This window comes from Sphaeramia orbicularis, chromosome 1 (genome assembly GCF_902148855.1).
Source record: "Sphaeramia orbicularis chromosome 1, fSphaOr1.1, whole genome shotgun sequence".
Taxonomy (NCBI): domain Eukaryota; kingdom Metazoa; phylum Chordata; class Actinopteri; order Kurtiformes; family Apogonidae; genus Sphaeramia; species Sphaeramia orbicularis.
Genome location: NC_043957.1, coordinates 9,793,223 through 9,865,311, shown reverse-complemented (window position 1 = coordinate 9,865,311; position 72,089 = coordinate 9,793,223). Strand labels below are relative to the sequence as shown.

At 38.3% G+C, this 72,089-nt stretch overlaps 1 protein-coding gene across 3 annotated transcripts; it reads right to left on the bottom strand.

The window, feature by feature from the left end:
• Positions 1-34,287: 34,287 nt before the first annotated feature.
• Positions 34,288-70,247, bottom strand: pcdh10a (protocadherin 10a). Of its 3 annotated transcripts, none has more exons than XM_030140001.1 (5): positions 67,132-70,247; positions 65,808-65,866; positions 65,047-65,153; positions 38,276-38,659; positions 34,288-36,147 (listed from the first exon to the last, which is right to left on the bottom strand). In XM_030140001.1, the coding sequence occupies exons 1-5, from the start codon at positions 69,676-69,678 to the stop codon at positions 36,128-36,130; spliced, it is 3,117 nt and encodes a 1,038-aa protein (XP_029995861.1). In that variant the 5' UTR covers positions 69,679-70,247; the 3' UTR covers positions 34,288-36,127. The 3 variants fall into 3 exon arrangements, with proteins under 3 accessions (XP_029995861.1, XP_029995905.1, XP_029995778.1); XM_030140045.1 differs by having other exon boundaries at positions 38,499-38,659; XM_030139918.1 differs by lacking the exon at positions 34,288-36,147 and having other exon boundaries at positions 37,368-38,659.
• Between the last annotated feature and the right edge of the window lie 1,842 nt (positions 70,248-72,089).

Genomic DNA, 72,089 nt, shown 5'->3' with positions numbered 1-72,089 from the left:
GCCTGTCAAGCACCTGTCTCTGCAGTGCTGTATGGGCTTTGATTGACAGCTAGCATTAGCTCGACTGCTGAGTTGGACATTCAGAGTTTATTGGATAAAATGTATTTTTCTCCCTGACAGGCTGCTCTGCCATATTTGTGTTTCAGGACTTATACTAACAAGACCATGACTTCCTGGTACTTACAGTAATTGGGCTAATTTAGCTGCATTAGCTAATGTTAACATTAATTCATGTTGAATTATATGGTCTGTCAGCTAGCCTGCTAATTAGCTCAGATAGCTGTCAATAGCATGTTTATACGTGTCATGATTTTGTCATTAGTGTTATAAAACAGGACTATGTGTGTTAACATACATTACACTGCTTAAATTACTTAATAGCCTTTATTATAACACTATTAGAGGATGTGGTCAGTGGTTTTGGCAGGTTCCAGCATCATCTCCTTTCCAACTCCATTCACTTGTTTCTATAAAGCCAACATGGCAGAAAGTCACACATCTTGAGGTTCACTGTAAGCCTAAAGAGCCAGGGTGGTCAAAACTGAAGCCTTTTATAATCTGTTTTTCTTTTTTATCATTGTCATTTTGTTATTTCTCTTTTACATTTGTTATTGTTTGTACTTTCTAATGCAAATCACATCTACTTTGTGGGGGAGATGATGATGGTGATTCACATCTGTTATTTGTCTTTTGTGTAAGAAATTGAGAAAATATGCCTCTTTGAGTAACCCATAAAGACAAAAACAGCCACTGGTAATCAAAACCATTTACTCATCTAAAATATTTAATAAATTATGATCCATTAATCCTATCAATACATGTAAATAATTAGTGTAAAATGCAGTTTGTCATCTCGTCATGGTCATCAGACATGACACATTTGGACGTTCAGAGGCTCTGTAGCGAACATAGAGAACACTGTCATTATCTATGACATTGATTCACCAGTAAAACCCATGGAGTTTGATAAATGACAGTGGATGGAAACACTTGTTTTATGTTCAGTTAATGATATGTTTGGTGATACAGTCACTTTTTCTTTCATTTTTTCTATTTCTGACCTAATAACCCTCAACTTTAATCTGAGCTTTTATGAACATCTACATGGTCAGTAAATTAGATATAGGAAAATAACTGATTTTCACTTTAAAAGATGCAAAATGCAAAAGATAGATAGATAGATAGATAGATAGATAGATAGATAGATAGATAGATAGATAGATAGATAGATAGATAGATAGATAGATAGATAGATAGATAGATAGATAGATAGATAGATAGATAGATAGATAGATAGATAGATACGTTATTAATCCAGAAGGAAATTCAAGTATTCAGCAGCTTGGCATACACCACATGAAGACAAAAAAACAGATAGACCAAAACAGTTGGATTAGTAACCAGGTTGACATTAAGGTTTGTATATATACTCTAAAGAATCTTGCTAAAGAACTTCCTCTAAAAGAGGACAATACTGTAAATAAAAGACTTCTGTTTGCATTTACATATATCATAATATATGGTGATGAAACACTTAAGAAAGGTTAAATAGAGAGAAATATTCATTTTTGTAATTGCCACAAAAGTAACACTGGGTCAAATGAGTCACATATGCACATTCACATAAGGCAGTTTTTTTCAACCTTGGGGTCGGGACCCCACATGGAGTCGCCTGGATTTCAAATGGTGTCACCTGAAATGTCTACTAATTGATAAAAATTAAAAAAAAAAAAAAAAAAAAAAAAAAACTTCCTAATAAAAAAATTCATGGTGAGTTGAGAGACAATCCCAATCCATAAAAGACATGACAAAATGTGAAGCTGAAACTGAAGCACTGTGGTACTGTTTGTCTTTCAAATGTTCATTGTGGTCAGTTTCAGATGCTGCAGCTCTTTCATAATTCATACTTTGAGTTATTGTTTGTTCAGTATTAATTGTCAGCCTTGTAAATACAAGCTGGATTCACTGTACATATCCTGACCAAGGAAAATAAAATTCTCCCTTTGTGCAGTAATCTACACCTGGCTTTACTGCCTCCATCCATAATAATATATATTATATAGCCTAAATGTCATCTAAAATTAACAATTATTTGCAACATAGTATAGCAAAGTATTACACAATCAAAAACAAATTAATTTTAACAAAAAAAAAGAAAAAAAGTCTCAGTTGTCAATGTTTGGGGTTGCCAGAAATTTGTGATGTTAAAATGGGGTCACGAGCCAAAAAAGGTTGGGAGCCACTGCTGTAAGGTCACAAATACAAACAAGTAAAACCCATGAAACAATTTTATATCTTAAGAAGAATCTGGCATTTCCATTTCCTCCCAAAGAGGCATTGCACTTAGCCGGCACAAGTTTTGACACCTGCCAATCTGCAGTTACAACCAGAAGAGCTGTGGAAGTAACTTCAACAGCAGATATTCACTACGGTATGAGATAAATGAGGTAAATGAGGAAACATCCGGCAGTGACTGAGCAAGAGATGCAACCTCCCACTGGTACCTGATCCTGTTAATTCCTTCAGTACAACAATAAAATGGATGAATTTCAGAGTAGGGACGAGCCATGAAACCTGGGGTGTTTGAATAAGGTAGTGCTACCAATTATGGGCCCGACGAAAGCATAATCATTGTAGACCCTATAGAAACTGACTATCTTCTCAATCTGTTCAACTGGGGGGGGGGGTTATGGTAATGTCCGGTTAGAAATACGGGTAAGAATTTATGACATTCTTGTGGTTCAAACACATTCTGTACATGGAATCACAAAAATGTCATTATTAAAATTAAGTTACAATCCTTCTGACTTTTTGGGTTTTAAGCAGGTGTCAGCAAAGTTACCATTACCGTACCGTGCATTGCGGTCTATTAAAAACGTAACTAGAAATATAACTAGAAATATATACTATAAAATTAAAATGATAAAATAATTTATAATTAAAATTATATTTTAATTATATTATAGTTATATTAAATTTATTTTAACTTATTTTATTTTAATTTATTGTATTATATTTATATTTAATTATATTTATAGTTAAAATGATAAAATTCTATTACATAAAATATGATCGAAAATGAAACTTAACATGCTTTCAACGTTCACCTCCCGACTTCTACATCTCTCTTATACAACAGATCTTACACAAAATTTTCTCTACTTCTGTATCCACGGGGCCCCCTCCACTATTCTATATGCCCCCAACAAATACTGGGCCCCATGAATTTGTCATGTTTTACACCCCCCTTATTGGTGCCCCAGGTCTTATCATTGTAAGACAGACCATCAGGAATGTGCAACTTAACACGTATCTTTGTCCTGGTGCGTACAACAACAGTCTCCACTCACCCCATCTATGATACAACTAAAACAATTTGCTCTTAATCAAAATGACCCAGTAATACAAAAAAACAGGCTCACACACCAGGCCCATAAAATAAAATAATCTTTCAAACACTATAAAGAATTAATTGAAAGTAATTCATTGAGTAATAATCCACAAAAAGCTGTGATAACCCTGATACCCCTGCATGCAGTAAATGAGATCATGGCTAATGAGCTCAGTGATTTTTTATAGTAGGTTTCATTTTAATGTCCATGATAGTGCCGATGCACTGGATGCTATATTAATTGATGACTCCATATCTATGCCACAAATACGACCGGTTGATAAGATTTTCAAAGGTCTTGACTCCAGACAAGGCAAATTGGGTGTATGGTCTGTCTGTCTTTATTCTGAAAACCTTTTGCAGAGGAATTACTGCCTGCAATGGGTGGACATTTTTCAAAGGTCCATTGATTCACACACTATTCCACACAGACTGTAATCACCAAATTCAATACCATCACCGTCTGTCAACCCGTACAGTATCAAGTGACTCCGTTTATTTCTTACCAGCAGGTTAAGATGAATTGGATGCTTCCCTAGTTCACATCGATTAATACTGGTGGCCCACACGCATTTGCAAGTTCACTGCTGTTCTCAATTAGCTGTTTTCCACCGACATGGAACCAGTGCTATGCTCGTGTGCACACACGAAATGTATTCAATCAGCAGTGTTGGGAGTAAGGTGTTACAAAAGTAATTCATTACAGTAACAGACTGCTTTTTGCTGTAACGCAGTAGTGTAAGGCATTACTAATCAATTTTTAGTAAGATTTTACTTTGTACATGCTCAATAGCGTTTGCATTACAGTACTTTTTTCGGCTATAATTTAATTGCTCAAATGAAAAAAAAAAAAAATCATCAAGACCACAAGACCTTAAGGAATCAAAAATGCATCTGTGAAGATCTATTTCCTGTTGGTGTTCAGCCAATGGGTGAAGACGGCAGATGTCAGTACATGGTCCACATGGACGTATGCTCATTACTAACCCTAACCCTGCTTTAAGAAGCTAGTTAGCATGATTCCTGTGATCAGCAATGACAAGGTAAGCTAATGTTTTTACGACTAGTTAGAATTCTTTATCAATTGCAGATTTATCTATCGAAGTCCTCAGTGCTGCGCCGCCTGTTTGAACACGTAAAATGTTGAAAAAAATGAAAGAAGTGTTCTTGCTGGGATTCAAACATCATAGACTGTAGTGTTACTCACTGAGCTATCCGTCTACATGTACTTAGGGGCACAAATTTATGTGCCCCAAGGCTCTCCTATCACTTGTATGGGGGGGGTTTGTACTGTGCACATGCCATTTATGACGAGAGTCTGTATGTTACTAAAAACTAATACAGGAGTCATGTAACATATTACAATTCTGAGACAGTAATATTGTAAGGTAAGGAATTGCTATTAAATAGCAGTAACAAGTAATCTGTAACGGATTATAGTTTGGAAGGAACTTGCACAACACTGGTAACAAATGGTTTGTTGTTTGCATATTTATCTATTTATTTATTTATCTTATTCGAACATCGTAGACTGTAGCATTACTTATTGAGCTATCCATCTACATGTACTTAAGGGCACAAATGTATGCGTCCCAAGGCTCTCCTATCTCTTGTACTAGATGGGTTATTATTTGACTTCGGGGGGGGGGGTGCTATGGTTCTACTGCACAAGCCCCTTTTATGACGAGAGTCTGTATGTACCTCAAAAGTAATACAGGAGTCTAGGGCGCCGTTCAGGAAGGGTAAACATGGCAAATTCATGGGGCCCAGCATTTGTGGGGGGGGGGGCATAGAGAAGTGGAGGTGGTCCAGTGGATACAGGTTAGAAGTTCTGAAAATTTTGTGTAAGATCCGCTGTATAATACGGGCACATGTTAGGGGCTGTGCACTATTTTTTCTGGTTTTTGTCATATTTCTCCGATTTTAATGTTTAAACTTAATTGGTTTGGCACCACTGGTACTATCTAGTCGAGCACCCGTGGAGCAGCTCTCTCTCTCTCTCTCCTCCTCCTCCAGCGATGCCAGCGTCCAGAGCATGCACGTCGAGGTGTGCATCCACTCCACTCCACTCCACGCAGGTTGGTTCATGCCAGCGTAGCTTTTTGTTAGCCTTTTGTTAGCTTGTCTTTTTGTTTGGTCAGGTGGATCCAGACGTCTTGTTTTCACTTTTTCTTTCATTAGGACTTATTTTGTGGTTTGTTTTTTTGATAGGGTAGCTCCTATGTCCCCATATAGGGTTGGCCTGTCCAGCGCACCGTCCTAATGTTTATTTTGCCGGTCCACTCTGGTCTTTTCTTTTGTTATTTTGGGCACAGGGTTCTAAAGGGGTTTTGATTCTGCTTAATTTAAAGCAGCTTGTTTTCAACAGGGAAAAAAAGGGAATCGATGAAGAATGAAACAAAATAAATCAAATACAATAAATATGCTCTTTTGAATTATACTCTTTTGACTCCGGTGTCCTTTGTAAATATGTTTCACCTTCAGGTTGTAACACACAGAAGTCAGGAGTCGGACTTTGAAAGCATGTTAAGTTTCAGTTTCGTTTCACACCAGTGTTAGTTACATTAGTTATGGACCACACCCCTATTCCCCTCAGTCTAACCAGGAAAATGACTCTGAACCCATCCTCTGCACTCTAAAGTTCAGACCCACCTGTTGAAAGAACTGCTTTCCTTCCGTTGGCTTCACAACTCAGCTCTGCTGAAGTCTACCATGAATGAAAAGATTTTATGGAAGTTTTCAGTGTGTTTCCCTGCTATGTGGCTGCATATGTGCACTCAATATAAATATGACCCAGTTAATATACTGTACTGTTTGAGATTCTATGAGATTCCATATGATGTGTGTCGGTTTCCATCAAATACGATGGATTAGTTTTAAATACCAGCAGTCCTTTATGAAATGTCAAGCATAAGAATGTAGTGGTTCATTTATTGCTTGGAAAAAAATCCACTGTCCATAAAAATGTACAATATCCTGAAATGCTGAAAAGTAATTTTAGTCGAGCTTAAACAAAGACTTTGTGTTTTGCAATCATAAAAGGCTGACACGGCCTCACTACTGCACAGCTGCATAGGCACAAGCACAAATATATTTCTTGAATCATAAGAAACTCAGTTAAATTGCATCTTGCACAGACTTGATTTGAAGACAGTGAATCTATCTATATTTAAAGACCAGGTACATTCTCTTTCCTATAGTTAATACATAATGTCGGTATGTGGAAATACAAAACATAAACATCTGATACTATTTTCTTATGTACAAGCCAAATTTAAAAAGAAAAAAAAAAAAGAGGAAAACGTTGCAATTTTCAGCACAGCTCTGAACATTCTGACCTGCTCCAGTTGGCGTTGCGCAATACCACACTTTTAGGATTCGATATGATACCAATGACTTTTTTTGACAGTATATTCAATACCCGATACTGAGAGTAATAATTTCAGAGATTTTTTTTTTTTTTTTTATTAAAATGTTACAATTGAAAGATATCACACATGACAAACGACAAATACTGTCCATTTAACAGCTTTAATGTGCATAACCTTTGGTGGCCATTTTTTAAGCAATAAATTAAATTTAGAAAAATGTAAATAATAAAGAAGTAACATATATATATATATATATATATATATATATATATATATATATATATATGTGTGTGTGTGTTAATTAAAATATGAAAATAAAACAAATAATATATATGAATTAAATTAAAATGTCAAAATAAAACATAAATAATGAATAATTAACATATATTAATTAAAATATAAAAAATAATAAATCTGAATTAAATTAAAATGTCAAAATAAAACATAAATAATGAATAATTCACAAATATGAATTAAACAAAAATTATGAAATAATACGCATGAAAAAAAAAAAAAAAAAAAAAAAATATATATATATATATATATATATATATATATATATATATATATATGTGTGTATTTGTATGTATTCATTGAATACAAAGAAACGGTCACAACTCCAAAAACCTTTTTTTTTTTCAACAAGACTTACACATTTCACATTTTTATAACAAATAAAAGTTAGAAAAGAATAAAACTGACTGAAATTCTGATGGAACTGGGCTAATTTGCAGGTGCTTGTGTTGCTTCAGTATTGTACATTTTTACTACACAGACGAAACTTTACTGTATTTTTATCCAGGAGTGAAAAGTCCACCTGCACCACACTCCTCTTTCTCTCAGCCATGCTCTCCTTTTAGACATGCGCGGCTGCAGACTGAACTGTTGCTAACAGGCTAAAAACAGCTAAATGGAATCACTGCACTTCTGGTCACATGATATGAATGGACTAGTTCCTTTTTATGCTGCCCGGGGGGGTGGAGGGTGGGGGGGTATCGGTACAAAACTTTGAAGTAACTTACTGTATAAGATTCAGACATGACACAGGTACTTTTATATCGCATTTATCAATTAATATCAATACTTTATTAGCATAATCCATTAATCAAATGAGCAGATACCACAGAATCGATACTCCCACCATAGCTACAGTACAGTGTAAAGCATAGACAATAAACAATCTGACCTACAAACCACTGCTGTGGAAAATTAAATATTTGAAAATTGCTGCTTGAAATATTTTCTCTTCAATACAGTTCAACACTTGACTTAAAACTCTAAGAAACTTTACTCCTCCTCACTACAGTTAGGCACATTTTCCACTACTTTCAATGAAGATAATCAAACCCTTTATAATTTTAAAATAATCCATGATGTCACCTCCTACTTTTAAGTCCAGTTTTATTTACTCCTCTTATTCAATCTACTGGTGTATTGTGTCTCTGAAGTTAAAAAAAAAAAAAACACCTCTGGTTGTCATTTTACAATTTTACATATGGGCAAAGTCAGGGAAGGGTTAACATCTGGTCAAAAAAATTAAATTACAATAATCCACACAAAACTTAATTTTGGGGTAGGTAATTTCTTATATTTTCAGGAGAATGTATTTTAAAATGAGAAAAAAATAGCAAAATAAATAAATTTTAGGATTTTTATGAGTGAGAATGTTTGTAAAGTGAGTTTTCTGCCTTCATTCTGGGTTCATTTTATAAACTCTCATAAATAAACTAAATTTATTCCAAATACATTGATATTTTACTATTATATTATTTATGTCATATTCTAAACACAGTGTTTAAAATTAATAAATGCATATATCTATGCAAAATACATTTCAATATAATGTTAATATGCTGTAAATATTTTAAAAAAAGAAAATGTGTATGATATTGATAATTAAAATAAAACATGTTTAATTTGATATTTACTTTTGTCCATCCGTGACGCTACCATTTTTCAAAACTCTTGCTATTTAGGTATGATAAACTATTTTTTCCTCTAACCAATTATTAGGTTGTAAAATAGATGGTTTAAGGTATACACTGAATAAATTTTAGGGTGAAAATGTCACAGGAACTTCACTTTTGAGAACTTTGTAATTCTTGCAAAAAAGATGTTAATTTTTTTGTCCATCTGTGACGCAATAATTTTTGATATTTTTCATTTAAAAAATATTTGTAACAAAATTTTCCCCTTTGAGTATGTTTAAGATGTCATTTAGAGCTTTCCAATCATGTGTAATATAGGTCTTAAACTTGTCTGATTCAAAAGTTATGAATCAAAAAGTAGTGGGCGGTCCATCTGTGACACCTTTGACCTCACCCATATGATGATAAAGAGCAGAAGAAGAAACAAAACAAAGTTTGATGCTATGTAGTGTGTTAGCATTAATGTTAGTTCATACTACATTTGGATCTTCATGGGGTTTATGGGATGTTTCATATCATTGTGTTGTTTTGTCAGCACTTTAGCCATACTGTCCTATTCACTACACAAGTCACTACACAACTGAACATGAAGGGAAGTGATGCTGTTATAAATGGACCAGAAGACAGTATTAAACAGTATTCAAGACACTTAAAATCATTATCTCCTGCAGGTAAAACACTGACTATGGAGACCAATTATTGTATTCGAGTTAAATAAATTAATTTAGCCTCTTCTGAACTCGAACTGGTGACTCATTAAAAAACAAGTTATTGTAAAAGAGCCTAAAAGAGCATGACTGCTGCTGACTGTTTGGACCAGGGAATGAATTTTGTGGCTCGATGGATGAAATGTCACTGGGATCAACACGGGGATCAGTGTCTTACTCAAGAACACTTTGACATGAGGAGAGGGTTCAAGGATCAAACTGCTGACCTTCTACTCTACCTCCTGAGCCACAACCACCTGGCCCCAGATTCTAGTAGTAAGCACCTGAGCTGAGACTCAGTCGGATACCAAAGCACCGTGCCTTCATTTTCATGTCATGTCGTGCTAGGTCAGGATTTCAGTCTGCTTTGGATGTTCACAGACTATCAGCAGAATCACTCTCCCACTACAGCGTCTCCTCTGCTGTAGCACAGTAACACAGTCCAGAGTTATACATCATGATTTGCATTCTGGATAATTATCAATACTCTTGCCAGTCATAGACAACTACTCCTTTTTGTGCTGAGCAATGTGTGATAGAAACATAACACAGTGTTAACACAGCGTTAGCCAAAGCTGTTCACTCTTCTACTCTGCTTATTTTCCTCCATCATTGTTATTTCTCCTCTCGGGCACATTTGCTACAGCAGGCTCAAAATTAATAAGGCTGCAATCTGTCATAAATGTGAGTATTTAGATTTTCAGCCTCATTTGTGTTAAAAACTAGCTTTGATATCTATACATTTCTGTCCATTAAATGAAATAGCGGCCAGTGTGTTGGCCTTCAGTGGTGTTCTACTTGACTTAATCCACATTTTAACTCTTTCATGTATGAATTATGAGAACCTTAATCAAGTTTTTTCTGCCTGAGTGTTTCTATTCCTATTTAGGCATGAAAAAAAACAATGCGATTTTTTTTTTTTTTTTTTTTATGAATCTATTTCTCACAGAGTTACAAAAATGTCCACTCAGCTGGACAGCATGCATTTGATTTTTGAAGCAAAGAAACATATATTTAAAGCCCATCATCATAAAGTGATATACTGTGTGAAAATTATGAAATATATATTTTTTTAATGCAGCTAATCTCATGTTTTCACACATTTTATTATATTTTAATACTAGTTATGGAGATAATATGCAAAAAAAAAACAACTTTTGGTTTGAGAAAATTATTATTAAATTATTATTAACCCTTTCATGTATACTGGTCACTACAGTGGACAGCTATTCTACAGCTGTTCTCTTATACATTCATGGATTTTTTTGTTTGTTTGTTTTTGCACATATCTTTATTAAAGTTTTAAGACACTACATATCTTTTCTGAAATGAATTGGTAACATTGTGTAGATATCCCCTGAGCATACTCTCACCCCCAGAACTACAAGCCCACCCCCCACCCCCAGTTTTCATACAATTTATCTGTAAACACGTTTCTTCGTTTCAAAAATTAAATGCAAGGTGTTCAGCTGTGTGGATATTTTTGCAACTTCATGTAAAATAGGTTCATAAGATCATTTTAATTATTATTATTATTAGTAGTAATAGTAGTATGTCTTTTTTTAACTTTATTTTTTGTTTTTTATATTATTTATTTATTTATTCATAAGAAAATTTTAAATTGTATTGTTTTTTTCATGCCTAAAGAGGAATAAAAACACTCAGGAAAAAAATCTTGATCAAGGTTCTCATAATTCGTGCATGAAGGGGTTAAATTGATTTACACTCAAGCATGTTAGTGCAGATCAGGTTTATCAAGAACAGCAAAGTTACAGTAATGGTCTGAATGTCAGTGTAGATGATCCATGAGCGTCCACTGTGTTGGTTGATATCCTCTTGAGAGCCAGGAAAGTGAACATTTTTAGCTTTTTTTTTTTTCCATTAAACAGTCATCTTGATTGGAAACTGCATAAATGCAACAGTTTTTTCAGATACATTTTTAAAATTATTTTCATTTATTTATTTTTTTAATGGAATGTCCTTCGCAATGAACAGCATTTTTTTTTTTTTAGTAAAACTGTCAAACTTTTGTCCCCTACAGAGGACAAAAACACATTGCTGGATCTCAGGTGGACATGGAACTAAAACAACTAAACCCATGAACATGCAAGAGAACAGCTGGAGAATAGGTGTCCACTGTAGTGACCACTATGCATGAAAGGGTTAATATCAGTGCTATACCATCAATACTATACAAAAACACGGTTTAGGACTGAGGTGTATGGGATAATTATACCACAGTATACACGATCCTTAGGCCTCAAAGTGGATTTCTTTTACCTGGCAACACATGATGGTGGAATATGATTGGACAAAGCGCTAACATACATTTACACTACTGGCAGTGGTGTAGTCCAGGGTATACGGTGGTATACGGAGTTTACCTACTTATTTTTCTGTTACCATTGGGTGTACCCTCTTCTAAATCCCCCTAATGTGCTCCATTCAGTCGTATCTGAGCCAAATTGCCCATGTTTTCCCCTAGGATAGTGAAGCCATGACCCACCCTACTCTGCCTCTAATTGGCTAGTACTCGCTACCTTCACTGATTAGACTGGTTAACTTTAGGTATGAGGACTGATGAGACAATCAGAGGCAGAGTAGGGTGGGTCATGCAGAGGAAAATATTGCTAAGTTAGCACGGGAAACCTCTGGAACCTGATTGGCCATCTCAGGTGCCAGTGCCACCCCAGTTGATTGACAGGTCACTGCACGTCTCATTGAAAGATATGCGATTATTGGAAATGTGAATGAGAAAGGTAGAATAAATGTATTTCAAGTGAGTGATACATACTGAGAGAACCTACTTTCATGGAATACATAATTCGGAGGTAAGTTTTAAGGTGGTTTCAGAATGAGTCACTGTTTTAAACTACTGTCCAAATGACTGCATATTTAGAGGAGAAGAGATTTTGTCACCAATAGTCCAACTATGTGAGTAGGCTAACGTTATGAAAGGCTAACGTTATGAAAGACTAATGTTATCCTATGTTCGCCTCATGTTGAATACATGTACATTCATGCAGCTGCTTGTGTGACCAGTAAAACCTACAAACTGCTCCTGATCCAGTCATGATAATTTTATAATAGTGAGCAAATACTACTGACAGATTTTTGGGTAAACTAAATAGAGTAGTCTTATATGTCATTGTTTCTAAAACAGTGATTTTCTGGACAACTTTAAAAAAAAAAAAAAAAAAAAAAGGGCAAAAATTGAGAATATACCCACTTCTACAGGGACCACTACACCTCTGAGTAGTGAAAATGGTACCATCAAGAGACAAATGCAAAATAAAGAGAGAAGAATATTGGGAAGCATTTAATGCATCTTTATAGAACAAAAACTTAAGGTATTGATGTGTCAATCTGGCTTCCTCCCACCATCCAAAGACATGCACTGATAGATTAATTGGTTAATCTAAATTGCCCATAGGTGTGAACATGAGAGTGATTATTTGTCTCTATATGTTCAGCCCTGTGATGAACTGGTGACATGTCCAGGGTGTACCCTGCCTTCGCCCATAAGTAGCTGGGATAGGCTCCAGCGACCCCCGTGACCATAGTGAGGATAAAGCAGGTTCAGAAAATGAATGAGTGATTGAATGAAGGAATCTATCTATCTATCTGTCTATCTATCTATCTATCTATCTATCTTAGCCTGTATGATGTCATGCAACTTTATCTGTTTTTGAAGTGAAGCTAAAACATCTGCACAAATACCTCAAAATGTCACTAAAACACTCAATAGTGGATACAGTACGATACGATACAATATTTTAATCAAGGGCAAACCCACATAGTCATTTAATTAGACAACAATAGTTACAAAATGATAGTGGTAAAACATTCTATTGATCAATCCATCTGTATCTGCAAGTTGTACGTCTGAGGAGTAACACTTCTAAAATGCAAAATGAAGTCAACACCGTCTGCTCCTCCGTAGGTGTAAATCACTAGCTCGCTTGCAAAATTAACTAACCAATAATTCACCACCGTTATACAGGCAGCTAACGACCACACCTTCATTTAGTTTCAAATTGATTGGATGTTAGAGTTACTTCACGTTCAGTACTTTAGAGAGAGACTTAAGATCCTTCGGTAAAAGTGAGAGGATGAGCATAGCTGTCATAATTTGCACCATCTGTGGAGTAGTGGCCTCTTTGAAAACTACAGTGTAAATTATGTACAATCCTCTACTCATCTTTCAAGTTCATGGAGAAATATGTTATGCAATGCAGACACATACACACTCATACGCACAAACCTCTCTCCTCTTTCCCAGCTTCTCTTCCTTTATCTAATCTGTGTTTTATTGAATATGGTAATTATAATGAAAGGCCTATCTTGCACTTGGTTTAATTTGTTTTCGTGCCTTTTTTCCCCCCCTGCTCTCTCTCTCTCTCTCTCTCTCTCTCTCTCTCTCTCTCTCTCTCTCTCTCTCTCTCTCTCTCTCTCTCTCTCTCTCTCTCTCTCTCGTGTTTGTGCGTCTGTGCATGTGTATAGTTGTGGATGTGAAAAACGCAGCATCTGTGCTAATGTGTGTGTGTGTGTGTGTGTGTGTGTTTGTGTATGAGACTATATAGTCCCTGCTCTGACACACTGTGTTACAGTGGGACCTTTGTAATAGGGAAATAAGACATGGCTGCTGATGTCACCGGGGTTTAACTGTGGCTCAGGGGAAGAAGATGCACACGCACACACACACTCAAACACACACACAGTATGCAGACAACCCAAGACATCAACAAAATTCTTCCAGCATCAAGCCTATGGGGGGTTCAGGGGATTAAATACAACATGTAACCTTGGAGTCCTGCCGGTGGTTGGCTAAAATATTTTCGCTCTCGGGGCTTCTGTGAGGTTGTTTGTGTTCCAGTATATGGTCGATAAAACCTACAACGCTTGATTATGCGTAAAAGACTGAGCCGTGCAGCTCCAATTCTGCCACCCAGCTAAGGACACATTTGACGTGCCTTGTTCTTTTATACTCTCTCCCTGTTATTCACTCATCGGGACCTCAAAGCAGAGCGAAATTAAATACACAGAAGGAAAGGGGGGAAAGGTGCTCGCTTTCTTTTCAATTCAATTACCAAACAGATTCTTTGCACAAGAGAAAAAAAAAAGGCCTACATCAGGTTACAAAAGATGCTTCTGCATACTATTTTCTATCCTTTTCATTGGAATACCAAGAGAATCAATTCCTGCAATCTGCCCTTCGTTTTTTTTTTTGGTACAAACCAGACATTTAAATAAAAAACATCCTGTTTTCAAAGAGTTTCTCCTGGATTTAGACACAGCCAAGAGGGTAGCCTTCTCGCCCTGTTCCTGGTTGTTACATAAATTTTAAGTGGCAAAAAACAGCGGGAGTTGCAGTTTTGACCGGGATCTGTGGGAGCCATATTTAAAAGCATTACCCTTAATGTCAAGCTGCCTCCATTCACTCCATCTCTGATGCTTGTCAGTGTTAATAAGTAGGAGAAAGTCCTATCATTTTTCACCGCATACACTGTTACTGCAAGTCACACTGAATGGCTCTGAGTATGAAACCTGTAAATTGTATAATGTTGTGAATGTGTGCGAGTTAGAGAGAGAGGAGAAAGAGAGCGAGCTAAATAACATTGAAGTCAATGGCTTTAGCCTTCAGTGTGAAATTACTGGCTCTGTGCTGTAGATGAAATACAGAACAGTGCTTTCTCTGAAGTAAACCAAGCAGCTGAGCACGCTCACACACGTGTAGTGTCTTGCTAGATAAATACTCCTTTTTTACAAAATGAGTCCTTAGAGATGGGATTTATTCATCTTGCATTCACTTGTTGTTTTTTTTTTGTGCCTCTGTGTGGATAACAGAAGAACCTGCATGCTGTGTTTTAAAAAAGAAAACAAAAAAAAACTTTCATGCAGGTCATGGTGGATGTCAAGCGATTAATAAAACAGATTTGGTCTTCCGAGCAAGTAGAAATCATACTTTAACAACTGTATATCCTCTAACACATCCTCCACTGCCGCTCCGAACAGCAGGGTGCTTCACTGTTTTTGTTTTGGGTTTTTTTTTGTTTTGTTTTTTTTTTTACTTGCACATGCATCACAGATTATACTTAATGATGTAATTGCGTGCAACAGATAAGAGCAGAACAACTGGTGTGTGCACTTGAAGCATTTTCGACAGGTTTACTGTGGTGTTTGCTTCCTCCGTGTCACTCTCCATTTACACAAACAGCATCACCTGCCAAGTGAGGACTGGCCCTGCCTTTTCTCTCTGAGGGCAGATGTGGCTTGTTTCCTCTTGTCTCCACATGCTAGGTGGGATGAAAGTGCCACGGGGGGTGTCGCATGGGAGTGTTCCGGTTGTGACTGACAGTGTTAGATTCCAATTTCCTCCTCTGCTGCTCTTCTCTCACTATCTTTCACTATTTTCTTTTTTGTATACTTTTTTCAGTAGACTGCCTCAGTATACAAATATCACATTCATTTTTTTTTTTTTTTTTTTGCAGCCTAGACAAAGTTAAAATGACACCCTCCCTTTGTTAAGTAACCAAGACTTAAACAAGGACCCAACTTTGATCTCCTGTTAGCAATGGTTAACAATTCAAGAGTCATCAGACATAAAAGAAAAAAAAAAAGGAAAAAAAATACATATTCGTTATGTTTTCATCAGGGTTTGTTTGTTTGTGTGTCTGTTTGTTTGTCTGTTAGCAAGATAACTCAAAAAGTTATGGACGGATTTTGATGAAATTTTCAGGAAATGTTGATACTGGCACAGGGAACAAATTATGAAAATTTGGTGGTGACGGGGAGGGGGACACGACTGATCTGCCTTGGCAGAGGTCTGCGCTCTCTGAGTGCTTTTCTATTTTTTTTTTTTTTTTTTTTTTAACAAAATTCTCTGACGACACCGCGCGAAATGTGTGTGTGTTGGTGGGTGGGGGGTGGGGGTTGTAGCCCACTAGGAATTGCACACCCTGTCTGAGGATTTACAGTGTTTCAAGAGTGGGAAGCAAGTACTTGCAGTAGAGGAAAGAACCAATATGCAAATGCCAGATTGAGATACTTTCTTCTGTGTTTTGTTTTGTTTTTTTGTTTCAGAGTATAAAATTTGACAGAAAGAATCAAATGTCACTACAAGACAGGATTTGTGGAATATATAAAGATGGAACACTGGCACACTCTGATGTTTTTGTTTATACTATAATTTTGAGCGCTTGAATCAAAGTATTTGAGGAGACATATGTGGTGAAGGTTCAGAGAGGTGAAACATAAGCCACCCGCATTCCGACCATATGTGAAAAGTCACATCAGAGCCACTAGAGATGCTCCAGTCAGCAACAAGGCAGCATTTATTAAGTTGAATCAGTCGGCTGCACGCTCTACCTCTGTTTTATAATAAATGAAAAGAAATATTTCATACACGATAGATGGTCCCTTAAAAATCCTGCTGGTGTTTTACTGATGGATTTTTCATAATGTGGCTTCAAACATGGCAAAGTGTAGGGAGTGAGACAAGTTGCGATAACTTAATAGTCAAATTATTAGTGTTGTTTTTTATTCTAATGTCATCAGGTGAGCGACTGTAGGGGGAACAATACTTGATGTTTGCCGTGCACAGACTTTGATCAGCTGTATTTTGGGCTCGGGGTTACATCAGCTTTGACAGGGCCATATCATCAATAGCACAGTCTGTGTTATTGATTGAGTTTTTGATGACTGAGTAACAAGTAAGTCGACTAGCTAACGCACACTGACTGTGAACTTTCATCACACTGTGTCTGAAAAAAAAACTTGCAGAACAAAGTTCAGAATGAGTACGCACATTTTCTTTGATCTTGTCAGCATATCATACCAATAATGAAGGGAGTTAGATGGATATTCCCATGTGATCAAATAAATCCCAATCTATCAAACTTTCAGAAAACCTTAGTGTTGCTGCTAGTTCACGTACAGTTTACGAAAGCTGTTTCTACAACATTGCATATAGTTTGTTACATTTCATGCATACTATTTTCCCATCTGATACTGTGTTTGCTGCATATATTTAAATGAAATGTCATATTATATTTTCATAGCACCCCTCTAATCAGGCGCTTGCCATTGCATCATAATTAAAGAAATACAACTTTCGCCTGATGTTACATCTTCATCATTCAGTTTTGATTGCAATCAACATAATTTTTTTTCTTGCACAGTCTACTTAAGAGTGAGCAGGCATTCCCCAACATTGAAGAGATGATTGGCTGCAAAGGTGTCACTCATCTAAGCTCCGGTCTCATTAGTTTCAGGTTAATTCTTTCTTCGGTCTGCTCAGGTAAAAACTGCTGCAGTCGTGCTTGATGTGGAAGCTGTTACACAACATGTGCACAGGTTGGCAGGTGTGGGCTGGTGTGTGGAGTATATTTTTATGTGTGCATGCGTTTGTGTGTCAGCACATGTGTGTCTGGAGGCCTCCGTCCTCCCTTTGCCCATCTCCCCAGGCAGAAGACCCCTGTCTCGCCTGCCATTTCTCAGTCTGACAGCTGAGAGCTAGACAGCGGAACGAGAGGGGAAGAAGGGAAGGGAAGGGAAGGGAAAGGAAAGGAAAGGAAAGGCGAAGAGAGACTGGGCAAAAGAGGTAGATACACAGAGGAGGTGGCTATTCCTATCCCCTCCCTTCCTTTTTCTCCCCATCTCCTCTTTGGGGACCAGGTGTTCTCCTTCTGAGGGGGCACGACAGGAAATGAAAAAACAGCCTACCCTCATGTTTCACTTGGCATCTCTGCACCTGCATCTGCAGGGTTGAAAGGTAAAGGGGGGAGGGCAGAGACAAGGCGTCGGATAAGGTTGGTCTCTGGAGGCTACTAGCTCTGTTGTTCCACCACCCCACAGCAGACCTGCCTGCCCTCACCAACACCCTCTCCCTCTTGACACATCTCCTTGAAAAGAATGCCAGGCTTTGAGTCAGCAACTCCAGCATTTCCCTTCCTTGAAATTGAACTCTTTCTCTCTCAGCTGGGCTCTGTTCAGCTTTCACCATTGCTGTTTTTAGCTGTGACACGCTGGAAACGAGGCAGACACTCTCTGTTGTTTTTCCGTGGCCTGTATTTACCTACGCGAGAGCACACACTGTTGGTTTTGTCTCATTATGCAGAGACATGTTCAGCAGTCAAGTGGTAGTCCTTGTAGTTTTGATGCTGTTAATTCTGAATTCCATTCTAACAAGTAATTAAGTGATACTAAATGCTAACCCGTGTTTTTTTTTTTTGTTTGTTTGTTTATTTTTTTTGCTGTAAGCTGAATTATGACTTAATTGTGGCAAAAAAAAACACCAGTACTTATGATAATGCAAACAAAAATATACCTTTTGTTATCAATGGTTTGTTAGCTGTCTGTAGAGTCAGTTTCATTATGTACTGCCATTTAGTATTGACCCTTTGGAGTGAATTGTTGAAAGGCAGGGTCCAATGTACGACCTTAGAAGGATGTCAGTGTGGTGGTTATGGCCATGGTGAAATTTGTCAAAAAATCAGAGGGGGGATGTTCTTTGTTTTGGGTTTTTTTTTTTTTTTTTGGGTCGGAGCGTGGGGGGGGGGCACAGCAGTTATACACATTGGGATGTGGTCCGTAACATGCGCTTGCATGAAACAAACTATATACTTAATACTTTCAACATCCAACTCCTGGGTTCTATTCCTCTATTATACATCAGATCTTACACAAAATATTCATAACTTCTAACCTGTATCCTCTGGACACACAGGTGCTGGGCCCCATGAATTTGTCACACACACACACACACACACACCCTTTACGGTGCCCCAGTGCATGGCAAATTCTGAGACTGCCGACAGTTTGGTTCAGGTGTACATTAGTGCCAGTAATGTAGGATGTAGATGTAAGAAAACTGTCACAACCTGCCTGTTATTTCAGTTCATTGGTTGACCCCCCACCCCCTTTGAGCAGAAGTAGGGATGTAAAAACCAGAGGAGGGGGGGGTTGATCTCCCCCATCCCCCCCCAGCAAATCACACCCTGGTTATGGCAAAGCGCAAAACTATGTGGACTCTCACGTATTTGATTCTGTTCATTGTTGTTTTCTCTCTTTGTCTTATTTTATCCCTCACCCAAACCTTTTTTCCTCACCCTAACAATTTATATGGCTCTTGGTCAGTCCTATGTGACAAAAATTCCATCTGTCCCACGTGTCAGAGGAAATATTTTCTAAGGCTACCATATGCATCCAAATGCAGTGCCCTGTCCAAGCATCAGTATGCGTCATCCTGTCTTAAAATCCTCCTGAGCCTTCCAATCTTGATGCTTACCTAGAGTCAACTGTTTAGGGTTACTCCACTTCATGAATTTTGTATTAAAAAGATCAATATCAGCATCCCCTAATCAGGCATATGTGGCCCACCTGCTTTTCAGTGGGAGTCTGGGAAACCTCATTCATTTTCCAAAAGGGACCTGAACCTGTTATATATTGCTCTATTCCAAATCAATGGATTCATCTGGAAACACCAGAAATTGTACGTCTTCTGTCACTGTCTCAGTCAGTGGGTTTGTCTGTCAGTTTGGACCTAAACAACACCAATGTCGGATTGTTGTGCAACTTTGACTGATTCAGGTGGATACAGAGTTACTGGTATTATTGAGTGAGTCTAGTATGTTTGGAGAATACTACAAGGATTTGGTTTCCCATCAGAGGGGTTTGTACGACAGTAAAGTAAAGCAGTGCAAATATTTTAGATATGGTGTACACTTAATGTTATGTTGATTATTTAGGATAGATGGAAAAGTCGTGCAAAAATCTTAACTATAGCCCTTTAACATCCTCATGGTTCTTCATAGGTATCCTGTTATTCTCTGTCCTGCTGATGTCCTTGAACAACTACTGGCTCACACATCCATCCTCACCTCCCTGTCAGCTTCTCAAACTTTGTAACACTTTTCCAAACCACATAGTGGGTGGATTTATACTCATAATCAGGATACGGTTACACTTTAAAATTACATTTCTTTCCTCTGCGTCCATGAAAGATGTATTATCCCCCTGTATAGCAGTAGTAAATCCAGCCCATCTTTTTTTCCTGGCGTGTAGTTGGCTATGGCTCTCAGTGATGTTTGTTCTTTTCTCGTAGTCATCCTGGCTCTGCGGTTAGCTTGTTGTTTGTCTCAGTCAGCCATGTTGCATTAGTCTAGTGCTGGAGGCTGAGGTCTGTCCTCCACTGGGTTGTTCCCCCCCTGAGGTCAGGGTGTGAGTCAGAGGCCTGATTCCGTCACCCCAGGTTACCAACTCACTATTTCCCACCCAGAATATCGAATGAGAGGGAATGGTGGCTGAAGGCAAAACGTTTCAGGCCGTGTGACTGTGTAGATGTGGATGTGTGTCTGTGTTCTTATTAAAAAACTGCAGTGTAATTTTGATCTTTGTCCCAATATTACATTGCCTTGAGGAATGACACATTGTGTCTTTGTACTCTTTAGTTGTGTCATCAGTTCGAAAATCATATCTACTTACATCAGAAATAGGTATTAAAGCAGTGATAGGATTTTTGGCAGCAGGTAACAGTAAACTTTAACCCATAAAGACCCAGTGCTATTTTTGTGGTAGTTCCCAAGTGAGGTTTTCTCTATTTCTACCTTTCTTAACTGATTTATCAGCAGATTTTTCTATATTATCCTCTGTATTTTGCTTTTTTTTTTTTTGGTTTAAATCATATATTTTCTGATATGTAATTCACAGATCATGTAGATGTTCATGAAAACTCAGAGTAAATTCAAAGTTAATTATATCAAAACAGAGAAAAATGAAGAAAAAGTTACTTTTTTAGCAAAGATATTGCTAACTGAATGTAAAAACAAGTGTTTCCATCCACTGTCATTGATCCAACTTCATTGGTTTTACTGGTGAACAAATGTTGTAGAAGATGATGGTATTTTCATGTTCACTATGGAGCCTCTGAACAACCAAATGGGTCATATCTGATGACTATGAAAAGATGACAAACTGCATTTTACACCAATTATTCACATGTATTGATAGGATTGGTGGATCAACAGGTATTGAAAAGTTTATACGTAGATGGTTTGTGTCGCCAGTGGCTGTTTGGGTCTTTATGGGTTAACATTCTTTTGGCAAATTGTCGCATTTTTAGCAAGAGCAGACAGAAAGCAACATTGGCATTCATTTGGAGTCATGTTTGTGTTGACCTTACTAATATATAAAGTCTCTTTTTAGCTCTTTTGTTATCCATTGCTTTTAGAGAGATATGCTACATACCATGTTCACTATTTGCTAGCTATCTTATTGGATTCTGAGCAAGTATAGCAAACAGTGCCCCGGACAAAGATTGTATTTGTGGAAAATAGAGATGTTAAAATTGATCACAGTATGTTTTCCCACACTTATGGTCAAAGAAAAAAAAAGTAATTTAGCTGTTTTTTCTTGCTTCCACATTTGTCACAATAGAATACAAAACAGTTACATGACCGGACTTATAAGAAGAGTGTTTAGACCTCAAAAGAATGATGTGAAAAGCAAAGAAAAGGCATAATAAGAAAAACCTACAGAAAAGCTACAGCGAGGTGGATACAAGTCATAAGTCAAACGGTCATGTTTGCATTCATTGTCAGTGTTAGAATCAATTGTTAACATTGTATTGGTGTCTGTTACTGACGGTCCAAGATTCCAGCAAAGCATTCCCATTGTTTGAACGGTAGAATAGTCAATAAAGTATAGAGCTGTGTTTTTCAACCTTGGGGTCGGGACGTCACGTGGGATCACCTGGAATTCAAATGGGATCGCCTGAAATTTCTAGTAATTGATTAAAAAAAAAAAACAAAAAAAAAAACAACTTACTAATAAAAAAAATATATGGTGAGTTGAGAGAGACAATCAAAATCCATAAAAGACATGACCAACTCTGAAGCTGAAGCACTGTGGTACTGTTTATCTTTCAAATGTTCATTGTGGTCAGTTTCAGATGCTGCAGCTCTTTCATAATTCATAGTTTGAGTTCTTGTTTGTTCAGTATTAATTGTCAGCCTTGTAAATCCAAGCTGGACTGACTGTACATATTCTGACCAAGGAAAATACAATTCTCATTTTGTGCAGTAATCTACACCTGGCTTTTCTGCCTCTGTCCATAATAATATACATTATGTAATGTCCATCGTGCTGAGTTTCACTTTCGTTTTCCGACATGATGGAAAAATGTCCAGTTCAAAACTAAAAAAAAACAAGAAAAAAAACACACTGCAAAAATCCTTAATATCTCCAAAATGTTTGCACACAGTCCACTTGCAGCTCAAAAGTGATGATGTCCACACATCAGGGGAACTAAACTCACCAAATGCATGAAGACCACCAAAATAACACCACGCTGCCACCAAATGTAACTTGAGGGTTCGTTGGTGGTTAATGGTTCATTCTTTATAAAATGAGACAGCAGAATGGAGAAAGATTTCTTCTTAAACAGTGCTTTACTTTTCACATACTTAGATATGAAAATGTAAGTGATTTAGAGAGGCACATTCAACAGATTATTTTAGCTGCTTGTACACTACAAATGAGAATATTTAAAAGTGTAAATAATAATTTTGCAAACATAAGTGTAAACAGTAAATTGGGTAAACACAGTCAATATATTTTTTTAACAAATACTTGAATTAACTAAGTCCTTGTAATTTATTTCACTCTTAAACCTTACATTTCTTAAACATAAATTACTTTAACTTCTGAGCCTTAGAATTATATAGCCTAAATGCCATCGAAAATTAACATTTATTTGCAACATAGTACAGCAAACAATTACATGATCAAAAAAAAAAAAAAAATTTAGAAAAAAACGGAAAGTCTCAGTTTTGATTGTCTGGGGTCGCCAGAAATTTGTGATGTTAAATGGGGTCATGAGCCAAAAACAGGTTGGGAACCTCTGGTTTAGAGGCATTCAGGTAAATCACTGTGCAGTTCTGTGAATTTGTTAGAAAAACATAAAAATCTGACTCTCTTGGTCTCAAGCAGGAAAAGTTTTGGAATGACTCAATTGTATATTTTAGAAAACAAATGTTGACAATTTTGAACCACAAACAATGACATAAAATATGTGAAATGTGCAACAAGCAACAATGGGAACTGATAAATGTCAACTCATCACCATCCATTCGAGAGGCAGCTTCAAAAGAAGAATATGAAATAAATGGAATCCATGAACTATTTCTATTGCAACTCAATTGTTCTAATAAATAATCACCTAGAATCTAAAAGAAAGTTGAAAAGCTCTGTAATCAATGGGAGACATGACTCAAATACTGTTATGTCTGTGAGGATACAAAACCTGTGGCCTCAGTGCTTTAGAGAAGGTCATCTTGGGGAAACTGAAAAGTACCTGTCTCCTTTCATCACCGGGAGCAGATAAGAAAAGCACAGATGAAGGTAATTTTGCCCTGGATTTTTTTTTTTTTTTTGGGCACAGGAGTTATCAGACTGTAAAACATGCTGTCAACAGCATCTTTAATGGGGACAGAGGACAACTACAAACCGCATCAATGAGAGAAGACAACGTGTGGCTTTAGACCCTCATCACTTCATGTCAAGTCAAACCGCATATTAATTAACCACATTTCATCTCATCAAAAAGATAATTAAAAGCGTTTTTGTCCTGACCGCTGAGTCATTCATGGAAATAAACAATTAAAAAAAAACTTCAATGCTTCATTGTATATGGCTGCTTCTATGAAACTGGGTGTCACGTCTGCCACCAGACGTTAGTCTGGTCTTGTTTGTCTTTGTCTGTCATTTCCTGTTTTATTTTGTTAAGTCCTCCTCATGTGTCATGTCTGGTGTCTTTGCTTCCTTTCCCTAATCTGTGTCACCTGTGTGATTACCTGTCCCCGCCCTGATTTGTTCCACCTGTGTCTCATTGTCTTCCCTCCCTCTTGTGTATTTAAGCCCTGTGTTTCCTCCTGTCTGTTGCCAGTTTGTATTTTCCTCGTGAGATACTTACCAGCGTTTTTTGGATCCTGTCTGTCTGCCTGTTTTTTGACCCGGTTTGCCTTTCCTGACTCCTGCTTTTTGCCTAACCCTTGTCTGTGCCTCAGCCTCCAACAATTCAACGTGTGTTCGACCAATTCGCCTGTTTAACGGTACGTGAGCTAGCCTGTTCCCTATGTCCTTTTGCCTTTCCGTCTGCCTGCCTGTGTATGACCTGGTTCTGCTACTGACTTCCCTCTGCTTTCCCCTAGTCGGACTCCCGACGTCCTTTACCGGTCCGGACTGTGGGTTTTCGTCTCCGGTCTGGTTCACTAACCTTGAGAAGAGCCCGGGACTCTGTGTTCTCAAGATTCTGTTCAATATCACAATTGGAGAATTGTCAGTTAACTGCATGTTTAATAAACACTGAACTTTTACGTCTGTCTCTGGGTCTTGCATGTGGGTTCAGTTTTCGTACTCAGACCTTCACACCGGGTACATTCTGGCATCTGGCACTTTTCCAGCTTTTTAGACCCAATAATAAAAGAGAAATTTAGACGTATTTCCCCCCAGTATGTACCTAATGATGACCTCAGATAAATGCAAAAAAAAAAAAAAATTGTACTCTTTCTCTGAGCCATCCCAAAATTAATACGTTTTTAATAAAATATTGGAGCCAAAACTAGGACCAAAATTGGGACATGAAAAACTATGTAGGTGTTAGTGCATTTGATCTGGACTACATGGCTTGAAATGGTCTTATATAGTACTAAAAGTAAAGACAGTGTGTTAAATTTGATGATCCTAGTGGTTTTTCTAATCCAGACATGCAGGTTTTTCATGAATCTCAGTCTCATTCCAGGATTTGTATGTAACCCATCACCTTCTTGGAGCATTTTTTACTATATTGCTTAAAATCCCCTTCACACCCCGATTACAACCAATTAATTAATGCTCTAACATACAAAAAAAAATAAAATTTAGTCACCTGTGGAAAGGACAGGACTGAAAAAACACCATCCAATTATTTTAACCAGCCCATCGAAATGATTGAACGGTGATATGTCTATCAAACTCAACTGCCATTTGTCCCTCCCCCCATCTGCGTGTACCCCTCTTTGTGCGTGAATCATGCGTTTTCAGAGGTTTGGAGCACTTGTTCAGGAAATGAAGCCGGAGCCAGAGCTTGGCTATATTGGCTATATTAGGATGGAAAGTTCACCGGCAAACTGTTTTGTCACTAGCATGAATCACTAGGAAATGTAACATTACTCAGATAGGTATGAACTGGGCCTGTTCTGTAAGAGCGGGGGTGTTGGAGGAGACTGAATGAGGTATGCATGGATCAGGGCTGGAGCCAGAGCCGGGCGAATTGATGCAGTGCAGCATTCATGAACCCTCAGGAACAAGCACTGCGCGTGCCAGTACCCTGGAAGCGTGGGTTTGGGGGGATGTCTGAAGAACGGGGTTTGGACTTTTGAATTGTGTATTTTCAAAATGTAGCTTGCTCAAACCATTTTTCCACGATCTCCTACCCCACCTTTAAATGCATATAAATCGCAGATGATTTTGCGACAGTGGTCATTTTTGTGAAACAGTCTGCCTTGAATAATTAGATCAATTCCTAAAATGTACCTGTAATAGAATAAAGAAATATATATATATATTTTTAAATAGTAGCGCATAATTTTTGTGTCCTTTTGACTGTGTTACATGCGGATTTTTGTATTAAATATAATGTAAAATAATATAAAAATGTGTTTTATCTGAAAAATAGTTCATCTTTTATCTCAGTAAATATTTATTCTTAAAATAGACTCAAAGTGCTTCCAAACTTGCTTCATAACATTAGTCTGTTTGAATTTTTAGCCCCCATGTCCTGTTTTTAAGGACCTGTTTCATAGAAGCACCCATATTTATATGATTCTTTGGCAACAAATGCTCACTTAAATGCTATGATTCTGATACAGTGTGATGACTGATCAGCCTTGAAAGTGAACTGACACTGATTCATGCTGACAAGTCATTACTCCGCGGTAACATCTTGACATTGTGACATCACCCAGACAGCCATTTGGCACAGGTGGTAAACACAATGTCAAACCCGTCTTGCTTATTGGATGGAGTTTGGCCTGTGAAAAGTGAGAAGGCATTCTGTTAAACGCGCATCAAGTTGTGTGTGGGCCATCGGGGCAGCAAGGCTATGTCTCAGGTCAATAGGTTGTTGCAGACCAAGACGGCCGGCTGATAAGGAAAGAGATGGGAGGAAAAATGGGCATCAGAGCGTGCACTGTAATAGCTGTCTGCTCCGGCCTGATGAGGTGGCTGGGGAATAGACCCCAAGGATGCTCGAGGAGTGTGTGTGCATGAGAGACTGATGGGGCAGCAAAGGAGGAGAGGAGGAAAGGGGTATGTATCCAGATTCTGCACAAGTCTGCATAGGCGTGCCATGTAGAGCATGTGTGTCTGATGAGGTGGCCGTGGTGAAAGGTGATAGGGGCCGGGCTGTGTAAATGATGGCTGATGGGGTCTCCTGAAAGTCTATTTAGCCAGAGTAATGAAGTGCATCTGCCAGGGAAGAATATGAGGGACGGGCTCAGAGGCTCAGACAGACAGCTAGGTCACCTCACTCAACCTTGTATGGAGAGGAGAGATGGACAAGATGATTCAGCTGTAATGACTCTTATTCTCTCTGTCTGCCACGGAGGCGCCTTGAAGGACGAGCAGGTCCGGTCAAGACACAACCATTGATAGAATGTCAGTATCCACATGCAGGTCATTTTGCTCGCCCTTTGAAGTGAAGATGTTTGCACAGACATTTTTTTTTGGAAGCACTAGAGGCTGGAATCCACCCACTTTAGCTTTTAGGCATCTTGAATGTGGAGATTGATTCTTGATCTTTCAACCATAACACACATGGCCCTCCTCACCTTCTGTGAAAACAGGTGGTAAGTGGACCTAAGTTGACTTACCAAAGTATTTAGAAGTTACAACTGAATGCTTCTGCACATTCGACAGCCCAGTTAACCCATAAAGACCCAGCGCTACTTTTGTGGCAGTTCTCAAATTCATTTTTCTCAATATTTCACCTTTCTTAGGTGATTTATCATCGTTTAGTATAATATTATGCTTGGTATTTTTGCATTTTTAAGTGAAAATGAGGTATTTTCCTATATTTAATGTACTATGATCATGTTGATGCTCATAAAAGTCCAAACTGAAGTTATAAAAATCATAACAGTATTAATAACACTGGTCAACAACAAATTTATTGTTTAAGTTTTTTGAGCTGATTTAGGATAATTTTGGTGTGCTGAAATCAAAAATCACATTAATTTTGCTCAATCAGGTCAACTTTCTGAACTATGCTACATATTGGCTTTTTAACATTTTTGCTTACATTTATGGGCATTTTCACATCATATGATACAAAATTCTTTCATATTTCTCAAAATAAACAAGTTCTGAAGATTTTACTTTTGCCAATTTATGATTGTTTTTTTAAATATTACAGGTGAATGAAATGGCTTCGACTAGAAGATCTTGCAAAAATAAGCCTGACGTATTCTGCTACATCTTCGGTGGATACACCATTGTACCTAACAGGAATCAAGTGATCAAATGATTTTTTTCTCTTAAAACCTATTTTGGGTGAGAACTATATAAAAAAAATCAACTGATAAAGTCACAAAAATGTAATCAATTTTGTGAGAAGATCAAATTTTTCAAAATCAAATTAGCAAAAAGACCTGACTGAGAAAAACAGATGTTATTTTTGGATTTAGCGGTGCAAAATGGTCCTAATTCAGTTGAAAAAACCTAGACAACTTGCAAAAAACATTTTTTGTAACCCAGTGTAGTAGTAATAATAATAATAATAATAATAATAATAATAATAATAATAATAATAATGAATTAGATTTCTATAGCACTTTTCAAGGCACCCAAAGTGCTTTACATTATTGATCCATTATTCATTTGCTCTCACATTCACACTCTACATCAAACAGCCCCTCCGACAACCATCAAACATTCATACGCATTCAGACACCAGTGTGGGTGACACTGGTGACAAGGTGAGTGAAGTGTCTTGCCTAAGGACACAATGGCACATGACTAGGACAGAGCAGGATTTGAACCGCCAACCCTTTGGTTATTGAATGACCCGCTCTACCTCCTAAGTTAAGGTTTATTAAATCAGTAACAGATAACACTGAAGAAAAAGTGACTTTTACAGTAAAATACCTCATTAACTGAACATAAACCAATCATCCTTAACCAGGCTTTGTATAGTACACAGCAAACATCAATACAAGAACCTGAATGAGGTAATAGGAGAAGTGAAAATTAACTGCTGTGATGTAAGATGCTAAAGATCTGTGTTTTCTTTTGTTGCGGCTCTACCTTCAACTGCAGTTTCAAGAAAGGCTGCTCTACTCCCTGTATATTAAGTATTCTCAAAATATTACCCTGCTGCTGATGGTTGTGGATTATATTATCTTAACCCATATAGAGCCAGTGCTACTTTTGTGTCAGCTCCCAAATGAAATTTTCTCTCTATTTAACCTTTTTTAAGTGATTTATCACCATTTATTATATATTATCTTCTGTATTTTGCGTTTTTTAAGCGTATATCAGGTATTTTCATGTATTTAATTCATTGATCGTGTAGATGTTCATTCAAACTCAGATTAAATTTGAAGGTTATTATATCAGAAACAGAGAAAACTGAGGAAAAAATGACTTCTTTTAGCAAAGATATTAAAAACAAGCATTTCCATCCACTGTCACTGATCCAACTACATGGGTTTTATTGGTGAATCAGTGTTGTAGAAGATGACGGTGTTTCCACATTCACTATGGGGCCTCTGATCGTCCAAATAGGTCATATCTGATGACCATGTAAAGATGATAAACTGCATTTTACACCAATTATTTACATGAATTGATAGGATTAGTAGACCAACAGGTATTTAAACAGTTTAGATCAGGAGTTGATTGTGGTCGCCGGTGGATGTTTGGGTCTTTATAGGTTAAGAGCAGAGATCCGTGATGAGAAGAACCATTTTAGAAAGTCACAGGTAAAGGTTGCAGCGCTGTGAACTGACCCTTCTCAGCTCGAATAAAACCAGCCGAAGGCGTCACCTGGGATACGAACAAACGGACAGAGGCTGGTTTAAAATGTGGCTGTATATATTATGTATTTTTGTCAGTATTTATAGGATGTACCTCAAATGTGCAGCGCTATCAGCTGTTCCCCTGGTAAAACCCTGTTTAAATAATTAATGTTTTCTCTACTTATTAGAGGTGACACCAACTCTGCTAAACACCAGAACTGTTCTAGGAATAGACGGGAGTAATTCTTGACCCACTCAGGTTTTAATTTGTTTTCCGCTGTTTCATCAGTACCAGAAATGCAGCTCTAGTAAGTAAATCACAATCTCCATTCGTAATTTAAGACGGTACATAAATGCAAGAAAAGACAGGAAGTGGTACACTGTCTGATTTCATTGCATTAGTGTATGCCGGCAAGTTTTCAGAATATCACAGAATGGAACTTAATCACAGGTAGTTGTGATTTTTCAGCTCATGTTTTCATTAATCTTTGGTTTGAACTTGGCTTACTGACAAGCTGATTGATTTAACGTTCTCAGACTATATGTTCCACTTTTTTTTTTATCCACCACTGAACATCACATTACTCTCAGCTCCTATGTTTCCGTGTCGAACAGATTTAATATTCCATTAACTAAAAAGCTCAGAACAGACGAAACAAACACTGGCTGTAACAAAGGGCTAGCATGTTTCCACTGGGTGGGGGTAGGTTGGAATTCTGTTGATCACAAACTGCAATTTCACTGCCAGGTGACATTAAATATCACACTGTATCTTTAAAGAAAGGTGGAAACAATGCCAAGCTTTGCCTTTTTTTTATGGATCTTCTCCAAAACTGAAGGGCTTTGTCCTTGGCCTGTACTCTATCCTTTTTTTCAAACTACATGAAAATCTTTGCAGTAGTTTTGACAAACATGAGTGACTACATAAGCTCTTTGGGCAGAGGTAATAAGTATGAAATGGGTAGTAAAATATGTAACATCTTGGTATTAACATTTTTTTTTCACTTTCGTTAAGCCAAAGAGTTGAATAAGAACAACATTTTGAGAAAATAGGTCAAACCGTATCAGTCATCATGTAGTAGCGACATGGTGAAATATAATGTTCTAGCAGTGCCCAGGTTACATCAGGGTAAAGTTCCATTAATAACTGCAAAATGTAGATAATACCCTTTTTACCCTGTGTGTTCAGCTGTAAAAAAAAACATTGTAAAATGCATTCCTCTCTCCCTCTCTTCCTCTTTCTCTTTGACCCAGTTTAAACTCTCATACATAAATATACGGGATTGTTTGTGGAAAAGATTTGAATCAGAACCCCAAAGGCCATTCATTCACTGATGCACCACAACATCAGTCACATGCTGTGGTCCCATGTATCACTGTTTGCCCGAGAAGGCTATCTTGTGATAGACGCAGACAGATCATCTCTGTTTTTAGGCTGATAAGTGAGGCACAGCCATGTCTCCTTGGTGACCTCAGACTTCTTTTTGCAGAGGGGCATCCAAATTCCAAATGTTCTTCTTCGTTTTCTTGTGACTATGAATTCGTGCCAGACCATGTGAAGATCACGCTGGAGTCAAGGAGTGGGATTGGGATGAAAAGGCTGAGCACCAGTGATTTTTCTTACATATTTTTTAAAAGGGAAATGGACAGACGGTTGGAGTGACAGGCACCAGAAGAAAGTTTCTTTTTTGATGAGCTATTGGGGTCAGGGAATGAGGAAAGTAGAGCAAAACCGTGGTGATTACATCTTGAAAGTCCATGAGAATCATCTGGGATAGCTGAATATCGTTTCATGAAAATTCATGTGCTATAAATGTGCTATGCACAACAGAGAAAGCAAATAAGATGGCCTGGGAGATCTTAAAGGTCCAGAGTGATTTAGGGGAATTATGTGGATTTAACTGGACAGTTGAATTATAATATTCATAATTGTATTTTCATTTGAGTGGAATCACAAGAAAACAGGAATTGTTATTTTGAATGAATTTTGGAATGAGCCATTTCCATCTACACAGAGAGCAGGTCACTGTTCATGGAGTCCACCATGTTCCTACAGAAACTTCGAACAGACTTCCTTTCCAATTAGGTTCATACTGTCTACAATGTAAAAAAAAAAATCTGTAATTTAACAGAATTTCCACTGCTAATTTTACAGATTTTTCCTGTATTTTTAAGATACAGGAAAATATCAAAGAACGGACAAAAAAATGAACTGTGATTTTACACGTCAAATGTAAAATAACACGAAAAACTGTAACTGTGAATAACCTTAAAGTTTACATTTTTTAAAAGAATTTCTTTTTTTCACAAAAAAATACAGTTAAAATACATTTGCAAATGTGTTGTAATTTCACGAGTATTTCTTTTCTATTTATGAGATTAAACTGTTAATTTAAAGCTTAATACTGTAAAAAAAAAAAATAATAAAATAAATAAAACCACATAAAATTACTGACAATTAACTGTAAAAGCAATATTAGTTCTTTAAGTTTAACAAGACTTCTTTGTTAATTGACAAATATCTTGTGTAATTTCAGGAGGTTTCACAACAAAAATGTTGAATAAATGTATTTTTGTGAATGTATAACATGTATAAGCACTGATAAACTGTCCAAATACAGTTTTTATCAGTGGATTGTACAACTTAGTCTCATTGAAAATTATTCATATATATATTTATAGGTAATTTGATTGTTTTAATACATGAAAATATTCTTTATCAAACATTAAAAACTCAAAAAAAATGTGCCAAATCTTATGTAAAGATAGAGCAAAAACTGTATTTTAATTATGGAAAGTTACCGTATTTTTATGAGATGGTACTTTTCCGTTATTTAACAGTATTTTTTTCAGCACCCCTGCTGCTGGAATAATACTGTTTTTTTTTTTTTTTTAAGGGTGTTATTTTTTTTTTTTTTTTTTTACAGTGCACTAGAACTTAAACAGATTTCCTTTTCTTTTTTGTCAGACAGATGGAAAAAGAGTTAATTCTTTGACCTTGACACCTGAACCTTGACACACCTGGGATGCTGTCCTCTGTGGGATGCCAGGCAACGGGGGCATAATCGCCCCCGTTACCTGGCAAACCAGGATAAAACAGCTGACAATGACAGTCACAGGAACACGTGACCCTTCTGAGGAAGGCTACAGATTGTAGCCGAAAAATGTCAAGGTAAAAGAATGAACTCTTTTTCCATCTGTCTGACAAAAAAGAAAAGAAAATATGTTTAGACTTCCACTCCTCCGATCATCTGTTTTGTAGCAGCTGGTATCCAAAGCTAAGTTACATTACAGTCACCTAGTATGTTTGAACATGAATCGGAGCTATTGTCTCCTCAACTAACAAACCCAAAACAGACCAAACAAACACTAGATACTTGTTGTTGCAGTTGTTTCTATCCACACATGTAGTTTGAGGGGAAGAATTTGGTCAAACCTCCAAATAGTACTTTGGCAGTGACGGAGAAGTCAGTATTTCAATAAAAGTTAAACGCAAATAAGTGTAAACAGATTCAGTGGGTGGTGATGGTTTGTGTAAATAATCCACTCAGGTCATATATTACAGTATTCAACTCTACACCTCACTGCCCAACCTTTTAAACCATGATGATTAGAGCTGCACAATATATCGCTTGAGCATCGTCATTGCAATGTACGTGTGTGCAATAGTGACATCGCCTGCAATGTAGGAGGCAAATGAACTCTACATGTTCTCATCTAATTTCAAGGGTACCTGACACACACTGCACACAGAGATCCATCTAAACATAATCGTTCTTAATTAGTTTGGAGTGAGTCGCTGGTAACAATATTGAAAAATGTGCAATGAACCAGAGAAAATCACTAAAAACGAAGACTTTGTGCCAAAAAGTAAAGCAACGTCAGTTATCTGGAATTATCTGAGCTATAAGAAGGATGATATTGAAACATGTGTTCTGTGTCGATAGTGCCTTGTACCTGTTGCCACAATGAGAGGAAACACAACTAATTTGTTTGATCATTTACATCGTCGCCACTCAGCTATTATATCCTCCTCGGTATTTTTTCTATTTTTTTCTTGCAATATATATCACTGGGTTAAAAAAAAATCGCAATGTCAGCTTTTTCCAATATCGTGCAGCCCTAATGATGACGATAATGATGAAGAAGGTCCAATTCTTAATATTTGCATAACAGTAGTGTAATTACAAGCTATCACATGTTCTCTTGCATGGTGAAAAACAGCTCCTCTGTAACCAAACCTGTAGCCATAATATAATGTAATGTAAACATGCTTAGAGTGTGTGTGACGGGACGAATAAGAATGAATGGTTGGATGTGAATCAATTTTTTATATAGTTGGAGTTTCAAAAATGCATTTTAAATTGCTTTTTGTATGTTTTAGTTTTTATTAATGCATGTTTTTTTAATGATAACATCAGTCTGTCCAGGGATTACAGGTGGAAATTAGCACTAGTGCTGCAACCTGGTACAATACATCTCTTCTGTTTAAGGTTAATGTGTATTTGTACATTCTCCCTGTCTATATAAATAAATAAAATAAAAAATCTACAAATAAAATAGTGGGTGGAAACATGTGAATTTGCATCCTATGTGAATTTTCCGAAAATTCACTGGAAATTTGTGTTATATTTGGATATACCACCTGCTAGCTCAAACCAGGATTATTCAGTTGCAATGTGCAACTTCACCTCTAGATATCACTAAATCTCACACACTGAACCTTATCGTGTAGTAATCAACTTCACCCCCTTGATTAGACAATATAACTCTTCTCCGATCACAAGACAAGAGAGTGTTTCTATGTAAAATGCGACAAAACACACATTCCAAAACTTCAATGACACTGTTTATTTATCACCACCTGACCTGTGTGTGTGTGTGTGTGTGTGTGTGTGTGTATTCGTGTGTGCGTACTCCCTCCTCGTCATGTGTATGTCTGCTAATGTGACCATATTTAAGAGCGTATGCCTCTCTTGTATGATTGTAAAACCTTGGATATCTAGCTCGGTCGGGATAGGCTTCTCCCCCCCTCCCTTTCCTGTACATGAACACATATTCTGCTATTAAAATACACAACAGGCCTAAAACAACTCAACTGGTGTCTTCGCTACACACAACAAGGCCCAGTGTCTTTATGTAAACGGTGAAAAGTAACAATCAAATAAGAACATCAACTTAATCCTTGGTTGGTGTGAAAGGGGGCTTGCTTTTTAGGCTGTAGCACTCCTCCTCATCTGAGTCAACACAAGTCTTGGTTTTGAAGCACTTGGTATTAGATTGAATGACATTATGAGGTGTAGAAACTAACCAATGGTTACACAGTTTTCAGAAAAAAGTATATTGTATATATATAGTTTTATATATATAGATTTATATTCATTTATAAGCTTTTAAAATAGCACAGTAAACACTTTGCACACATGATAAAAACCACTGAATGTGTCTGATTGTTTATGTATAAGCCAATGGCATCAAGGGAACCCCATCCTGGTTAAGGGATCATTCACTTTCTCCGCAGTCAGCTCAGGAAGGAACTTGTTTCAAAAAGTCACTAGTTTAGAAATGAGAACATTCATTTACAATACTTTATTGATAAACCCAACGCTGAGTATAGTGTTTAGTATCTCGTGGGTGTTTTTTTCCTCTCCGTCCAGGATATTTTGTTTCAAATCTCCTTCCTGAAGTGGCTTAGCTGGAAAAGATTTACCAAACCCAAACTCTGGACCAGACCGGACCGGGCTGCATGTCCCTGTCTTAACTGTTTAAGTCAGAATATGTTAGAGTCTGCACATTTGAAACCACACCGAAAGAACAACAGAAACGGCAAAAAATAAGAGAAGTTATATAAAGACAGTCAAGTCAAAAAACTGGAGATACAGAATTTATACTACTGCACATCGTCTCTGCTTGTCCCCCTTTCTTTTTTTTCTGTCATTTTATACCTGTACAACACCTGCTCTCTGTCTGTGTCTGTCTCAGCCTTTCACTCTGGCTGACAGTCCTTCTCCTCCCCCAGATTTTTTTTTTTGTTTTTTTTGTTTTCCTCCAGTCTCTTGCCTCCCTCTGTCCATACAGTCTCTGTACAGTTGGCTTAGTGGTGACCATAGAAATAGCTAAAGGGTTCCGTGTGATGTTGGTTGAAGTTTGTACAGAAACATTAGTGTTTTTTTTTTTTTCTTCATGTAAACAGGCACACACAGATCTCTAGAGGCTAACCCCCAGTCAAAAAACAAAAACAAAAAAAAAAGAAAAAAAAAAACCACCTCCGTGATCTAATCAATCCCTCGTGTTTTAATATCCCTCTGTTTACTCCAGTTTCTTTCTTTCCTTTTTCAGTCTGCTGATGACGTTATAATCTTCGCATCGGCCAAGTGAAGTGTTGCGGCCCCGGTCTCAGTCCTGCTGAGAAGAATAAGGCCTTGGATTGCTCCTCAGAAATTCTAGAGGGTTACAGCTACTCAGTATTTTCCTTTCTCCTGTCTCCTTCCCCAGCTACCGCTGCCAAGGCTTTGTTACAGTTCACCACCCGAGATAATGAAGTTTAACCAAGGCTGCTGCTGTTGTTGTCCAGGTTACTGTTTTGTTTCGCTTTTATTTTTGCTGTCTCTAGCATCAGTGTTGGTGGTCTCGTACAGAAATTCACGCTGTCTCCGACAGGTCCACGTGGAACGAGCTAGCAAATCCTTTTGCGGGCTGAAAAGACAAGAGAACACACTTGTTAAGACAAATGATACCTTTCCCCTGAGACTTTTTAGCAACACATTCAGTTTGAAATACCATCTCTGAAGGATACGTGCCACAAAGGACTCTCTCTGAAGATATTTATATGCTGTGTATATAAAAGGCTGGTCTGTAATGGTAAATCTAATTTGGGAATTGGCTAAAAACATGTCCATCAGTGAAGATAAATGTTAAAAATTTGGTGGCTACATAATGCATGCAAAGAAAATACACAGTGCACTAATTGCTTCATTAATTATCTATAAATGGATCATTAAACATTTATAAACCCTTTATCAAGGCAACCCTGGTGATCAGAGCGCTGCCGTAGCCAGTAGTAGAGTAGGGTGCTATTTTTAAAAGTAGAACATGATGTCTATTTGCTAATAGAGCTTCAGCCTCCGGGACTGTTCTCATATTTTCTACAGATTGATGAACAACAAAACCTTTGCTGTGGCAGTGCGGAGTCAATTTATTTTCACAGACCAGAAATATAGGAAGAATCTTAAATCAAAAAAAAAATTAAAAAAAATAAAAACACCAAAAAAAAAAAAGAAAGAAATAAATAAAGTTGTGAGATTTTGGACTGAGTGAATAAGAAGTGCATTTATCTTAACCCTGCGAGGCAGACGAGATGAGCAGACGCACAGGCAGCTATATTTGGAGCAAAGCAGGCTGTAGCACCTAAAGGCTAAATACCAATTATTTTTCATACACAGACCTGATGTGTGCAAGAGGAAAATTGCTCAGTTGTGTTTTCTAAGTCACAATAGAAAAACATTAAAAAAAAAAAAAAAAAAAAAAAAAAAAAAAAAAGCAGGCAAGGTATCATCATGCTGATCGTTTACCTGAAAGACAGCCCACAGTCAGCATGCAGTATCATGGCGGATGGTCGTGGTTAAACATGGTGGTGATTTGACTGGAAATGACTTCTCTACTGAATGTGTATATCGAATCCATTCTCTACTCTTAGTGCTAATGGAATATTCATGTAATGTGGGAGCTCGGAAAGTAGCTGAAAGCGGCGTGCGTCCGTCCGTCCTTCCATCCCTTTCTCAAGATTCCCTCTCAGCTTCTTTCCAAATGTAATCAGGAAACTTCATTTTATTCCGGTACATATCAATATTTTTTACTTGCCAAATGAAACCTTCTTGTAACATATTAGTTTTCCTTTTTTTTTTTTTTTCTTTTCCTTTTTCTTTTTTTCTCTCCTCGGGTGCATGTGTGACTTTCTTTCCAGCTGCTTTCTCCCCCTTCTTCTCTATGTCAGGTATTGATCGTCAAGCGAGCAAGTATAGATACTGGAGACATCCTTTTTAGAACAAAATGGACTTCAATCCTCGTGAAGAAGAAGACGCGTGGGATGTGTGTTTCACCTTTCTAGCTATTCAGTAGGGAAGCCATCGTGCTTGAACAGAACTCTTGTTGAGTAAATGATAACAGATGTCCTTTTTACCATGAAGATACTATCTTTTATTTTCTCTCTGTCTATACTGAAAATCACATTTAGAACTTGAAGCTGCTTTATTTATTTAGATATGTGAAGAGATGGCAAGAATATAAAACATGAAATGTCTGCTTGTGTTTGTGACCTTTGCTTATATGAGCATCAGATAAAAAGATTTAAAAAGGTTTTCAAGAGGGGGGAATTTAGTAAAAAAAAAAAAAAAAAAAAAAAAAAAGGAGAAAAGAAAGAAAAAGGGGCCACAGCAGTTTTATTTGAATCCAATTCCAATTTTGTTTATTCTGTAATAAGTCACATAATTACAGACAGTATTGAAAATTGGGGTCAGGTTAGAATGGATATTGTTTTATAGCAGGTTTTGGGGAAGGGGAGTTAGATTACATTACAATAGATTACATTTTACATTCAACAGAAATTATAATATACAAATAAAAATTAAAAAAAGAAAAAAAGTAACAAGCTGTGTTTCCAAACTCCTTAAAAATAGAAGAAATCAAAGTTGATGAACAACATAAAGTAAAAAAAAAAAAGTCCAGATCAGAATCAAGAGGCAGATTCATTGTCCCCTCCTTTAGTATCTGTACTGGACCAGACCAAAGTCATAGGGTCCCAGGGAACTTTCATACTGATACTCACAGAGAAAGGTGGATTTGTACGGTAGGGTCCCCCTATCATATTCTTTCCTCTCTAGCGTGCTGGAGCTGTACTGCTGCTGTTGCGGATGGAGGTGATGGTGAAGGCTGTGGTGTGACTGTGACCTTTGACCGTCCTTGCCAAAGGTGGAGAATGACCTATCGTTGGACGAGGCGGTGGACGAGGTCATGGTGAGTTGGTCGGACAGGTTGACGGAGGAGGGTACCTCAGTGTCGGGCAGCGTGGCGTCCATGCCTGGCACGTGCAGGTTGCTGCGGTAGTCCGGCCCCTGGCGCCCGTCGGACGGGACAAAGGACGGCATCCAGCAGCGGTCCGAGTGGCCCAGGGCTTTACACTCCTCGGTGCAGTTGGAGAACAGATCGGCGCCTGCGGAGATGACGAGAGATGGAAAAAAGAGGGAAGATGAGGTTAGGGGAGATGGAAAGATTGAAATGCGAATGCGAAGATTAGGAAGATAATTAACGAGAGGATAGAAGAGAAGCCAAGGGAGCATGGGAGGAGAAGAAACAGCGAGAGGATAGAATGAGATGAAGGAGTAGATGAGAGAAAGAGACCAGAAAAGAGAACACAAGTTAGCAATCATTTGCCAATGTCGAAAACAGAAAAAGTGCAGCAAAAGCTATTCATCAAAGAGACAAGGCCAACATTGATGAAGTGAATTGTTTGTTTTCCTCCTCACCTCATTCATTCTGAATGAAATGTGCAATCAAAGTGATGCGGTGTTGCAAAACATTCCACCCCCCCCCCCCCCCCCCCACACACACACACACACATAAACATCCTCAAACTCACAATTGATTTTCAAACAGCAAGAGACAAAATGTAAATCCATATTTCATCATTCCGTCGTACAATCTACAATTATCTTAAAGAAATCCGCTATAAAAACTAACAGAGTACTCATCGGGGTCTTAATCGGACTCTAATGTCAATCATCCCTATACTAACTGACAAGCTGTGTAATTGACATAGAGCGGCTGCCAAAAACAAAACATAAACATATTAAAAAATAAGATTAAATTAACATCTGAGATGATATAATAGAATAGCACACACTCATGTACACACACCCATTACGAAAGAGGTACCAGTTATGTTAATTACACTCTCTTAGTGAGAATAAAGAGAGAAGAGCATGAGAGAGATTACAAAAGGAACAAGAAAGCAACAAGACACATGAACATAGTCATCATAATAATGAGCCCCCACGGCCTTTCCACTCGCACACAAATGGGGTTGGTAGTTTTTCCCAGTTTTCCAGTAAAGCCAGGGCAATGTGGGGAAAGTGTTGGAATAGTGCGATCAAAGCGGGAAAGTGTGCAGTTGAGGAAAAAAAAAAAAAAGAAAACAGAAAGAGTGGACAATTAGGATCTGGAATTCCCCGAGGCCCCTAGATCAAAGGGTCCGTTTACACAAATCCATCGTCTTGATTCCTGCTCCTGATAATGCCACTGTAACTCTTTTACTAACAGTAGGCACAAACACACACATTGTAATTTAAGCGTGTTTATGTCAATAGATGTTGAGCAACAAAATGGGATAGGGCTTTGAATAGTACACAGCAAACATCAATACAAGCACCTGAATGAGGTAATAGGAGAAGTGAAAATTAACTGCTGTGATGTAAGATGCTAAAGATCTGTGTTTTCTTTCCTTGCGGCTCTACCTTTAACTGCAGCTTCAAGAGAGGCTGCTCTACTCCCTGTATATTAAGTATTCTCAAAGTATTACCCTGCTGCTGATGGTTGTGGATTGGATTGTCTTTACCCATATAGACCCAGTGTTACTTTTGTGTCAGTTCCCAAATTAAGTTTTCTCTCTATTTAACCTTTCTTAAAGGAGTGATATTTTGCTTTTTTAAATAGAATTATTCATTTTAAAACATTTACATAAACTGTAAATGCTCTGCTTGGGTCTGGATTCTTCTTTAATTCAACTCCACAGGTCCATCTTCAACCCTATTTCTGAGTACTGACACTAGAAAGGTCATTTTGAGCGCTGGCCCTTTAAATGCACATGAGCCACTTCACGCCCCACCCCCTCCAGATTCAACCTTTGTTCCGCTCAACCAATGACTGAACATTTTAGGTAATCCGCTCAAAGTCTGGACATATTTTCAGTGTGGACTACAACCGCTGCTGCTGACAATTATGGCGTACTCTGAGAAATGTTCGTCGGAAGTGTTGACCTTATATGTGCAAATGTCATCACGTAACTACAGGGTGTCCCATAAGTCTCCATACATAGGAAAAATAAATGTTTCTTGACTTAAACCATTTTTATTTATATAATATGCTCTATGTATATGACTGCCATTTTGTTGGAACACATTTCAATGCGTGTCCTCCACTGCTGAAGAACTATAAAGAAGAAATATAAAGAAATACATGTTAGAACCATATGTATTATGTCTCCTATGTATGGAGACTTATGGGACACCCTGTAGTTATAGATGTAACAAATTAAGCAGGAATTAAAACAGGTTGTAGAAATCCACTCGATTTTTGCCAAAATGAATATTTTCCAGGTGCTTTGCAGGACCTGGAGGGTTCAAATTCAAACTTTTGGAACTATTAGGGTCCAAATACACAAATAAATGAACCAAAGACTAATAAAAGTGGGTTTAGCAAAATATGACCCCTTTAAGAGAAGTAAACGCAGTTTTACCAATATTCCACCTGTAAATGTTCTGTGTAAGTTGTAATGCAAATATGTAGATGTGAAACTAAAGCATAATATTATTAAAATTGCAATTATTTTTCTTAAAACATTTCAGACTGTTTGTGTTACCAAATTTCACCACACTAAATTATGCACTAAAAACATAAGGCCTGTGCAGTAATCTGGGACTATTTTTTGTGCGGGAATGGCTTATTTTATGATCACTACATATTTTCAGGCACAACCTGTTTATACATGTGTGTGTAGTGTGGGTGTGGGATATGAATGGAATATAATTTATTCTTTAGTATTTATTGTTCTTATACTTTTTTTATCGGCCCCGTTTTTACCTTGCGCTTTAAAATTGCGTTGTATTTATTTGCAATGACAATAAAAGGAATCTAATCTTACCCACATTTTTAAGGAAACTGTAGATGTAAACATTTTTCATAATGTACCACTGAACGTTTCAAAACATTTCCAGAATAATAGTGAAAATTTACCACGTGTGAGTCACTGATAAAGCAAAATCAAGTCAAAAATGCTGCTTGGCTGAAGTTTCACAGATACAGACTTGGGGTCAAAATGTGAAATTCAAGAATTAATGAGAGAATGGGTTTAATTCAAAAGGAATATTTTTCTCAGAGCTATGAGATCTACTTCAAAACACTGTCTGCACATTAGAATACACTCACTTTACAGATTCTATGTATAAATCTATTGTATAAAAGTACATAAATCCATATATATGTGTAATAACACTATCATATACCTTAAAAACATCAGCAAACCAGCACTTTGGTCATTAGTTTTCTAATTAATCCTAATAAAATACATAACATTTAGCACATTTAATCTCTGAAGCAGATAATTTCAGTGTAGTTTTGCTTTTTTTACTGTTATTATTTTACTGGTCCAGCCCACTTCAGCTCATATTGAACTGAATGTGGCTCCTGAACTAATATGAGTTGGACACCCCTGTTCTAAAGTCTTCTCCATCACATCCTAAAGATTCTCAAAGGGGGGTGGGGGTGGGGGGTTCTTGTCTGGCCAATCCATGTGTAAAAATGACATCTCACGCTCCCTGAATCACTCTTTCGTGGTCTGAATCCTGGTATTTGTCATCTTGGAATATGTCTGATGTTTAGACCTGATCATTTATGGACACACATCGTTAACAAACATAGACCTGACCATCTGAACCAACCCCAGATCATAACACCGCCCCTACAGGTTTGTACTGTGGGCACTAGGCATGATGGGTAATCACTTCATCCACCTGTCCTCTCACACTGATGCATCCGGGGTCAGTCTGGACTCATCAGACCACATGAGCTTTTTCCACTGAAACACAATCCAGTCTTTATGCCGCCTAACAAATTGAAGCCCTTTTTTTTCTAATTATCTTCACTGATAAGTGGTTTTCTTAAGGCTCCACAGCTGTTCATTCCCAATCCCTTGAGTTCTATTCACTTTGTCCGTGTGGAAATGCTCTTTCACTATTAACCAAAGCTGTGAGTTTAAACGTGTAAATGAGCTTTGATCATCCTCATTTAGGACTTTTTTTTCCACCCACATCTATTCCTCAATGACTACACTTCACTATCCTTCCAGTTTTTAAAAATAGGTTAAAACCCTTTTTTTTTTTTTTTTTTTTTTTTTTTTTTTTCTGTATTTTCAGTAACTCCTTAGTGCAGTGGTTTCCAACCTTTTTTGGCTCCTGACCCCATTTTAACATCACAAATTTCTGGTGACCACAGACATTCAAAACAAAGACATTTTTTTTGCTATAAGTAATTTGTTTTTTGATCATGTAATAGTTTGCTATGGTATGTTGCAAATAAAAGCAAATTTTAGATGACATTTAGGCTGTATAATGTATTATATACATACATACACTCTGTTCGGTCCAGTTTTCTGACTGTGGTTGAAGCATAGTAACACATGCGGTCAACTGATCGGGTCAATCAAGATATGCTCTCTCAGATATTATATCCTGCATTTTATTTGCACTTGATTGATTGACAGGAAAAGTGTGTGGTGTTTTAATTATAATGAAATATATATTGAATCATTAAAAAAAAAGTTTTTATAGGTAAATTACTATTTTTTTGATCAATTGCTAGAAATTTCAGGCAACCCCATGTAGGGTTGCGACCCCAAGGTTGACAAACTCTGCCTTAGTTGTTTTCTTTGCTTGATGCAGTCCAAAAATTTGACAATTTTGAACAGAATTATATCTTTTTCTATGTCCGTGTGAAACGCTTCCTGACATTGTTGTTTGAAAAAATGAGAAACTACTCACAACATCAGTTATGGTTAAAGTTGTTGCAATTGTAACATATTAATGTCTGCAGTCCTTACCCAATGGAAGGATCTCAAGAACTGGCTTAGAGATACATCTAGGGGGAGACTTTCTTTTTTTTTTTTTTTTTTGTTTGGGGGGGGGGGGGTCGCTGTATACAATAAAGCACTTCTACACTGCTTTGTCCTCGAGAGGGTTGCGGGGGTGCTAGAGCCTATCCCAGCTACCTATGGGTGAAGGCGGGTCTGAACAGTACAGAGACAAACAACCAATCACTCTAACATTCACACCTATTGGAAATTTGGGTTAACCCAGTGGTTTCCAACCTTTTTTGGCTCGTGACCTCATTTTAACATCACAAATTTCTGGCAACCTCAGACATTCAAAACAGACATTTCTTTTCTAAAGTTGATTAGTTTTTGATCATGTAATAGTTTGGTATACTACGTTGCAAATCAACATTAATTTTAGATGACCTTTAGTCTATATAATGTATATTATTCTGGACAGAGGCAGTAAAGCCAGGTGTAGATTACTGCACAAAGTGAGAGTTTTATTTTCCCTGCTCAGGATATGTACAATCAGTCCAGCTTGTATTTACAAGGCTGACAATTAATACTGAACAAACAATAACTCAAACTATGAATTATGCAAGAGCTGCAGCATCTTAAACCAACCACAATGAACATTTGAAAGATGCACGCGGTCACATGATTGGGTCAATCAAAAAATGCCCTCTTAGATGTTATATCTTGTGTTTTGTTTGAACTTGATTTTTATTGAGAAAAGTGTCTGGTGTTTTAATTATAAAGAAATAGGCCTATATGTTGAATTATTAACAAATATTTTTTAATCAATTACTAGAAATTTCAGCCGATCCGAAGGTTGAAAAACACCGGATTAACCAGTTACCCTTTGAGTGCATGTGTTTGGATGGTCAGCTGGTGCTGGATTTGAACCCAGGACCTTGTTGCTGTGAGGAAACAGTGCTAACCACTGCACCACTATCATTTGATTTTCTCTACTTTTAAAACAATTGTAAATGTCATCCACTATACAGGAACATATTGACACCAATACTGTCAGCACATTAACCCATAAAGACCTACTGCTACTTCCCATATGACAGCTCCTCTAAATGTACATTTTCTTAAGTGATTTATCACCATTTAATGTAATATTATCCTCTGTGTTTTGCATTGTTTCAGTGAAAATCATGTATTTTACTGACGTGGATATTAATAAAAGCTCCAATTAAAGTTGAGGTTTATCAGACACAAAGGAAACTGAAGAAAAAAGTGACTTTTTCAACAAAATATATCATCATCTGAACAGAAAACAAGCATCTCCATCCACTGTCATGGATCCAACTCCATGGGTTTTACTGGTGAACAAATGTTGTAGAAGATGACGGTGTTTCCATGGTAACTATGGAGCCTCTGAACGTCCAAATGGGTCATATCTGATAACCATAAAAAAATGACAAACTGCATTTTACACCAAATATTTACATGTATTGATAGGATTAGTGGATCAACAGGGATTAAACAGTTTAGATCAGTGGAAGACTCGGTGGATGTTTGGGTCTTTATGGGTTAAATTATCAGTGCAGCCATACTTCTACTTTTCGTGTTTGCATGAATTGTGTGGATCTAATCGAGTTGCTAAGTCAGGCCTCATGGGGGAGTGAAACGGGCAACAAAGCTGCAGTGACCAGAGGGACACAGACACAGACAGAAAGGGCCAAACAGACGGGGGGTGGGAGGTGGAGGGAAGGGGGAGGTGGGGGGGGGACTATGAGTCGCAGATTTCACATAAAGAGACAGCAGGCGGGAGAAGCCGAAAGACACAGCAGTAACCATAAGGAAGGAGAGGGGAGACCCGGGCCTCGCAGATGGGAAGGGCAACGGCCAAAAAAAAAATATGACGGGGAGACCCAGTCTTTGCAGGAGGAGGAGAGATATGGAGAGACAAGGACATTTACCGACCAGAAACATCATGACATTTATCTAACGCCACAGCAGAGGACTCGTTTTAAAAAAAAAAATGTTTCTCCTCATCTTACTATACAGGGTAATTGCAGACCGGAGCGTATCACAGCAACCACTGAAAATGAGGTTTACTTTAAGAAGCAAACGTTCAAGCAAACATTTTCAATGTGCCTGCGAGCCAGTCTGACAGAGACGCCCACAAATTTCAACACCTCAGCTGCAGCCCGTACCTCACATCACCATCATCTTTTCTCCAGAAGAGACTTTACTGAACATGTTAATATGTGTTACACATACGATACCGTGCAAAAGTCACAGGCTGCCTTTAGCTTTGTTGTTTTTCCAGGGTTCTAATGATCGTACGTCTCTTATTTTCAGTCTCTACAACAAGAAAATGCAAGAAATGTCTGCATGTATTAAAACACAAAAAACAATCATAAAAATCAATATTTGATGTGTCCTCTATTTGGATTTAATACATCTTGAGTTTTCTATTTGACTCTTTGGTGGTTATCTTGTGATATGTGACTCCAAAAGTCATGCAGAACAACCATTTGATTTGTCGTTTATTCTCCTCTCTGTGCAGATGACTCCATAAAATACAGAATAATAATAATAATAATAATAATAATAATAATAATAATAATAATAATAATAATAAAAAGTATATTTTTCATATTTTTTCTGAAATTTCTCTTGTTTTTAGTGATATTTACATATTTCCTGTAAATTTAACGTGTGCATGTAATGATATAATAATATTATGGTGTAATAATATAATGTTTGCTGTGGTTTTATATAGTTATTGAATGTGTGGTATACTGCTGTGACACTGTAATTTCCCAGTTTGGGATAAATAAAGTCCATCCATCCATCCATCCATCCATCCATCCATCCATCCATCTATCTATGTAGAGATAGAGAACTTTACTAAAACAACAAACCTGGTGGTGGCCCAGGTTTCGACAGCCATTTCTTTTTTTAAGTTCTTTTTTTTTTTCTGGCCCTAATTTATTATTGGATTTAATTGGACAATTGGATGTATCTCATGTCACTTTGAGGCTCAGTGTTGAAACTCTGTACATCACTGGGAGTTTTTTTGGGAGTCACATTGCATGAAAGAGGATGGATACAGCTTCATTTGTAGGAAATATGTTTTATTGGTTGTAAATGGTCTCAGAGTAACAGCTGCTTTGAAAGAAAAATGTTGAATATTTCCTCTTGCCAATCAAATGATTACACCATTGTTAGACTGAAAAATCTAAAAAAAAAAAAAAAAAAAAAAAATCTGAAAAACTAAATTGCGATTTTGTAAACACCACAGCAGGTATCAACATACTGATAGAGCCCATTACAGTCTGAAGACTCCTGAACTGTTCACTGTTCAGACTGCAGGCAAATGTGGCCCAAATCCCATTTTTTTACCCATATGTGACCTGTATCCGATCTGTTGAAGACAGTTTGAAAAGCACAAATCTGATTTTTTTCATTTCCAACCCAGGCCACTTTCATATGTGGTCCTAAATCCAGTACGTAGCTGATATTTTGCAATGCGTCTTCAGTCTGAACGGTCAGGTCGCATTTATCCCACCTTTATGTCACTGAAATATAACAAATGTCATAATTCTGCGTCCCAGGAGGATGAGCGGCAGGAAAAATATTTTTACTTTTATAAAAACAGTGCATGCCTGCGTGGTTACATTTATGTCAGGACCTCTTTTGCGCATGCAGGTCACTTCCGGGTCGCATTCAGTTCATATTCAAAACTGATAGAAGTCGCATTAAATGTGTAATATGAACGAGTATACAAAAAAAAAAATCAGATTTCACCAAAAAATCCGAATTGTGTCTTAAGACCTGCTGTCTGTGCCTACACTAAAGTAGTTATGCTCTAAAGATGGGGAGGGTTTGATTATGTTTAAATAGCTTTCCTATTGTAAATGAATGAACTTTTTGTTGCTATGGCTACTGGGACCAAGACGAAAAGTCATGGCCCACTCACACCCTTCACATTTATTTTACACATTTTACTCTGTGGGTAGTGTGTATCTTTAAAGCTGCGGGAGACTTTCGTGACCAATTTTTCATCAAATCTGTAAAACCTCAGTCATAGCCTAAGTGTCACGAATCTGTAAGTCTTTCTGTAATTACTCACCTGAATCTCTTGCATCACGGTGAACAATTTCTAAGTGTACTCCACCATAAACAAACCATGTGTTTACAAACAGAGCCAGGAGGTAACTCTGGTATCTTCGGAATTTTGTCGCGACATGCATTGTGGGAAACAGAGGTTCGCGCAGCTGCCTGATAGAAGCAGCTGCTACAGACACAACACGGAAACGGCAGGAGCTCCCTTCCCTCTATGCATATTCCTCCAGCTGTTTCCATGTCGTGTTTGTGTCACCCGTATATTATCATATGGTTGTGGTGTCGCTGCCGCTGTCAGGTGGCTGCACGATCCTCCCTTTCCCACATTGTTAGTTGCGACAAAACCGAAGATTGTAAACACATGATTTGTTTATGGTGGATGGCACTTCGAAATTGTTCACCAAATGCAAGAGATTCAGGTGAGTAATCAAAGAAAGACTTACAGATTTGTGACACTTAGGCTATGACTGGCTTACAGATTTGATGAAAAATTGGTCACAAACGTCTCCCGCACCTTTAAAGGCACACACTACCCATGGCCAAATTAACCCATAAAGACGCTAACAGCCACTGGTGACCAAAACCATCTACTGATCTAAACTGTTTAATACCTGTTCAGCCACTAATCCTGTCAATACATGTAAATAATTGATATAAAATGCAGTTTTTCATCTTTTCATGGTCATCAGATATGACCCATTTGGATGTTCAGAGGCTCCGTAGTAAACATGGAAACACCGTCATCTTCTACAACATTGATTCGCCAGTAAAATCCATGGAGTTGGATCAATGACAGTGAATGGAAACACTTGGGTTATTGTAGAAAAAGACATGTTTTCTTCATTTTTCTCTGTTTCAGATATTATGACAATCAACTTTAATCTGAATTTTTATGAACATCTACATGATAAGTAAATTAAATATGGGAAAATACCTGATTTTCATTGGAAAAATGCAAAATACAGAGGAGAATATTATAATAAATAGTGATAAATCGCTTAAGAATGGTTAAATAGAGAGAAAAATTCATTTGGGAACAGACACTAAAATAGCACTGGGTCTTTATAGGTTAATGTGGTAGAAGGAGAAGAAGAAGCAGAGTAATAAACACACCAAATATTAATAAGTGTCTGCTTTCACTTTTGCATATGAGACACATAATAAATCCAGCAAACATGACACTGAGATGTACAAAACTGCTTAAACCCTAATAGAGTCAAATATCTACCTTTCTCATAAATCAACATCCTGATGGGAAACCATTCTCAGATATTTGAAACTTTAACCGAAAGAAAACAGGGATCGGGGGAAATTTGCTGCACAATACGGGCTGACAGCTTCATTCCTTTGTGTTTTATTTAACATATCATGTTTGATTAAGTAAGTTTTAAATAAGTGAGCTGTCTGTTCTGTCGCACAGAATCAGTAGCAGTCAGTGCTTTCACTGCCAAGGGGATCTTTTTTTTTTTTGTTTTTTTTTTTTTCCACCTAACTATGTGCTGGCTATGGGTCAGTGGGTGCTCTGTGCTCATGGACGGATACAGAGGAGAACCAAACAAGTCATCTCAACATTCAGAGGAGAAACCGTGCCAGAGAGCTGCATGCAAAAACTCTCTATGCCATTACTGTAAATGCTAAGTTATACATTTGAATGCTGTTTACCTACATTTAGCCTCTAGTTCACCTCTGAAAAGAATGCATTTTTATGTCGTCTTAAAGGCTTGAGGCCTATAAATCATGGTATTTCTCTTAATTCCCACGTTACAGTTAACCTTTAGTCTTTTAATGCACCTCTTGCAAATTAATTTCCCCTCTGACACATGAGAGTATTGACCTCAGACCCTAAAGATTTATCTATGCCGGCGCACAGATATAAAAGCCGTTATTTCCCACAATGCATGTGCTTCTTAATGTACAGATCTTTAAGCAAATCAGCAAATATTAAAAAAAAAAAAGAGCAAAATGAAACATACCTGCAACTGTGCACAAAATATGAACATAAGATTGCAGTTAATGTCGGAGGATTAGAACAGAAAGCTCAGTTGCATTCTTATTTCTCGTATCGCAGTATATTATTAAGCTGGGACAAGGCTGGATTGTACTCCGGAGATGATGTGTAAATATAGTCTGCTGCTCGCTGCATATCAGGTTTGCAGAAACTCTTGTCACAAGCTCCAAACTACTCTGTGACTGACTTTTTTTTTTTTTTTTTTTTTTGCCTGTAGGCTCACTCGCTTTAAAAAAAAAAACACATCAACACATATGATTGCAAACACACACGCACGCTTAAAAATACCCTCATACGCTGAAATATGTAAATGCACGCACAAGTAAAAAGCAGACAGACAGACAGGCCGTGCTCGCATGACACCCACTGGCTGCTGATCCTCGTGAAGCACCTTTTTCTTCCGCGGGCAGGAAGCAAAACAACAACCAAAACAGTGAGTGGCAATGACAGGCCCTGCCAGCAGCCCCGTCTCTCATTGTGACCTCATCAGGCAGCGAGACATAACACGCAAAACCACTCACACGAACACACACACACACACACACACACACACACACGTACAGGCCTAAGCATGGGAATGACGCTACACAATGCAAACACAATCTACTAGCTCATAAAGCAATTAGCACTTCATTTCCTTTTTTTTTTTTTTTCTTTTCTCATTACATCTCTGCATGTTCCTGAAATCCCACATCGGTGTGATTTGACTAATTGCACAGCCTGACATACAGTACAGCCAGCGACTGGGAACAGGGAGACGAATGAAAACAAATCCTGGGAAAGCAGGAGCTGTGTGTTTGAGTACACTACTGTGGCTGTATCTGCTGCGCGCAGGTTTTGCCAGTCGCACCCACTCGTCTGTCTCCGTCCTTTCTATCTCTATTAGTCCCTCTGTGTCTCTCCTTCCCTCTCTTTCTGAGTCTTCGCCTCTCATTTATTTGCCTCGCATTTAATCCTCTCTGCCCATTTTTCTCCCTCTCCCTCATATCGTCTTTCTCTAAAATACACTCTCTGTCCCTGCAGGTAGACAGAAGAAAGGGGGGGGGTGGAAGGAGGGGGGTGTCTTCTATCCCTTCTATCCATACCTTTTGCTTTTCGTCTTGTCTTCCACTGTTCCAGAGAGAATACAGACACAAAAATGTCAATATTTGGACAGCAGCTTCTCCGGGACTGCAGGGGAGTAACATAGCTTCCTTTACAAGACTTGGCCGGTGAGGCTGTGATGAGTAAACCGGAGACCTCCCAGGACCAAAACAGTGCAAGATGGCTCCCACCGTATCCAGTAAATGACAGACAGAGACAGAGTTCAAAAGACAGCGAGATGGCAGCGACCACTTCTGATCTCCCATGGCAAACGGTGTGGAAATGAACAGCTGAGATGGCCTCTTGCCCAACAGAGTCCGTTTGATTAATATCACCACTTACATATTGTAAGAGCGATGGTTGTGGATGACCGCTGCTTATTATCTGCGGTTTGTATGCTTTCCCTTCACTGCGTGTGCTCTTTGATCGCAACGAGATGAGGTGCAGCTTTACAGGAGTGATCGCATTATTATTATTATTACAACAGCTTAGGTCTTCTTTTCATAGTTGTGCTGACATGTCAGAACACACTTTTTTAACTACAACAAAGTCTGACAAATGCAATGAGTGTTATATACACGTTCTATTCGCCCTGTGTCCTTGGAAATGTTTTATGGCGCTGTATCTGTCTACAACCCGATGTTAAGGGCCTATTTCACAATGGTCCAACCCTTGTTTCTGTTCCAAATAGGTTTGTAAAGCAACGTGATGTCATGACTCGAGTAAATATACATGCCACTTTTAATTGGCGTGTTATCTGTACGCATTATAAGCTTTCCACATGTGTATTCAAGCTGAATCAATGTGTCAAATACCATGCACTGAGGGTTAGGGGTCAGGGTTATGTGAACTGGAGATCTTGGCATAAATTGAGATGCGATCAAATGGCGATGAATAACACACGACAGGTCGAAAATGCGTGTATATATATATATATATATATATATATGCTGCAAAAATCAAAATCTTACCAAGTGTATTTTTCTCATTTCTAGTCAAAATATCTCATTACTCTTAAAATAAGACATAATCACCTAAAGAGTAACTTTCAATAAGATATAAGAACTTATTTTTAGACAAATCTTATTTCAAGAAATCTTAACAAGATAATTTTCACTTGTTCCACTGGCAGATTTTTTTTTGTTGCTCTAATTAAGCAAAAAAAAATCTTGTATTGAGCAAAAAAAATCTGCCGATGGAATAAGTGAAAATTATCTTAGTAAGATTTCTTGAAATAAGATTTTCAAGATCTATCGTCTAAAAATAAGTTCTTATATCTCACTTAAAAGTTACTCTTTAGGTGATTATGTCTTATTTTAAATGTGATGACATATTTTGACTAGAAATGAGAAAAATACACTTGGTAAGATTTAGATTTTTGCAATGTAACACGCCAAATGCCATAAGAACTGATGTAACATACAACGCCATTTATTGAGATCAGTCTATGTAAATATATCTGACTGCTTGTGTTTTGTTTTGTTTTGTTTTTTGACAAGACATACTTCTTTTCTGAAATATGAGGAGATGTAAGCAATTATCCAAAAGGTACTGTTTCCATTAATGTTCCAACTGATGGCTATGATCCAAAAGCTCCGAGAACAAGAAGTTTACTTGATTTATTTTTCTGACAGCCTTTTTTACTTCTTCATCCATCATTTTGAGACAAATATCTGTACTTTTTGCTCTTTATACTTTTACAACAGACCCAGTTTAATGCATTTGAAGGGCTCATGATCATTGCTTCTTTTTATTTTGCTTAATTTTGTGCCTTCTACATCTGGCTTCAACTTAAATGAATGGAACAGGTACACAGTAAAGACAACTCTTTGGTGTTTCCTTGGTGACGGACTTATCACACTTGACAAAAGTAACAAGTAAAAAGACAACATAGAATATATAACAAAATGAAATTATTAAGCTTTTAGTCTCTTATTTTGAAATCGGGTGTTTACATTGTTTTGGGATAAAAATGATGTAACAGGATGAAAAATTTCTCACTTTAACTTGCTTAAAGGGTAAAGAAGCTCAGTCAAAAGTTGAATGTACATTACATTGAACACACACCTCTTTACTTTCTACTTCTTACATTTTCATTAATTTCAATGAATTGGAGGGAAATCATACGTTGTATTGTTCAACATTTTATGTTGCTTCAAATCACAACATTAAGACCTATTTCAACCAGAATGAATAAAACAATAACACACAGAGCAAAGCATTCATCATCCATAAGGTGGGGCGCCGCTAGCAATTGTGGGCCCCATGAAAGGTTAACGTTGTGGGCCCTTCACAAAATAAAAGTATCTGTAAATTTGTTGTGGGGGGGGGACCCATGAAAAACATTTTCTGGGTAAAATACCCAGGAAAAAAATATAGTGGGGAAAAAAAAAAACAGGAAAAACATTTTCTGGGGAAAAAACACAAGAAAAAAATATAGTGGGGGGAAAAAAAAACAGGAAAAAAATGTTGGGGGAAATAATCCAGGAAAAAATATGGTGGGAAAAAAAAAAAGGGAAAAAAAATTTGTAAGGAAAAAACAGGAAAAAATTTAGTGGGGGAAAAAAAACACAGGAAAAACATTTTCTGTGGAAAAAACACAAGAAAAAAATATAGTGGGGGGGAAAAAAACCCAGGAAAAAAATGTTGGGGGAAATAATCCAGGAAAAAATATGGTGGGAAAAAAAAAAAAGGGAAAAAAAATTTGTAAGGAAAAAACAGGAAAAAATTTAGTGGGGGAAAAAAAAACACAGGAAAAACATTTTCTGTGGAAAAAAAAACAGGAAAAAATTTAGTGGGGCAAAAAAACTAGAAAAAAAATTTGTAGGAAAAAAAAACAGAAAAAAAAATGTGGGGAAAAAAACAGGAAAAAAATTTAGAGGGAAAATAAAAAAAACAGGAAAAAGACTGTCAGTTTTAAACAGTCCTAAATACCTCACATATCACTAATTGATGACTTTGGGATTATTTAGAACTGTCTTCCTCCCTGGAGTCTCTGTGCTTTATTGCAGGTTTTCCCTGGACTATCTCTGGACCTGCTGCTGTGGTCCTGCCTCTCCTGCCTTCATCGTCATCACTCACTCATCCATATATGGGGTGTGTTCCATAAGTAGCATAACTGACGTGAAACTGAAAGTGAAACCTAACTTCGGACGTCCAACTCCTGGCTTCTACGCCTCCCTTTTACTCCAAAGCTTACATGAAATTTTCACAACTTCTAACCTATATCCACTGGAGCCCCTGGGCATGCTGGGGCCCATGAATTTGTCACGTTTACCCCCCCCCTCCCTTTACAGTGCCCCAGTCCATAAGATAAACAGAATATACAAGATGTAACAAAACAAAAACAGTAAAAGATACAAGGGACAAGAATGAACCTAAACCAGTACACATCTAGGCTCCAAATTTGTGATTTAGAGCTTCATTTATTTGAGACAAAAATGAAATAAACAGATACGAGGATATTAACACTTCGAGTACATTTCAGAGCCTCTTCTTTTTTCATTTTAACTGCAGTAAGAAGTTCAACCAGTACCACTGAATGTATGTACTTTTGCTGCCACTGCAAAATGCCCAAGACATGATGAAACATCCACAAATCTGAAGTAGTTATGTTCTGTGCCATATTAACAGGCAATTACATTAAAGCCATAGCCACAGATGAGATTGCCTCCAGCCTTGACAATCTTGTGGAACATTTAATTTTTTTTACTTTTTTTTTTTTTTTTTATTAATATGAGATACATTGCCACACACACACTGATTACTGTGTGTATCACTCATGGTCAAATCGTCTTTACTACCTGCTCCAGTACTGCATTTCCAAGTCCAATGAGTAGAGGCAATGAGGATACATCTTCTTTTATTTTTCAATGTATTTCTATTATATTCATTTGAAAAGTGTTGCGAGTGGAAAGTAATCACTTTCTATACTGCGCTAGAGTTAGAAACACTTCATTTGCTCTTCAGTGCATTCAGAGCTCAAAGCTTATTCATTACAAGAGGACATTCTCTAAGACTCAATGAGATGTCTCAGTGCCATTTATAAACACAGCTTAGTACATGCAAGTGAATCATCCCTTTTATCTGTCTTAACCATGTTAGGAAGGAGAAGAAAACTGGACAATTTATCTATGAAATCATATTAGATCATGCTTCGTTTTAGGTATAAAAGGGATTTAAAAATGAAATGTCTGCTGGAGTTTAATCAGATGTTTTAGCACAATTTTACCTGATATGATATTGAGTTTTATCTCTATCCACTGAAGTAGTGAGTTTCAAAAAATACAAATTGACTTAAGTTTGTGTCCAGAGTTTTAGGTCCTATTCCTTCGATTCTGGCTTTATAGTTTTTCCTATGAGAACACTCTAAATCACATGTGTCAAACATGTGGCCCGGGGGCCAAAACCAGCCCACCAAAGGTTCCAATCTGGCCCATGAGATGAATATACAAAGTGCAAAATGCAAAAATTACACTGAAGATATTAACAGTCAAGGGCATCAAAGTCAAAAATAATAACATAATAACCTAAAAATAATGACTCCAAATTTTCTTCTTGGTTTAATGTGAAAAAAAGAATATGATATTATGCCTATAAATAATGACAACACCATTTTTTTCTCTTTGATTTATTGCAAAGAACATTAAATTCTGATATCCTTTAACAATAAAATGTCAATAACCTGAACAAATATGATCAACCTGGAATGTCTAAAGAAAAATAAGTGCAATTTTAACAATATTCTGCCTATTTTGTGTCTTGGTAGATCTGATCTGTAATGTACACGAATAAATCAAGTTGAGGCATAATATTGATAACATTGTACTTATTTTTCTCCAGAAATTTCATTTTTTTTCCAGTTATTCACATCTTTTTTGTTTTGGATAGAAATAATTTCATCATTTAATGTTATTTTTTGCACTAAAAAATTTGGAGTTGTCATTATTTATAGGCTTTTATGCTATTATTTTACTGGTCCGGCCCACTGGAGATCAAATTGGGCTGAATGTGGCCCCTGAAAGAAAATGAGTTTGACACCCCTGCTCTAAATGATAACAGTGCCAGCCTTTGGAAATAATGAGTGTTAGGTCCAGCGGGGTGTTATGTCTAATAGGTAGTGACTGAATTACAGAATATTGTGTATGAAAACAGTGTGAAAGCGTGTTCATATTTTTTGTGATCACAGTGTTTTAATGTCAAGACTATTTATTGTCCTTCTTACACCTTATTATTCCACAGTTTAAACCAATTTGAACATGTAAGCAAGTGCTGCAACGATGAATAAATTAGATGTGAACTATTCATCAAATATTTTGATAACTCATTAATTAGTTTAAATGTATTTTTAATGTTTTTATTTGATCAATTTTACACCTCATAGTATCAAGAATATAATATTATCTATCGCACGATATTATGTTTAATTTGTCACAACAGTCATGATAATTTTAGATAAACAATTTATTAACCCTTAGGGGTCCACGGTCATGGCCCCATGACTGAATCACATGACATTTTCAACGTGTCATAGCGTCGGAAGTCGGTCACATAGACCACTGGGGACAATTGCATTCAAAAGTGCACACTTGAAACATTCCCACTTTTTATTTGATGTTGATAGAGCAAATTCAACTAGAGATATGATGGTCTGAAACTGGAGCAAACAAATGTGAGTAAAAATATGAAAATGAGATGGGGGGGTGTTATATTTCTGACCATATCTTAGTCATTTTTTTGTCCTTTTTCAAAACGGAAAAAAACTGGCCAGATCTTCAGATTCTAATCCACAGACTGCATAAGCATTACAGGTAAGGGTGAGAAGGACAGCCACCTGAACCGGATGCAGAAACTGGGGGGGGACCAGAAAAAATGCCTAAATATATGCTTTTATGTCAAATATTTGAGAATAGTTTTAATTTATTACAATTTTAATTTTATATACCTAATATTTGGAACCAATATTCACTTTCAAAGACTTTGAAAAGGTTTGTTAAGCATCTTTGTGTTATTTATGCAATAAATTATATAAATTTTTCAAATCGGATTTTAGATTTTTTTGTGTGTTTTCGTGTTGATATAGTAAATTAAAGTGAAAAAATAATAGACAGATTAGATAGATGAAGTTGTGCTGAAAAAAAAAAAAAAAAACACCAAACATGGGTATAGTAAACATTTCTTTATATAGTATATAAAGGCAAAATCAAAAGTACTCAAAATAGGCTAAGACCCCTAAGAGTTAAAGCTCATAAAGCAGGAATATTCTGTTTTATCATGAAATTATTATACAATCATATAATCACTGGATGTAGCTTTTGTTTTAATCCTCCTATTGTTTTTAACGTCTCTAACTAAATGTTTCCCTAAAACCACTAGTTTCAGCCTCACTAATGCATCTAAAATATAGTTCAACACAGAGGAAGAGCTTCAGTGTAATAATATATAAACAGTTGTAGGATGTCTACATGTTTTGTTTTTTTTTTTTATTCCTTTGGAGTCCTGTTAATGCAACCATCAATTGCAGAATTAGACAATTTATTTTTGGGTGTTTTTTTTTTGTTGTTGTTGTCAAAAGTAAAATTAAGGCAAATTTCAGAGCTAACTGTGTATTTAATGCTGTGTTCACTATTCTTACATCATTATCCCTGTTATAATAACAACTTACCTACAACCACTAGCTCAATAGCTGACAAAATTGAGCTTAAAATGTATCTGTACTGGTCACGTTAACACTATTAATTGTGCTTTGTATGTCACTTATTTACACTTCAGTTGAGTCTTTTAAAAAACATCTTTAGACATTTCTGTTCAAGCAAGCACTTCAAATCCAAACTGACTCAGGGCTGCTGCAACTGATTGCATTTAATGTATTTATCATATTTTAATTGAATTTTAATTGCATTTTGCACTGTAAAGCACTTTGTGACTCCGACTGTGAAAAGTGCTCTATAAATAAAATGTACTTACTTACACTTACAAGCAAGAGAGGCGAAAATTCAAGAAAAAAAAAAAAAAAACAAAATGCGAGAAAGTGCGGGAGGGGGTCTGGTGGACAGTATGTGTATATGTTTGTTTATGTATATATGTGTTTAAGAATTGTGGGGGTGCTGGGGGGAGGGGGGTGTTGCAGCTGCCTTTTTAAGTTGTGAGTTGTTTTGTTTTTTCTTCTTCTGTTTGTCTTTCCTTTTTGTTTCTCTTAGTTTTTTTCTTTTTTGTAAATGTCTGAAAATATGATAGAATCAATAAAAACTTAAATGACAAAAAAAAATCACCATAAATGCACCACACTGGACTTTTTACTATGTGAATTACATGCGTGGACTGAACCTATGGGGAGCAGCCGTTTGTAAGTCGGCCATAAGTGACGTACCTATCGTTGATTCCAGGTGATGAGTGTGAGTAAACAAGTAGCAGTCAGTGAGCAGAATAAGTGGCAAATACGTGTTTGTGCAGCTGTAAGCTTTGCATTCCGCCATTGTCCTACAGACGCAACCCAGTACTGGACAATAATGTGTGATCTTAGCCTGGTGTCTGCTGTACGGCTGGCAGAAACGCGTTCATCTCAGCCCTGGTAATCAGACAATACTTTGAGATTTCATCACTACTGGTGCTGGAACAGCCCATGAAGGAGGCACTGACCATGACTGACTGACGGAGCAGTGACTTAGGACTCACACGTACTTGACATCAGGCTATAATGTAAGTTATTGAACGAAACCGCTAGCACACAGGAAAAAATACTGGGCATTTTTTCCAGAGTCAAAAGTATTTTCCTCAAAAAGACTAAATTTGGCTCATTATTGAGTAAATGTGGTTCTAGATTGAGTTTGGAGAGCTCTACCTAAACAGTAATGTTTAATCTTTTAAGACAGGGACCAAATGTTATTTGAGTAGAGTAAGATTTTTTTCAATTTAAATACTCAGGCAACTTTCCTGTGCATGATACAGGATCTTTTGAGATAGTAATTATTTATTTATTTACAGGGTGGGGAAGCAAAATTTACAATATTTTGAGGCAGGGATTGAAAGACAGTGTATGACCAATTATTTTATTGAAAGTCATGAGAATTTATTTGCCACAAGAAAATGTACATAATAGAAAATGTTTTTATTCTATGTGTCCTCCTTCTTTCTCAATAACTGCCTTCACACGCTTCCTGAAACTTGCACAAATGTTCCTCAAATATTCGGGTGACAACTTCTCCCATTCTTCTTTAATAGTATCTTCCAGACTTTCTCGTAATAGTTTTGCTCATAGTCATTCTCTTCTTTCCATTATAAACAGTCTTTATGGACACTCCAACTATTTTTGAAATCTCCTTTGGTGTGACGAGTGCATTCAGCAAATCACACACTCTTTGACGTTTGCTTTCCTGATTACTCATATGGGCAAAAGTTTCTGAAAAGGTATGGATAATAGTGTTAGGTATGATTATGACATCAATATAATGTTTGGTTTCAAAACAATTGACGTAGTGCCTGCTGAGAAAAAACAACTAAATGTTCATTGTAAATTTTGGTTCCCCACCCTGTATTTATTTATTTATTTATTTATTTATTTATTACCTTTAGTTAACCAGGAAAACCTTACGGAAATTAAAAATCTCTTTTCCAAGAGAGTCCTGGCCAAAACGGGCAGCAGTACATTAAATAGTTACAAACAGACACAAACTTTCATATATCAAAACAAAAACAAGTTTTCAATACATAAAAAAGCACAAAATCAAGTCAAACCTTCCAAAGTCAACTTTCCTAAAAGTGTCCACGAAATGAAGATAAAGTACATCAGACAAAACATCTACAGTCAGATGACTCCGTCTCTAAGTCATATAACATCCCCCTGAAAGTGTCCAGCCAAACCAGATCTTTATGTTTCAGGTCTTTTTGTAGTTCGTTCCAAGTGAATGGAGCCGCAAATCTGAAGGCCTTTTTCCCCTGTTCAGTTCTAACTTTAGGAACAGACAAAAAGAAAAGATCCTGAGAGCAAAGATTATAAGTATCTGTGGTTCTCCGACTGATGTAGGTCAGAAGGTAGGATGGGAGCAGACCTAGAATAGACGTATAAATTAAAAAACACCAGTGACTAAGTCTGTGAGCTGACAAAGAAGACCATCCAACATGAGCATAGAGCAAACAATGAAAATTCACTACAGGTACCCTTTAAAGCGGGGGTCTCAAACATGCAGCCAAATGTGGCCGTCCAAAGGGTCCAATCCAGCTTGTGGGATGAATGTGTGAAATGCAAAAATTACACTGAAGATATTAACAATCATTTTAGTTCAGGTTCCACATATAGACCAATTCAATCTGAAGTGGATCAGTTTGTAAAATACTATCATAATAACCTATAAATACTCACAACTCCAATTTTTTTCTCTGTAAATGTAAACATTTTAATGTAATTTTCCTGTATTTACACTAAAACAAATCATCATTTCACAAAAAAAGTGTATAATCTGAAATGGCGTAAAATACAGGTGTCAAACATGCGGCCCGGGGGCCAAATCCAGCCCGCCAAAGGGTCCAATCTGGCCCGTGGGATGAATTTGTGAAAAACTGCAAAAATTACACTGAAGATATTAACAATCAATGGTGTCTAAATCATTTTAATTCAGGTTCCACATACAGACACATACAGTCCAATTAGATTTCGAGTGGGTCAGACCAGTAAAATATGATCATAATAACCTACAAATAATGACAACCCCACATTTTTTCTTTGTTTTTTGGTGTAAAAAAAGTAAAATTACATGAAAATGTTTCCATTACCAAACAATACTTTAAAAAAAAATGTGAGTAACCTGAACAAATATGAACAAACGGAAATGTCTTAAGAAAAGTAGATGCAATTTTACCAATATTCTGCCTGTTACTAAATGTTTCTTGCACATGTTTAAATGATAAACTGATAAACCGAGATATAATATTGTTAAAACTGCACTTGTTTTTCTTAAGACAATTCGAGTTGTTCATGTTATTCAGATTTTTAAGGAAACTTTGTAGACGTAAACCTGATCATAATAGAATTTTACTTTTTTTTACTGTGATTATTTTACTGGTCTGGTCCACTTGAGATCAAATCGGGCTGAATGTGGCCCCCAAACTAAAATGAGTTTGACACCCCTGCCTTAAGAGAAGTGTAATTTTAACAATATTCTGCCTGTTACTAAATGTGCTTTGCATTTGTAGATCCACTGTGATCTGTAATTATACTGTACATGTGGATATGATCAACTGAAGCATAATGTTGTTAAAATTGTACTTATTTTTCATAAGAAATTGTAGGTTCTTCATGTTATTCACATTGTTTTAGAGGATAGTTTGTAGATGTAAACATTTTCATCATTCAAGGAAAGTCTGGAGTTGACATTATTTACATATTATTATGTTATTATTTTACTTCAGACCAAATTTGTCTGAATGTGGCCCCTGAACTGAAATGACTTTGACACCCATGTTTTAAAGTAATCAGGACCAATAGACAGACAGAGAGATGCATGAACATATTAAAAACGTCCAAATTTTCTAATTCTGACTTTACTCCAGCTTTGCGAAAATAATCTGTGTATCTTTGAGTTGTGGAAAAAACAAGTTATTTGAGAACATCTGAAGCTTTGGCAAACACAGATCAGCTTTCGTTATTATTCATTGACATTTTATGGACCAAACAACTAATGGATAACACTGGTCAACAACAAATTTATTGTTTAAGTTTTTTGAGCTGATTTAGGATAATTTTGGTGTGCTGAATCCAAAAATCACACTAATTGTGCTCAATCAGGTCAACTTTCTGAACTATGCTACATATTGGCTTTTTAACATTTTTGCTTACATTTATGGGCATTTTCACATCATATGATACAAAATTCTTTCATATTTCTTGCAATAAACGAGTTGTGAAGATTTTACTTTTGCCAATTTATGACTAATGTTTTTTTTTAATATTACAGGTGAATGAAATGGCTTCAACTAGAAGATCTTGCAAAAATAAGCCTGACGTATTCTGCTACATCTGCGGTGAATACACCATTGTACCTAACAGGAATCCTGTTAGAAAATGATTTTTTTTTTTCTCTTAAAACCTATTTTGGGTGAGAACTATATAAAAAATCAATGGATAAATTCACAAAAATGTAATCAATTTTGTGAGAAGATCAAATTTTTCAAAATCAAATTAGCAAAAAAACCTGACCTGATTGAGAAAAACAGATGTCATTTTTGGATTTAGCGGTGCAAAATGGTCCTAATTCAGTTGAAAAAACCTAGACAACTTGCAAAAAACATTTTTTGTAACCCAGTGTAATAGGAGAAATAACCAAAAGATGAGTTGACAATAACTGTTAGTCTCAACCTTTTTAGAAATTTCACATGAGCAGATCAGCCTCAGACTATATATCTGTACATAATGGTCGTTGCACAGCGGCCTCCGATGATGTCAGTGTCTAAGGCCGGAGACGACAGCGGTCTCCAAACCCCTGTGTGCTAACTTCCTCTGACAGCTCACTGACATGGGAAACTGCAACCCGGTGCCTGCCACTAATTCATAATCAGCCATCTAATACACCGTTGCCACAGTGATTTAATTGTCCCATTTGTCACGGCTGTTGTTCTCACCACAACAAACGTCATGATAATGATCATTTCCAGCAGCACCCCACCACCACCCACCTCCCCACGCCCCCAGCCCATCGCACACTTCCACAGCTAATCGAACATTTCGCAGATGCCGATTTTCTTTTTTTTTTTCCCTGATGAATATTTTATCCTCTCCTCTCTTTTATCTGTCACCTTCTTTTCAGTTTTGCTTGCTCATTCTCAGGCGCTATCTCCTATTAAGACGATAAGGGAAAATAATGAGGAAACAGTGTCTAATTTGAATGAGGCATCCTAAAAAAAGAGGGTTTGAAGGAGGGAGAAGGTGTGGTAGTCGATCTATAGTGCTTTGGCTCCTGACACAGCAGTGCCTCACTCCAGACATGCTGCTTTCAGAAAAGCCATTTGCCTACTTTTTAAAGGAATCCGGTGATATCCCAGCCTCACAGGCAGTGTCCCTTTGATTTAAAACCACGTCAGGAGACTTATTTTCTAAAGTGTCAGACGAGCGGCCGAGCGGGAAGCTACGGCAGGTGTAGTTGATGATATGCCAACTGGAAATGGTTTTCCCTTGATTTGAAATATTCGGAGGTGCACCAAAAGGGAGTGTGTGTGTGCGCCATGCAGTCCCGTGAGGAAGCCTTGCCTCTAACCCTCCTTTGATAATTGCTATGCAAAGGTTCTAGAAATGAATTACTGATCAGCCGAGTGTTGCAGAGAGCCAACGTGTGGGGGAGACAGAATGAAGGATGAGACCCTGCCACAAGAAGAGAATATGTGTGTGTCAGAAACGCACACACATATGCATAGAAAACATAGTATACAGCCATGCTAAACCCACATGTGTGTATTTACAGTTCTGTGCACAACCATACAAGCTTATGCACACCAAAGCTGCAGAAAGATCTAAAAATAAATGTGGTCTATACATTGTCCTGGCTCAGACCTACGCTGTTTTACTCTCTACTGCCTTTATGCACAAGTGAAGAACATGCACTCAGCATAAAATGCATGCAGGCACACAATACAAACACAAACACAGCCTACAACCCACATGAGACAAGAAGCAGCATCCCTATATTTACACACTCCAACAACCGGTACAGATACATACGCAAATGAGAAATGGAGGCTATATACACCTGGAAGGATGCCAAACATTAGCTACCAGTCGCTCCTCCTAAAGTGAATCTCATTTAAGCTTCTCAGAGCTCTGCCTCTGAGGAGAACTGCTTTTTAATACAGACATCATTACCTATCCTCGTCCTCCTCTTGCACAAACACACAGACACACACCCAAGTGGATTACATACAGGTATCATGTATACGCCTACATATTAATAAAACAGACAAAGATATACCTTTACACACACACACGCCATCTGGTTTTGTTTACAGAAGTCTGAGAAACTCAAGTGTCTCTCTTTCCAAAATACCAGTCGTGTGATATTACCTCCCATGGAGTGGTAAGCTGTTCCTTTCTAAATCCAACAAGAGGAACAAATGTTGGTTCCTCGTATGAAATACAGGGAACAGCACCAACTGTGTATACTCCCAACGCCAGTGCCAAATGAACACGCTCAGAGCCAGATAAAGCTGAGGAGCTCTGGTTTTATTTGAAGGACACTGATTTTGCAGGAACTGAAGGGTGTAGCATACATGTCAGTCCTGGGAAATGATGTAACATTCCATCTCAGGGGCTTTTTTTTTTTTTTTTTTTTAAATCTCGTAGCACTTCAAAAACAGCCAAAATCCTCCTGAGCGTCTTTAGATATTCATAGATCATATTCTTTCTGATCGAAGACTTCCAACGCCAATGCTCGTACAAACATTTTATATTATCTGTTCTTGATAGACTAAGAAAAAAAAAAAAAGATCTTTAGATTTCCTCCAGCTCTGCACTCATTTCAGTCGCACCCCATCTGACCTGTTTCATCAGCGAGGCCAGAAGTGACACTTAACAGCCCTGCATATCAGCTCTGTATTTACGCTGGGTTCATTAATAATGTCAAAGACCATGGAGCCTGACGAGGTCCATTCGCTATCCTCCAACACCTATCTAATCCACTCTATTTGTATTCCTAGCACTGAGATGATATTTGGCAGCCTCTGGTCTAGACAGAGGTCTTGCACGAGCTATGTGGAACAATCCCTCAGAAAGAAAAGGGCAATTCGATATGAAATGAGATTTTGTATTGCTCCACTTTTTGTCTGACTCCACTTTGATCAATAAACAGGTACTAACCTAATAGAATTTGAGAGCGAACAAGGGAAGGCTTATGATAAGACATTGTCTAAAAAAAAACAAAAAAAAACAGCAGAAATATAGGGGTTCTTTTATAATGTCACCATGTATGAGCTTGTGTAAGTGTGAGTTACATTTACTTCGGAGTAGGTTTAAACTTCAGAGCTCCAGATTAGCAAAAAGAAAGCAAAGGCTGCTAATGTGTTTGATCAGTTGAGTCTATAACCAACATCTGCAGCACAACACACTGACTGCCAGGCGATTCATACAGCTGATTGAAATGCATCTCATTACATCAATTTAACTTCCATGGTTTTTCCTTTCACTTGAGTGGACCTATTGATTTGTGCCACTACAGGACTCACGCTGCCTCGGTGGGAGTCGCTGTCCTTTCAGCACCACTCGGTTAAACAGCACTTGTGAAAAAGAGGCTAGAGGGAAAGAGAAGGAGATTTCCCCCAAATTTCCCTCCCTTCTGTATGGATTTGACATAAAACCAACACCTCTGGGGCTGTTCGTTCCAGCAAGCCAGCAATCCAGTGGCTGGAGCCTTCACACACTCAAATTAAGGAAATTAAAAGTCACCGGTCCGCACCAACAATTCAGCATTATCCCCATTCACAACTGCAAACACACACACTATTGAAAAGAATGAGGAAGGAGGAATCGAGGGAGGGGTGTCAGCGCTGAAATGTGATTATGTGATGTGAGGGAACTCACCGGCCGAATGGCCCCGGTTGGTGGCATCGTGGTCACTGTCACCCTGTTCACTGTCGCCATGACCACTGTCTTTGGAGCTGACAATGTCTGCTTCTTGAAATGCCGAACTGAAAGAAGTAGCGAAGTGAAAGTAGGAAGAGGGAGAAAGAAAAGTATGGTGGAAGAAAAAATATATTAAAGGAGGCAGAGACAGACGGAACATATTAGGAAAAGGACAATGAATTAGGAGGAGGAGGATTAAATGAGGGAGAGGAGGGAAGAGAGAGAGAGAGAGAGAAGGGGGAAAGCAGGGAGAATCAGAAATCAACACCATATTAATGCAGTCACAGTGGCCGTCAAGAGTCCAAATTGGATGTTACACATGGCATGTAATGAAATCCAGCGCAAGAGCCCTAATAGGCAGTGCACTGTCAGTTATGGGACTGATGCCAAATTGAAGATGAACGTTATGGATACATTGGGAACCATGTAGCCTCTCAAAGCCACAATTAACGACGTGGAATATACAGGATTCACACTGATGGGTCCAATATTCAATTTTATAGATATTTGAATAGACCGTGGATCCACAAGGCCTATTGGGTGTTATAGGTCCTCTGTTGGGGGATGCACATTAGTAATAATGTGATGTGTTTATGAGAGAGTGATTCAGAGGTTTGTGTGTGTGTGTGTGTGTGTGTGTGTGTGTGTGTGTGTGTGTGTGTGTGTGCGTGCGTGCGTGTGTGTGTGTGCGTGTGTGCGCGCGTGTTTGTTTGTTCTACCTGTTGACACGTCTGGGTCTGTCCACCAGATAGCTGAGCTCTGCTCGTTGGTGTTTAGTCTGGAAACAGAAACGAATTCAGTTACTTTTCATCTAAAGTAATAAACACGTTTAATTCAGATAAATATATGAAGGGGATTCTGTTTTGATCAGAGCTGTGGGAGAAACAGGTAACAGACCATAAATCCATTAGTGCACACTGTAGCTGTCATCGTGTAATTCTGTCAGAACAGTAGTTATGCAGTGGCAGCGTGAGGCGGGGTACCACTGGTGCGCGTACCCACTTAGTGAGTGAGTGGACGAGAGCAGGAGAGAGTGGGTTAGGGGAGGCGATTGAATGCGTAAATGATTGAGCCGCACGATGCTCAAACTGAACAACCTTTGTTCGCGGTGCCGCCGTGCTGGGTCGTGCGCGGAATACTTAACGCACAGCAAAGGCAAGGCTGTGACTGGCTGTCTGGCAAAGCTCCAGCCACATCGCAATCAACAAAAAGCCTCAACTCCACAGCTCCCTGAGCGGAACGCACAGGCTGAAAACAAAACAGGGCGCACAGCCACTTGCCGCCTCCTCTTTTTATGATATTTGCAACCCAAAGTGTACAACCTGCTCAGGCAGAAAAGTGGAAGGTTCCGGTTCAATTCACTCAAATATTGTTACTGAACAACTCTGACGTTAGTTAATGCATCATGTCTGTTTCTCTGTGATGACTGATGGCGACAGAGGATTTTACCAAGAATGCCGAGTCTTGCCACAGTTACGCACATGTCCCAATATTGGAGATAGTGTTTTTTTGTTTTTGTTTTTTTTCCCTTTTATTATTTTCTTCAAAATAAAAACAAATCTGCTCGTGCGTTTGCGCGCACCGGTGTTAGACTATCCAGATTAAACCAGTGCTACATTTCAATTTCCAATTTGGTTTCCTGCTCGCAAACTTATCTGCGTTAATCTTTTTTTTTCTCCATATCTTTCAAAGCAGCCAATTGCGCATGATACACAGGCGGATCTGACTCTGTTTTAAATAAAACTTAAAGGCCACATGAGATTTAACTACTGACATATCCAATCGTTATTACGCATGACAATGATTAAAGGCCACTGAGCAGAACAGCCACGTCAATAACATATACCATTTCCACTCTGTTGGAGACTTTAGCTGCGCATGACCTGAATGAATAACATGCATTGACATGAAACAGACACGGCTGTTGATCTTTCAACTTTGGTTAACCCTCAGAACAGCGGTTTGAACCATTCCTTAGGACTCCTAATACTCGTGTCGGTAGGTAAATTGGGCCCTTGGGGAGCTGGTTCAGGCTTCTCTTACCTCATTAGAGAGAATACTGCCATTGGATATGATGTCCGGTTGTTGGTCGCTGTAACCCGTGACTATGGCGCCGCAGGGGTTGGTGTGATCCGTGTCCGTGCTGCGGGAGGGGCTGCACGGTTTGAGGAACATCAGATCTGTTTTGGCGGACTCCGGTGTCAGACACACCTGGTAGCAGTAGGAGTTCTGGTTCTGATGGTGATGGGAGCCGAAGCCCCCACCTACACCGCCCACACCAGACTCCTCCACGGGCACCTGTCCCACGGGTCCAACCCCTGATGTCACGTTGGTGCTCTGAACTAACATAATGTCTGATTTACTCAGCTTTTTCTGTTTCCGGCCCCGGGCCTGCCGGCTACAGCAGGAGCCGCAGCAGAGGCAGCAGTCACCGGCCAGCAGGCACGTGTACAGGTTGAGCTTCTTGTCCTTTTGGCAACGCACGGCCAGCACGATCATGGCCAGAAGAAAGACGAAGGAAACGGAGCCCAGGGCTATGATCAGAATGAGGGTGAGGTCAAGGGAGGTCTCCTTTGCCTTGGAGGCCGAGCCGCGGTCCCCACTGCGGCCTTCAACCACGCTGTCCACTAAGATTACACTCACACTGGCGGAGGAGGAGAGGGGGGGCTGCCCGTGGTCCCTTACTTCTATCAGCAGGTCATAGTAGCCCTGGGGATCCCGTTTGGGTGAGATCCTGCGGGCTGTCCTCAGCTCTCCTGTCCTCCAGTCCATCCGGAACATTCCCATCTCATTACCTCGCAGGATGCTGTAGGACAGCCGCGCGTTCTCTCCATCATCCGCATCCATGGCTACAATGCGCGTCACCAGGTAGCCGGGCTCAGCTGAGCGCGGCAGGTGCTCTTTGGCTGTGCCATTTTTACCGATGGGGGCTATTACAGTGGGTGCGTTGTCGTTTTGATCAACTATGATCACATTTACAGTGGCGTTGGAGAAAAGCTCAGCGGCTCCTGAGTCCTTCGCCTGAACCATGAAGCTAAACTCCTTCAGCTGCTCGTAATCGAATGAGCGCAGCGCGTAAAGGTAGCCGGTCTCCTTGTTTATGGACACATAGGTTTCCACAGACATGCCCTGTATGTCACACTCCAATATGGAGTAGGTAATGAGAGCGTTCTGTCCAATATCAGGGTCCAAAGCGCTCACACCCTGGATGAACGCCCCGGGCACGTTATTCTCAGTCACATACACATCGTACACAGCCTGTTTAAAACGGGGCGCGTTGTCGTTTTCATCGGAGACGTGCACTTTGATGGACTTGCTTGTGGCGAGAGAAGGCTGACCCTTATCTTTGGCCACCACAGTGATGGTGTACGAGTCCGTGCTCTCTCTGTCCAGCGGTCCGTCCGTCACGATGGTGTAGTAGTTTTTAAAAGACGACTTCAGCTTGAAAGGAACGTCTCCCAGTATTTCGCAGCTCATTTGTCCATTTTCACCGGAGTCCCTGTCTGAGACGCTAAAAAGTGCAATCACGGTGCCGGGGGCGTCCTGCTCACTGACGGATTCGGTCACAGTGCTGAAACCGATCTCCGGTGTGTTGTCGTTCACGTCCACGAGTTTGACCAGTACTTTACAGTGCGCAGGGACCGCATTGGCCCCCAGATCTTTAGCCTGGACGTAAATCTGGTGCGTGTTGCTCTCTTCGTAGTCCACCTCCCCCGACACCTCAACTCTACCGGTTCTGGCATCAATACTGAATAAGTCCTTTATCCGCGGAGTGTTGTGGTTGCTGAAAGAATAAACTATTTCCCCGTTTTGTCCCTCGTCCACATCCGTTGCGTTCAGTTGAATGACCAGGGTGCCCACGGGCGAGTTTTCTCGCAGATTTACCGTGTACACAGACTGGTCAAATGTGGGTGCGTTGTCGTTAGAGTCCAGAACTTTCACGACAAGCAGAGCTGTCCCGGTCCGCTGCGGGATGCCTCCATCCACCGCCGTCAGCACGTACCGGTGCACCGCCTGCTGCTCCCGGTCCAGCGGCTTCTCCAGCACCAGCTCTGCGAACTTGTTCCCGTCGCTCTGTGTCTGCACGTCAAGGTAAAAATAGTTATTATTTGTTATGGCATATGTGCTGAGCGCGTTTGTGCCCACGTCAGGGTCGAAGGCATTCTCCACCGGGAAACGGGTCCCGGGTATTGCGCTCTCAGATATCTCCACGGAAATGTCTGTCTCTGGAAAGCTGGGAGGATTGTCATTGATATCCATCACTTCAATTTCCACACGAAAGAGCTCCAACGGGTTCTCAAGAAACACCTCCAGGTGCAATAGGCACGGGATGGTCTGCTTACAGATTTCTTCCCGGTCAATTTTCTCCTTCACTACGAGCGCACCGTTTTCTAAGTTCACCTCCAGATAAGGTGTCCGTGAACTCGCCACCGTCTGGAAACGGCGAGCGGAAAGTTTGGTAATGTCCAGCCCCAAATCCTCTGCAATATTCCCAACCACGGAGCCAGGTTCCTGCTCCTCTGGCACGGAGTAGTGCAGCTGAGAGGCAGCTCCAGCCAGGATGGAGAGCAGGAATACTAACCACATCATCTCCTCTCCCTCTTTCAAAGTGCACTTAAAGATGAAAAAAGAAAATGTTAATTCCTTTTTTTACAAGAAATGAGCATTTCCCATTTCCCCTGTCCGTAGAAAGGCAGTGAAATTAACAGCAACAAGGCTGTCCGATTGTGAAATTCCTCTCCTTTGCCGTGGGTCAGTGGAACATTGTGTCGTTTCAGCTGTGAGAAGCACAGCCATTTGATCCGAGCTTCTCTGTTTTAATCAATTCTGCACAGGTCTGGGAGTTTTGGCGTCAGCGCAAACATTGCAGGCTGGAGCCAGGACGCATAGCCAACACTCCCTGTGCACAAGAACACACTGCCCCTTCACATAAAGTCACAAAACAAAAGAAGAAATTCCACACGAGTAGAAAAAGAAAGCAAAAACTCCCATTTTACGCACGGCCGAAATCAGAACAAAAAATGCAACTTGCAAATAAAAGCAGCTGAATACTAGGACTTTCTCTCTATCTCTCTCAGTGAGGATGTAATCACTGCGCCTAAGCGCTCAAAGCGGATGATGTTCTCAGCTCGGCTTCTGTAAGGCGAGTGTGAGCAGCGGGGTTGGTTTTGCGCACAGCTCCTTTCTCCACCAGCCAATGGTATTCTCAAACACCGGGTGTAATGGCACCTGATTGGGGCTCTGCAACGCCATCCAGAGCTCACATCGGGCCCCTCATAACAAAACCAGTTAAGTGCCGCTGCGCTCCTCTCCTTTCCTCTCCTCTTCTCACCTCTCTCTCTCTTCCAGGCCCAACCTCAGTTGTAGCTAAGAAATATTTTTTTTTTTTTTTTTTTTTTTTTTTTTTTTTTTTTTTTTTACAAATCCAGCGAATTAAGAAAGTCGCGTAATAGTGGATGACAGTTGGAATCTTCGGAACTGTGCGCAGATCATATTACATGTGTCGTGGGAATGTTTCTTGAAAAGTTTAACTTCATACATTTATTATTACCTCTATCAGGATTGTGTTATTTATGTATTTATTTATTTATTTATTTTGTGGTTGTTGTTTTTCTTTTATTTCAGTGTGGCAAAATCCGATACAGCTGCCTCTTGAAAGATCAGAACCCTGGTAAGATTTCCCTTGACGCAATTATATGTCAACACTTTGGGATTAAAGCACCGCTATGAAACAAATGCATGAGTCAGAGTGAAGCAAGGATACCCACAGCCAAAGACCACCGTGGAAAAGAGCCTGCGCAAGTAAAGACAGCCAGTGACGCAACACAGAGCCACGGCCATCCTCTCTCTCTCTCTCTCTCTCTCTCTCTCTCTCTCTCTCTCTCTCTCTCTCTTTCTGTGATATGAACACACACATCTAGGCATAATAGGGCAGAATGAAACATTTGATATAAAGTCATACATTAAGCTCAGTTTGGAGCTGCGCATCAGTATGATCCAATGTTCCATCAACGCAGGATCACACATGACTTCCTTTAATTCAGTGTAACGAAGCGTCTTACTTTTAGTCCTACCGTGTCGCTAATAGCCTGGAGCCTATTAGTTCCCCTATCTTCCCATTCTTATCATTAACCCCCTCTCACATGCTGGCCTTAACTGTTGTGGAGTTGCATCATGTCACTAATTTAATTCATAAAGCATAAATTAAATATGCAAATGGAATAGCTTTGGAGGAGACAGACTAGTGGGGGTCTAACTACTTGCGCGCCATTTGTGGGATGATGACAAAAAGATGAAAAAGGGCGTAATAGAAGCTAATTAACATAAGTCTGTAATTCTAAATGTAATAGACGGGTGCGCAACAATATCGGCCGTAATGCAAAGCGACGTGCCCATTGTGGAGTGGATTAAACAGTGTGTGATACGCGATTCTGCATCTCGCCATACAAGTCAGGAGAAACAAAGGGGAGACGTTAGATGAATTTCCACCCATGTCTGAGCGGAGCTGTGTGACTGAATCGAGCTGACACCGGAGTCGGATCTCCAGAGCAGAGCGCACGGCGGATCCCCGATCTTCCTCTCTCTCTCTCTCTCTCCCAGTACCTCTCTCTCTCTCTCTCTCTCTCTCTCTCTCTCTCTCTCTCAGTCTCCTAGTCTCTGTCAGGGTGTTACAGAGACCAACGTCGCCCCCTCGCGTCTGCCCCTTTCCATTTTGAAATTCATGAAGACAAACAGGGACATCTGGATCTTAACACACTGCTTTCCACTCACACGAGCAGTCACTTGAGTTAAAATCACTCAACCGACGCAGCAAACTAAGTAATCAAACCCTCGTGTTTCTAGACTACATTGTGAATTTTGATGTGGAGATAATACATGCATCCGTTCTATTTTCACATAGGGGGGATTTTAACACTTGTAGATCCTGCACCTGTATCTCAAACCTTCTATTTATTTAACAATGCATGCAAACCATGAATGACTTCCTTTAGAATATCACA

Coding starts and splice junctions, on each gene's coding strand:
- pcdh10a (XM_030139918.1), bottom strand. CDS start 69,678: ATGATGTGGTTAGTATTCCTGCTCTCCATCCTGGCTGGAGCTGCCTCT. Junction 65,867..67,131: donor GCAGTATTCTCTCTAATGAG/GTAAGAGAAGCC, acceptor TTCTGTTTCCAG/ACTAAACACCAACGAGCAGA. Junction 65,154..65,807: donor AGACCCAGACGTGTCAACAG/GTAGAACAAACA, acceptor TACTTCTTTCAG/TTCGGCATTTCAAGAAGCAG.